General features: G+C 34.1%; 1 protein-coding gene and 1 long non-coding RNA gene across 2 annotated transcripts; both read right to left on the reverse strand.

Moving 5' to 3' along the window:
- Positions 1-1,090: 1,090 nt before the first annotated feature.
- On the reverse strand, positions 1,091-3,181 carry LOC128205153 (uncharacterized). Its single transcript, XR_008256183.1, has 3 exons — positions 3,050-3,181; positions 2,695-2,849; positions 1,091-2,392 (listed from the first exon to the last, which is right to left on the reverse strand). It is a non-coding gene; the product is annotated as an uncharacterized LOC128205153 (long non-coding RNA).
- Positions 3,182-23,292: 20,111 nt separating this feature from the next.
- On the reverse strand, positions 23,293-59,885 carry LOC128205875 (uncharacterized). Its single transcript, XM_052907908.1, has 23 exons — positions 59,781-59,885; positions 52,986-53,270; positions 42,848-42,911; positions 40,910-42,721; positions 40,503-40,608; positions 39,633-39,721; positions 39,280-39,441; positions 38,912-39,072; positions 38,567-38,654; positions 38,312-38,379; positions 36,869-36,905; positions 36,258-36,361; positions 34,972-35,097; positions 31,584-31,732; positions 30,878-31,013; positions 30,252-30,380; positions 28,393-28,495; positions 28,139-28,215; positions 27,837-27,971; positions 27,405-27,533; positions 26,927-27,081; positions 26,403-26,538; positions 23,293-26,155 (listed from the first exon to the last, which is right to left on the reverse strand). The coding sequence occupies exons 2-23, from the start codon at positions 53,001-53,003 to the stop codon at positions 26,063-26,065; spliced, it is 4,077 nt and encodes a 1,358-aa protein (XP_052763868.1). The 5' UTR covers positions 53,004-53,270; positions 59,781-59,885; the 3' UTR covers positions 23,293-26,062.
- Positions 59,886-72,089: the final 12,204 nt, after the last annotated feature.

Here is a 72,089-nt window from a genome sequence, read left to right on the forward strand (position 1 = left end):
GCCTGAATTTAAAGCTTTACGAAACCATTTATATTCATATTTGTCTAGAATAACGCCCAAAAACTATGGTAATTTTGGAAAATATCCTTTTTTGAGATTCATCTGGTCATTACGAAATGATTTATTTGTAAATACATGTAAATAATGAATATCAGGTTATGTGTACCTTGAACAATACAGAAATGTAAAATAAATGAAAGCGCTAGCAAATATATAAATATCTAGAGGATAAATTTTATGATTTATAATGTATAAAATACTCGCACACAGATATAATAACAAGCCTATCATGGAAACGTGTTTTCATGGGTGACTTATTCTTTAGTGGACATAAATCAGATAAAGGTGTTGCTTTCAATGTAAACAAACTATTACACAATTAGCGTTTAAATTTTGATTTTAACATATTTTATTCAACATATCTCTCTATGTATATATATATATATATATATATATATAATACACGTTAAATACATTTAAATATTTGCATTTATATATTGAATCGGATTGAAACGAAAGCATAGCTTATACAGTTTCTCTCCGTGAGAATTAGGTTACACGTTATGCAGAATAATGAGAAGGTCAGACGATTTCAATTACATGAATATATGTTGTTAATGAAAACATGCAGAATATTATCTAAAGAGAACGAAATAATGCGTTTGAATTAATGTATAAAAATGATGATTTTGGCAACAAAAAGAAGAAAAGAGACCATGGATGAAAACAAACGTAGACAGAGTGAGAATATATGTAAGTTTGAAGATAGTTAGATTGATGATAGTTGGGTACATATACCGTTTGATGGAAATGGTCATGTCTGGGAATATAACATAATCAGAAGCGTTTCGAGTCTTGTAAATTCAAATTTTAACAACACGCTTAATTACACTCGATATAAAATAATAACTATGATATGACTCTTTTAAATGTATAATTGAATAAACGATCACAATATATTTGTATTCAACACATTATAACATTTTGTGGCAAGCAAAAGTGAAAGGAATATTAATATAAGCGGTGACTTTAAAAAAACTCCGTAATTTAGGGAAAAATGGATGACCTGATAAAAATCAAAGGTCATACTGTTCTTAATTAACGTATATTTTATTCTAACACGATCACTATTTTGCACGAAAATAACCACAATTTGAACCTATGCACCTAGCAGTCATAGTTACATTACACAATATCAAGATATAGCATTAAACCAGGACGTGAAAAAAACAACACCCAACAAAAGTACTCACTCTTAACGATGTTCTTGTTAGTTTGAAAAAAATAGCATTATAAGTGACATAGCATACAAAAACAAGTAACAACTGCTATAAAGGAAACTCTTGAAATGCACAACAGATATCACTTACTCTTCGGGAACTTATAAAAGGTATTAAAAGCAGCGTTTTAGTTTAATATGCAGCATACACAAAACATGTGACAGAACATAGAGAAAACACTGCATCGAAAAAAATAGATAAAATAAATTACAACTTAATTGCCATGAAAATGCAGATGAGATAATACTAGATTGTTCAATGACGGCAACAATCGTCGGAATTTGCTAAACTTGAAAACAGGTCATAACGCACAAAAAAAAATACTAGACTTGAATCAAAACTTACTGTAATAACGAACATAAGTGATATGGTTCTTCAAAAATCCATACAGAATGCAAAAGCAAAAACAACCATCTAGTGATATGAAGGTTCTTCAAACTCACTCATAAAAAAATAAACAACGAAGTAAAAACTGTGTGCATCTTTTTAAGTTATCTTGAATGTACATATGCCTTCAACGAAATGAGTATAAATTAAAGTCAAGACTCTGATGGCTTAACAATCGATTCTCGGATATTTTATAATTTTGTTACGTACAATTCATTAAATAGTTATTTAAAATCCATCACATACTGAACTAGAAATTCAAGGATTAGTTTCCTTAATTACAAAGCCAAGTAAAATCTCATATAACTGTCAAATTGGCATCCGACTAGTTTGGTATAATTATATAACTATATAGGTAGCAAAGTCGTACCAAAGACCATAGCAATTATAAGAAAGAAAATAATCGATCAAGTAATATCACAAAATCAAAGTGGCTTTGTTGAAAGTTTAGACTAATACAAGTAATTGCACATTTGAATAACTTGAATGGGGCTTCTATAGTTGTCGTTTGGAGAAAGCATTTGAGAGTATTAATCACCAATACATAATAAGATAAAATAGGCATTTCAATTTTGGAAGTAAGCTTACTAGTTTGGTAAAATATAAAATGACACTGTACAGACATAAATGGAATTATTCTAAATAAAAGTCATCACTTATAAACTGTCACTGAAGTACGAGATTTAAGTCATAAGTGCCCCTTGTATTTATTTCTTTGTCCTTATCTGTAACAAAACAACACAAATTATTGTATTATTGTATCTTTCACTTTTTTGTCATTGACGAATTTTTTAAGGTTACTGCCAACGGCGTATAGTTGAATCAGTAAATAAGCGCTCAACAAGTCACTTGTCTCAACATTGACCATGTGGCTTAGGACACGTTCAAGACAAATGCTGGTAAAAGTACATCGTGCATGTACGTGTACAACTTAAATAATGTACTGAATTTCAAAATAAGTCTAAAGATATTTTTTTAAACTGAAACAAAATAGATATAATACAAAAAAAATGAAAAAAAAACTTACGATGTCCAAGTTAAAACGTGTGTCTAACTTCTAAATTGAAAGTACAGTATAATTGTCGTCAACATTTCTGTCTGTTTCTACGCTAGGCTGTCTTTGTAGCTGTTCATAGGTCCGTTCTATTTCACGCTGACCTAGGCGTATTTCCGAGCTTTGTTCTACAAAAGTGAAATAAAGGGCATCAGACAAATCATCTTGTGTGTATTTGAGACAAGAGCTATTTTATGTAAACCAATCTGGTATGTCCTGCTATTTTTTTTTTATTTTCAAACTTTATTCACGAAGCATATAAACATATTTGTTGTATTTTATAATTTAGTTTGACCTAAAAAATACACTACAAAATATAACAACATACCTATAGATTTAGACATTCGTCTGTTCCACACGTAGCAACCAGTAGCTATACAAATAAGCAAAATGCCCAAAGTTCCCAATAAAACTGCAAGAATAGCTATTGTGGAAGAACCAAGGTAAATTCGTCTCTCTGGAAGTAAAGTTTTAGCAGCAACTTGTAGCAAACATCAAGTATATCAATTGTATATGCATGATGCTAAGGTAAGCTATGATATTTAATGACCCTTTCATACGCAATGAAATATGATCAAGTAAAAAAATCATAACGCCACCTTATTTTGCAAAACGTATTGCGAATAGTCTTACTGAATCGAACAGAATCTCTTAAGAAAGATAAAAACCTTTAGGTTGAAATATTTCCATTAAAATCAGTAACCATTTCAAGTAGAAATATATTAGCATCACCATGTTTGGGAACAACGTATCACGTCTGATTATTTTCCATGTCACAACCATCGAGCAACTAATCTAACACTATAAATCAAATAAAAAAAAACAGCAACAAAGAACCTCCATTTTACGCTATTTCATTAAAATCAGCTGAATAACGGGCATGGGGTGCATGATAAAATGCGGATGAACTCCTGTGGTCATTCTGATAAATAAGAATACTTGTACTTAAAGTTATTCCTTCTTTTATTGCATATGATTAACAGCTCGACAAGATATCACAACAGGTAGCAATTAAGGCAAACAATCCCCGAGCTACTTGGTCGAGCCCCACACTCAGCATATTTTTGTACGGATATAATGTTATCATATGAAATTCTTCTGATTGGTTCGAGCTGTTACAAGTATTGGTCCAAAGAATAATAATTTCAAAGGAATTTGCAGTGCTGTTTGTCAAATCTGCATATACAAGTAATGCCGAATGTGTCTATAATTACGCGACCTATTGGCATAAAAATGTATTAATATTTTTACGTTATCCGCTACGATCTAGATCTATATTTTCAAAAATATATTACAACGGTGATGAACCCACATTTGAAATACATCTGTGTTTAATATTTGCCTGAAAGCATATTTTGATATGTAAATTAATTAAAGGAGGCAAGACTGCAGAGTCAAAAACTATGGTTGCACATTCAAAACTCCGTCAATATATGCCAAAAGGTTACCTACCAATTGATACAAAAACTAACCTGAAATCGAAATACAATTCCATCACGTGTTTTGTTTTTATTTTCAAAACATTCAGAAGTACAGAAGGGTTTCGAGAAAAAAACAAAATCAATATTTTCGGTGTTGCCCTTTTGTTTCCAGCAAAACTACATCAACTTCTGATTTTTTGATAATGAACATTACATATGCTAAACCTCATCAACATCAAAATATCTAAATAATAATAATAATATATTTAATAATTATTAAAAAATGTAGCCGTTGTAAAAAATATAAAACTAAATTTTACAACGGCTTATACACGCACCTGTACAGTCCCTTCCTTCAAGGCCGGTGATACAGCCGTAAAGACAATCGCCAACGATATTACATCTCGTGTCTGTGTCCCCTTGCTGACAATTGTCAGGGCATTTAATATCACACATACTTCCAAACGAATCTCGAGAGCAGCCATTATAACAGTATCCAGTCATTTGTTCACATTTGCTTTCCAAACACGAGGTGCTACATGACTCGTTGCAAAACAATCCATGGAAAGTTGCGTCTGTACACGACACACATATTCCCGATTCTAGCTGACATGTTACATAGTTTGAACCACAATGATTCTCACACTTGTTTCCCCAAAACCTCTCTGCGCAACCATTTGTACATGCGCCTGTCTCATAATTGCACTGCTTATTTTTACAGTTTCTGCTACAACTATTGCAGCTTCCACTTGTATGGGCAAAGAAACCGTCTCTACATTCCAGACACCTTCCATCAGTCTGACTACATCTTAAGCAATCCGCACTAAGGGACAAACAACTTTGAGAACAATCGATTCCGTAAAAGCCATCAATGCAACCAGAAGTACAAATTGGCCCACTCCTGCAAACACCATCTTTGAAAGTATCTGGACAATCACAGCAAGAATTTTTATCGACATAAAACGTTTGGTTAACGCACTTATTACACGCGTCATCTATACAATGTTTAAACTGACATTCACACCGGTGTTCGGGGTTGGCATACCCATGTTTACATGTCGAGCAAATGTCAGATGCAAAGTCACAATTGCAATTACGTAAACATTGACATGTTGATCCACTGTTTCCATTGTAGCATGACACGCAGTGTGATTTATCATATTGTAGACATGTTGCGCATGAATTGGCACAAGGGGCTGTGCAATTATCACCCGAATATCCATCAACACAACCATGTGTACATTTTCCATGATATCGTGAGCATTCGTCTACTTTGCAAATATCCGAGCAATTTAAGTTACATGATTCATCGTAAAGGCCCACTATGCATTGTTCACATTTATCGCCGGTAAAATTTGGAAGGCACATACAAAAACCATTGTTTCTGTCACAAGATGATGTGGAACATCCTACGCTGCAAACTTGGTCACAATTTACACCGTATCTTCCATCTTGACATTTATCACATTGTGATGTTACGAAGTTTGGGCGGCATAGACACGTGCCATCTTTTGAACACTGTCCATTTACACACCCTACGGAACATGATACATTGCAGTTTGCCCCATAATATCCTGACTGACATTCACTGCATGTTGTTCCTTCGAAGTGAGCTGTACATGTTTTACATGTTCCATCATCATTACAGACTCCTCCTTCACACCCGACTGGACAGCTTTTGCTACACTCACCGTTTATATCATAAAATGTGTCCTTGCAGCTGTAACATTCAATGCCATATACATTTTCACACGTAGAACACATTCCTTGGCATAAATTTCGACATTTCAAGCCGTAAATTCCATCAACGCAGCCCTCGAAGCAATAGTTGTCTCCTCTTCTAGCATCATTTGTACATCGTGACACTCCTCCCTTACAGCATTCACAGTTCAGACTGCAGTCCAATCCGCCCATAAAAATGGGCAAATGAGTTTAACATAAAGGTATATTTCGTATCAAATTTTTTTTTAATAATACAATGAAAATGACAACTAAAGGGACAATGCCAGTAAACGAAAAAAAAAATGACAGCTTGTGGATAACCATAAGGCAAGGTCAACACCTAGGGACAAAAACATTGTAAGCCAAATGGACAAAAGTACCAAAAATTCATTAAAAGACAATAATTTGACTATGTCTTCCAATAGTTTACTTATAAAAGCATTTTTGTACAAACCAGGAGGAGAAACGCTATAAAAAATAAGGAAACAATTACACATATATTAAAAATGCTGTCGAATATCATTTGATATAAAAAAACGAAATGAATCAAATACTTAATGAAAATCCCTTATAAATTATGCAGCGTCGGATATTGAAAATTGTTGAAAAAGATATCTTTTTTTTAAGAAAACAATTCACGGAGTATTAACCTTAATCGAAAACACGATATTTTACTTCCTATTTTTATCTTACGTTTACTTAGAAAGTATTTTTTATCAAACATTAACTTAGACAAAAAATATAGGATATACATACCTGCCATATTTGATCCTGACAAACAGAGTAGACAAAATGTCAAAATTATCATTCTGTCGTAGGGATATCTCAAATAGTTATCTGCAACACACAAAATGTGGATATAGTTTGGCGTACTGTTATCAACGTTCAGATTTCATCCTTTTAAAAACACACAAGGCGAGTGAAGGAAACTTTGAATCATATATATTAATTTCGATCAGCATTGCATTAAACATTACATTTATAGATATGTATCCGTTAAAGTACAATGTTATTGATGACAACATCCGTTACCTTAAACAAATAATTTATGTCTTTTGTAACACTAATTGACAAATAAACAATATCCATATCAAGCATTTATCGAGATTAGACGTTTATTAGTTTATTTCTATTTTTTGACTGAGTAATAATGCTTTATGTAGAAATACCATACAGGGTTCATAATTCCTTACACAATAAGTATTGAGGTTGAGACTCGATTTCAGATATGCCTTATCTTAAACGTATCAAATCAATATACGTCAATTTTGTTTGTTTAACGATGAGTATAAAATTGTAAAATCTGAAACTGATTGTGTCATATGAACATTGGTACTTCATTTACACTACGGTCAAGAATGTTCTGATTAGGCATACGTCAAAAGTTAGGCCTCGGTAAGTAGTTGAAAGGGATTAGATGATTTTTAAATATTGGCTAAGATTAAGTACGTAAGTGAATAGGATCCGGCTCAGCACGTTAGCGATTGAGGGCTGAGACTCAGAACATTGGTGAAGATGAGCTCAGACCAAGCACTTTTGTAAATATATGCTTAGATTACGAACTTAAGTAAATATATACTTAGATTACGCACGTTGGTAAATATGGGCTTAGACTAACTACGTTAGTGAATATGGGCTCAGACTAACTACGTTAGTGAATACGGGCTCAGACTAACTACGTTAGTAAATATTGGCTCAGACTAACTGCGTTAGTGAATATGGCTTAAACTAGTTACGTTAGTGAATATGGCTCAGACAAAGTTGTCTATTGATTATGGGCTTAGATTAAGCACGTTAGTGAATATGACTCAGATAAAGCTGTCTATTGAACATGGGCTTAGACTAAGCACGTTAGTAAATATGAATCAGACGAAACAGTCGATAGGATATGGGCTAAGACTAAGCAGGTTAGTTAGTGTGGGGTCAGACCTAGCACATTAGTTAATATGGCTCCAACAAAGCACGTAAATGAATGTGATCCAGACAAAACAGTCTATTGAATAAGGGCTTATTCTAAGCACGTTTGTGAATATGTGCTTAAACTAAGCACGATTTAATATATAGGCTCAAACTTAGCGCGCTAGTGGATATGGGCTCAGACTCGGCATGTTAATGAATACAACTCAGACATGGGCTCAGACTAACTACGTTAGTGAATATGGGCTCAGATTAACTACGTTAGTGAACATGGGCTCAGACTAACTTTGTTATTGAATATGGCTTGAACTAGGTACGTTAGTGAATATGGGCTCAGACTAACTACGTTAGTAAATATGGGCCCCAGACTAAGTACGTTAGTGAATATGGCTTGAACTAGGTACGTTAGTGAATATGGCTCAGACAAAGATGTCTATTGAATATTGGCTTAGACTAAGCACGTTAGTGAATATGACTCAGATAAAGTTGTCTATTGAATATGGGCTTAGACTAAGCACGTTAGTAAATATGACTCAGACGATACAAGTCGATAGGACATGGGCTTAGACTAAGCAGGTTAGTTAGTGTGGGGTCAGACCTAGCACATTAGTTTTTATGGCTCAAACTAAGCACGTAAAGGAATGTGATCCAGACAAAGCAGTCTATTGAATATGGGCTTATTCTAAGCACGTTTGTGAATATGTGCTTAAACTAAGCACGATATAGTATGTAGGCTCAAACTAAGCGCGCTAGTGGATATGGGCTCAGACTCGGCATGTTAATGAATACAACTCAGACATGGGCTCAGACTAACTACGTTAGTGAATATGGGCTCAGACTAACTACGTCAGTGAATATGGGCTCAGACTAAGAATGTCTGAGAATAAAGGCTCGGACTCATCCCGTTATTGAATATGGCCACAGACTAAGCACGTTAGTGAATATGGACTCAGACTTAGAACTTCAGTGAATATAGACTCAGACTCAACATGGAAACGAATTTGGGCTCAGACTTAACAAGTTAGTTAATATGGACTCAGACTAAGCACGTTAGTGAATATAGGCTAGGACTAAGCACGTTATTGAATATGGACTCAGACTAAGCACGTTAGTGAATATGGGCTAGGATTTAGCGCGTTAGTAAATATAGGCTAAGACTTAGCAGATTATTGAATATGGGCTAAGACTGAGTGCGTTAGTGAATATAAGTCAGACTTAGCGCGTTAGTAAATATCTTCTTAAACTTAGCGCATAAGTGGATATGGGCTCAGACTTAGCGCGCTAGTGAATATGGGCTAAGACTTAGCACGTTATTGAATATGGGCTAAGACTAAGCACGTTAGTGAATATGGGCTAAGACTTAGCGCGTTATTGAATATGGTCTCAGACATAACGCGTTAGTGAATATGGGCTCAGACTTAGCGCGTTATTGAATATGGGCTCAGACATAGCGCGTTATTGAATATGGGCTCAGACTTAGCGCGTTATTGAATATGGGCTCAGACATAGCGCGTTATTGAATATGGGCTCAGACTTAGCGCGTTATTGAATATGGGATCAGACTTAGCGCGTTATTGAATATGGGCTCAGACTTAGCGCGTTATTGAGTATGGGCTCAGACTTAGCGCGTTATTGAATATGGGCTCAGACTTAGCGCGTTATTGAATATGGGCTCAGACTTAGCGCCCGTTTGTGATCATAGGCTTAGGCTTAACACACTTTTGAAACTGGGCGAACACATAGCACGTTTGTGAACATGGGCTAAGCCTTAGCATGTAAGTGAGTATGGGCTAAATCTAGCACGTTTGTGAACATGGGCTAAGCCTTAGCAAGTAAGTAAGTATGGGCTAAATCTAGCACGGTTGTGAACAAGGTCTAAGACTTAGATCGTTTGTGAAAACTGGCTAAGACTAAGCAGGTTAGAGAATATATGCGCCACTTTAGCATGTTTGTAAGAATATGGGCTCGAACGCAGCACGTTTATGAATATGAGCAAAGAATCAGCATATTTCTTAATATGACTGATATCTTTTGGCTCGGAGTCAGCACGTTCATGAATACAGGCGAAGTTTTAATTGAACATTATCAGAAATATCTTTTTTTTTCAGTTAAATGATAATACACATATAATGAGATTCTTACTTTAATATGTTTAGGTTTCAAATAGATGGATGCATTGAGATTTAAATGATCAATTATAAGACATTTATTTCAAAATTCTTATATCAATGTTTTGATAACTGTACTTGAAATGCTAATACGCCGTTTTTAAAACATAAACGATTTATTAATTTGTGTTGGAAATAAAGTTAAAATTAACTAGGTTTTCTATAGTTAACGCTGCAAATAAATAGTTATAAAGATGCACTTACCGAAGCCCAAGTGAAGAGGTGCTATGGAAGTCCATATACATAATATTTACTTAGTCAAAACTATACAGCGGAAACTAATTCCAAATAAAGAGGCACAACCCAAAATCTTAATCCCGACAGTTTAAAGATACAACTGCCATATTCTATTTCTCAAACACAAAATTCATGAATGATTGTATTCGGTTTTGAATTTAAATGTGTTCTTTGTGCGTTGTAGAATAATCTTTATAACTGCCAGTCAATAATATTGATTCCAATTTTTTCTTTACTTTAATCATAAAGCAATCGAGGTATAGGGCAAAGCATGCATTGGTATGAGTAGGGCTTAGATAACCGTCGTTGTATACTGTTAGCCAGACAGTAAACGCCATCATTTTTACACTCGCATTGTGTTTAGTTTATAATAAATGAACAGAATATTTATTTAGATACAAGCATATACAGCTTATGATCATAAACATTAGGAATATTTAGTAATGCATGCACATACAATACATATGATAACATAAATGGAGTAAACAAAAAGCAATTGAGCAACTATTAGCAAAGTTAGAGTACATATTTTAACATAATTTTCATGAGAGTAAATTTCTTATCCCGGAACGTTTAAATAAGCATCTCTATGTTCATTTGCTTTAAGAATAAATATCGCTAATCTGTGTAGCAAAGTCTTCTTGGTAGTGTTCAATAGTTGCACAAGTTGATACACACTTGGTCTATTAAAATAAAAGCGCGGTATATACTGTTCCCGTAAGTGTACATATTTGTCACATATTAACACAAAGTGGTATTCGTCCTCAATGTCATTAGAGGTACAGAGTTCACATTTCCTCTCATTTCTTGGTATATTTCGGTAACGTCCGTCCTCGATCCTGAGTCTGTGTGATGAAAGTCTTAGTTTGCTTAAAGCATGTCTGTGTTTTACATTGTCAACTAAACATAAATATGGAGACATTGCAAATGTTGCTTTCATTGCACTAAATAACACAAGACTTGATGAATTATTTAAACCATCTAACCACTGCGAAACATAAATATCATTTAGTCTCAATTTGAATTGGTTTATAAAACATGGTATATTAACAACAGAATCTCTATATAGCCATATCTCATTGAAACCCGTTGATTGTAACAGCCGTCTCACATTACTCAACCAGTTCGTTCGCCCTTTAACACAATCATTCATTAATTTACAATATGTTGCATATAATATACAATTAGTGTTGTAACTATTCATCAGTTTAAACCAATATTTAACAATTCTCAATTTCCTATGTATCATCAAAGGGAAACGACCAGTTTCTCCATACAATGAAAGATTATTGGTTGTAATTTTAACATTAAGTATCTGCTTTAAATATTTCCTGTGAATACGTTCAAGATTGTCAGCCGTGGCAAACCCCCACAATTCAGAGCAGTATTCAAGTACAGGCAATACATATGCATCAAATAAATCAAAATGTATATTGACTGGTATATAATCTCCACCCGTAATGCTTTTAAGTGACATCACCGATTTTATCGCTTTATTAGCTATAGCGTCTATTCCTTTTCGAAATTTACCGTTTGAGCTAATATTAAAATCCTAGGTAGCAAAAAGTGTCAACAATCTCAATCAGTTCACCGTTATACACAAAGTCAGTATTATTTCGACCTCGACCACCTCGTTTAAAGATCATGATCTTTGTTTTGTCAACATTTACTTTAAGCCTCCATTTATCGCAGTAATCCCTTAAGCAGTCTAAATGGCATTGTAATCCTTCTGCAGTTCCACTTAATAAGACACAATCGTCTGCAAACATAATGAGAAAAATTGTCAGTTCATCTAGCGTAAGTCCTGCGTTAATATTCTGTTGCATCTGTATCTCGATGTCATTTACGAATAGGCAAAACATTATCGGCGAGGTTATCTCCCCCTGGAAAAGGCCTACTCCACTGTCAAAGAATTCCGAGAGGTTATTTGTGTGTTTTATACACGATTTGACCGTGCTGTACATAGACCGGACAATCTTTAATATTTTACCGTCTATTCCCTCCTTAATCAACTTAAACCAGAGTCCATCCCTATATATCCTGTCGAAACACTTGGAGTAGTCGACGTACGCAGCATACACGTTTTTCCGTTCGTTAAGGTACATCCCTACGATATTTTGAAGTATAAGTATGGCGTCCGTTGTGCTATGACCTCCTTTAAACCCGAATTGAGCATCTGTGATTTTGTCATATTTTGCCGACCACGTTTTCAGTCTTTCGTTAATAACGTTAGTAAAAAGCTTCCCGAAACAGCTAATAAGAGTAATTCCCCTGTAGTTGTTTACTTCGTCTCTGGGTTCCTTTTTAAGTACAGGTACAATAATACCTTGCGACCAACACTGTGGGAACACACCCGTGTCCATAATGCTGTTAAATAATATACACAATGGCTCTAATAAAAAGTCCGCCGCTTCGATAAAATATTCATTAATAATATTGTCTTTTCCACAAGACTTATTTCGTTTTAGCTTTTTAATTGCGCGTGTGATTTCACTTTCTGTTATTCTGTTATCGAGTTCATCAAACATAACATTCCTATCTTGCACGTTGTCAAACTCGGTTAAGAATGTCTCAATCTCAACATCTGGTAGATTTTCAGAATCATCCGCTAAATCTTTGAAATGTTCGTAAAAGTCATTTAAGGTAATGATAGGGTCACTTTGCTTTTTCGACTTTTTAAAATGTTTCCAAAAGTCCCGTGGCTTTTCTCGTCTTAAGTCATGCATTTGTTTCCCTTTAGCTATTTCATAACTACGCTTTGTTCTCCGAATTGTATATTTGTAATCCTTTTTGCAACGTTTCATAGATTCAAAGTTTACCAGTGATCGGTTACAATTAAAGCGCGAAAGTGCGTCTTTATATTGTGTCAATTTATCGCGACATTCTGCGTTAAACCATGTCTTCTTCTCTGAACATGAGCTATCTTGAAATGTCCCTGGTTTACTTCTCACTACTTTTTTGAAGTATTTCTCTGCACGCGCGTTAATGTATTGCGTAAAAAATGTCACTGATTGTTCTACACCTTCCGACGTTTGTTCGCTATTACGAAGACTATCCGTCAAATCTAGTATGCTACTTTGTACATCTTGCAAAAACAAGTGTTTTGTCTCATCATTCCATTTAAAGAACTCTCTATATTCTTGCTGTCCGGTTGTACCTGTTTTCCCAACAGTGAGAGTAAACGTAATAGGGGTATGGTTCGAATGTTCATTGTATGGGTGAACGCAAAAGTCTTTAACATAGGTGAAATTACTGTATCTAGTTAAAACATAATCTATCTGACTTTCACCGTTGTGCGTAAAACAAGTGTAACAGACATTATCTCCCGACCTGCCATTCATTATACATATATTATTTGATTTGCAAATATCAAGCAAATAATCCCCAAAACGGTTACTTGTATGGTCCATTGATGACCGTCTAGGCGGTTTATCATTTATTGAGTCCCTAAGATCAAGGTCATTGATCACCTCGTGTTCTATATAATCACTCTTTTGTCCGATTCTACTGTTCAAATCCCCTAACCATATTGTTCTACCTCGCTGTGCGAAATACTCCAGATCATTTTCAATCTCCGCAAATAAATCGCAATCGTATACCGCATGTAATGGTGAGTTCTCTGGTGGTATGTAGGAGACTGCAACGTACCAATCACTGTCATTCCCAAAGTACTGCTTACAAAACTTAAGCCAAACTATGGTATCAAGTCTATTCCGAACTACCGTTATGCCTTTCCGTATATTCTCTTTCACATAAATAATTATACCCCCACTGGCCCTTTTCGCCCTGCGGTGTTGAAATTTACGATACGAATGAATAGCATAATAGCCTTTGAGATCAGTGTTTGATTTACTGTTAGTCCAAGTTTCGGTTAAACATATAACATCGTAGTTATTTAAAAAGTTGTATAAACTTTCACATGATTTCTTATGTGTAGTTAAACCCTCAACGTTCCAGGTAAGAAAGTGGATATCACTCTCTTGACGCCCCTATTTCCTAGACGTGGCCGCCGTTTCAGGAATGTACTCTTGTCCGTCGATGTACAACTTGTCGTACTTGAAGAAGGTCCGCTTTTTGTCGCGTTTCGCCTTTTTGAACGCGTCCATAAGCGGTTTCCGTTGTTCCATGATCTCCCTTGGTAAGTGTTGGCTAACACCTATAGATGTGTCCTTTAACTTTGGGCAAGAACGACGTACAGATTCGCGGTCTTCAAATCTGTCAAATTAAACAAGCACCGGCCTGGTGCTTCCTGCTTTATATCTCCCCATTCTCTCGGTTTGAAGTTTGATCCTCTCTTTGGCACCTTCTATCTGCATTTTGTTCTCTATGATCGTAAAAATGCTATTCGTACGATCGTGTTCGTACGACTCTGTGTTTGAATCCTCAACACGGAAGAACAACAAATTGTTCTTAAGCTCATCACATTTAAGTTTGTACATGAGTTCGTTACTTGTCGCCTTTTCCGATTCTAAAGTTTTGAGCCTAGTTGTGAGCTGTTCTATTTCTTTCTGTTTTGTTGTAATGGCATCAACGGTTTCGGTATCAAACTGCCGACTTTTCTCAACATCTGATAGCCTTTGTTCGAAGTCTTTAATCTTCTTATCCGTACTGTCTAGTCTGCTTATAACGGTGTTAAGCGATGACTGGATCGTATCTAATCCGCCCAATCTGCCCTCGAGCCTGTCTAGACGCTGTAAAAGTATTGTGAAGGGATCTACAGTCACCTGACTTTGTTGTGATATTGGTGTACCGGGTACCTGTCCAATAGTTTGACCTGTCCCAGGTGAAAGCCCAGTTGTACCCAATGTGTATTGCCCATAATTTAGAGTTCCTGGTTGTAAAAAACAGGCTTGTCCATTTTGAATCAAATGTCCGTTCGTAAAAACGGAAGGGCTTGTTTGTGACATGTTTAGTCTCTTTGGTGTGTCCGTTACCTGTGCACTCGCGGGAGATGTGTTACTCCTGTTTCGTTTCCCCATAAACACTGATAATCCGTCTATGCGTAATCCGATTTACACTATAATCACATACATCAACACAGGTATATCCAATAAGTCATACATATAATCAAACACTCATTACGTCCTTTTTATCCTTGTTTAACTCCAAATTTTCCACTTATTTTACCAAGATTTTAAAATTGTGCGCCATTGCTGCGCATGCGTATCTTTATAATAAAGATCCTAGGAAGAAAAATCAGCATTTTGTTTTCTACCCTGTTTTATCATTATACACATAGTTCATTTATTATTTATTTATTATTTTTTTTGGGGGGGAAGGGAACTAAATAGTATGATAATCCATATGCCTATCTTAACTCAAGCATTTTTTTATACAACGATAAACATAAGTTTAAGCGGTTTTAAACAGTTTCATTTTAATTTATTAGCTTGTGCAAATGGTTACGGGCCGCTGTTTATGCAGTAACAATGGCCACTTCATCCGCTACACAAACATGGGAACGGTCCAAGGTGTTACGCTTGAGGAGTGCTGCGGTTTTCGCATCAATCGCACAAGTTACAAATGTAGGTCACTCGATAACTGGACGAGAACTTCGTATTATATCGCGACAATAACCATATTGGATAATCTCTCGCGTTGGACGGGGGAACTACATTTCTGCCATGCATGTAGCATGAAAGAAGGCATTGCATTTTAGTATTCGGCAAATCAGAAGATCAGATGAAACAGTAACATGTTTTGCAATTTTTACAGGAAAAAACATATGATAAAAAGAACCTGCCACTTGCCATTATGTAATGATAAATACTCAGTTTTAACTAACTCGGTGAATAAATATGTGTATTCGTATTATGTGATGACTAGTGACATATCCTTGCCGTATAGCATTAGGTCTGTAGCTAGTGGTTCAATGGAAAATGGGTACTCGCCCTTTGATCACACCCCTTCCCCCAAAGTTTGTGCAATTGAACTCGATATAACAGAATGTTATGTTTTTGACCTGATTCTAAAATAGCTGACATTTTCTTGAATGAGGACCCTGACGAACTCCAACCACATTTAAATCATATGTTTAATTTAGGAGGAAATGGGGTTGCTTTCCGAAAGATAATCCATTTTGTACGTCAATTTCTTGTTCCCTTCCAGATGTTCATGAAGCGCCAGCGTAATACATAATTTTAAGCACGAATGTTGGGTGTAGGATATGTTTGTACCGTTTTTTCAATTAAACGTCAAATTCTTAAACCTTCCCGTTCATTATCAAAACTAAATTTTGTTAGAAAAAAAAACAGTTTGACATAACTGACAGGTGATAGTTGTGACAATCATTTTGTCTTCACGTTTGATTCAGTGTTAGGTCCAATATTTTGTCACTGTTTTTAATAATTGGATTGTCTAACGTTGCAAACACTTTTATATTTGACAACTATTGCAAGAATACGTTTGAAATGTTTTCCTTATTTGGCTTCTCTTGAACAAGTTCACGTACTAAACACTGTTAAGGATTATATTTAAATAAGGCAGCCTTTGAATGAACATATTTGTTTTGTACCGATAGTTGGGTTCAAGGGATTTTCTTTCCAAAAGGTTAACAGTTAAAAATGTTAACCATTTCACAAACATGTATTATCAAAAATCACTTCCCATTTCATGGTAATAAAGATTGAAGTAAAATATTCTTAATTTATAATTAGTGTGTGTTCTTGTTTTTCATGTTGTTGCCTTCGTGTTGCTGTGGTCAACGGTAGGGGCGTTGTTGTGCAATTTAACGTCCTTCGCTGCCGCTACTGCCGCTACTGCTGCTACTGCTGTCGTTACAACTTAAAATACTGTTACACAGGCTGCAATGTGGATCAGTACTGGTGCCCTGCACATACTCGCTACTACTGACACTAATTTTACTGCTGCTCCTACTACTGCTGCTTTCAAACATTGTTGCTTCTTCTGCTGCTGCTGCTGCTTCTCTTCAAGTCCGACAGGCTAAAGCTGATCCGGCCTTCTGATGATGATGCTGGCGTTGATGAAGATGAAGAGCCCAGATCAAAGACATTTAGACCATAGACGTGCAACAACTGCACGGCCAAGCCTGCTACCTGTGAACAAAGAACTTTAAGGTAAGCGTACATATATAATACACTAACGTACATTTTTATCGCATTTAGACATACGATCCAAAGGTTCCTTTTCATTTATTTTATGTGTGGATTGTACGATGCGGCTATGACTAGTCTACTGTTTTGGTATTTTTTTACAGATTGTGTATATTGAATGTTATATTAAAAAAACAGTGTTTAAGCGAACACGATGGCGTTAGTCGGAGTAGTGTTATTCTATCATCGTTCAAACTTCTGCAGACGCTATTCAGTACAATAATATTCAAACACCTTTATAAAATATATTCATGAAAGTGTTCAATAAGTCATAGACGATAGTGTATAATTAAACATTCACGAAATTGAAATGATGACTTAACAAAAGATAGTATAATACATAAACCGCGCATATTTAAAGACGTTCGATATTCCTTTCTGAAACCATACAGTATGTTTTGTCAAATGGATTGCATAATAATAATAAATAGTTATTTTTCTTCCTCTCCTGAAAAATTAACGAAAAGCAAAAAAAAAAAAAAAATGAAATCAGTAATGAACATACAAAAAAAACTCATATTTGAAAGATCCTTCTTTTCACAAATAAGGACTAAGTAAATAATGGCTGGTTAAACATAAATATCAAGCTGTCATAAATGGGAAGAAATGTTCATTTGCAACATCCAGTTAACCGATATCTTTTCAGCTGTCGATGCAATCATGATGCAATGGCAATCGTTCATTGGTAAAAAACATATTGTCGTTATCAAATACCTGGTGTTGCGAAGAATATGCAAATATAATCAATACTACACAAACTATTTCAACGACAATGTATTGAAAATTATATTTTGAGAAAGAAAAAGGCACAAGGTAGTCTCCTCAATTCCTCTAATGCAGTTAGGGTGGCCATTGTAGTCAGTTGACCATATGAGTCAGAGTGACACTTGTAGGCACAGTGACCAAGGGAGTCAGGGTGACAATTGTAGTTAGGGTGATCAAAGGAGTTAGGCTGACAATTGTAGTTAGGGTGACCATAGTAGTCAGGGTGACCATTTGTGTCAGTGTGACCATAATAGTCAGTGTGACCATAGTAATCAGGGTGACCATAGTAGTCAGTGTGACCATAGTAGTGAAGGTGATCATAGTAGTTATGGTGGCCAAAGTAGTCAGGGCGACAAAAGTAGTCTAGATACCCATAGTAGTCAGTGACCACAGTAGCCAGGGTGACCATAGTAGTCAGGGTGACCATAGTAGTCAGAGTGACCACAGGAGTCAGGGTTGCCATAGTAGTCAGGGTGGACATAGTCGTCAGGGTGACCATAGTAGTCAGGGTGGTCATAGTTGTCAGGGTGGTCATAGTTGTCTGGGTGACAATAGTTGTTAGGGTGATCAAAGTAGTCAAGGTGACTATATGAGTCAGGTTGACCTTAATATCCAGTGTAACCATAGTAGCCAGGTTGACCATAATAGTAAGTGTAACCTTAGACGTCAGTGTGACCCTAGGAGACAGTGTCAACTCATGATTCAGGGTGATCATATGATTCAGGGCTGCAAGAATGAGCCGACCATTATTAACCTCCTTTGTGTCGTACCCTGCATACTACTGGTAGCAATAATGAGCCGACTATAATTAACCCTCTTTAGTTGTCCCCTGAGTATGGCGGGTAGCAAGAAGGAGCCGATCAAATTTAACCTTATTTTGTCGTCCCCTGCGTTCTGTTGGCAGCAAGAGTGAGCCGACTATAATTCCTCCTCTTTTGTTGTCCACTGCAAATGACGGGTAGCACAAATGAGCCGATCATATATAACCCTAATTTGTCGTCAACTGCATACTACGGGGAGACAACAATAATGACCCCCCCACCCTTTGCCATCCGCTGCAAACTATGGGAAACCGATCATAATTATCCCCTTTTTCATCTTCTGTATTCTACGGGAAGCAATAATGAATCGACCATAATAAACCCCCTTTTTTCGCTATATACTACAGGTAGCAGGTATGAACGGACAATAATTAACACCATTTTGTTGCCCCCTGCATATTGCGGAAAGCAAAAATGAGCTGGTCATGATTATCCCCATTGTTTCGTCCCCTACATACTGCGGGGAGCAGACCATACATTTCCCTTTGCTATTCCCTGCATACAACTGAAAGCAAGTCTTATCCGACCTTAATAAACACCCTTTTTGTCATTGTATTCTTCAGGTAGCATGTATGAACCGACAATAACTACCCCCCCCCCCCCCATTTTGTCGTCCTCTGCATAATACGGACAGCCTACAATTATTCCCTCCTTTGTTAATCCCTTAATATTCAGGGTTACAAGTATAAACCGACAATAATTAAACCCTGCATACTGCAGGTAGTCAACAATGATGACTCATATTTGCTTACCCCTGCATACTTAAGGTTACAAGAATGCACCGACCACTGTTGGAAATTTTGGTGTTTTATAAATTATGTGTCACTTGATTGCAATGAGGCATCATGATCTTGCTTGAAAGTAAGGTGTACTGAATGTATTTGCATACGCATGTTCTGTGTTACCTGAGTTGCTTCTTTTGGAGTTATAAAGATGATAATATCAGACATAGCAAATTGGTTTTAAAATGCATAAACACCCACTATTGCATTAAATTACCGTCAATGTTTTGCAATGAATAATACCGCAAATAGCAGACGCAACGTTAGTGAACAGCATTTTAATATCATTTTCCATATCTTATTACATTGATACATTTGTTTAAGCTGAAATATTGAGATTAATAGGCATTTATTTAAAATCTACCTAGAAATAAGAATTACTTTAATCGGTACCTTTTCAGATCCCAATATAATTTCATATGTATATAGAAAATAATAAACGTTGTGATATGCTTGGAGATGTTTAGCTTTTATTTGTAACAGGCTTTAGAAAACAATCATTTGTATAACAATGTGTTTATTGTGTGTTTCCTCTGGGGGTTTTCTCTTTATCTCTACCTAAACTTTTGATTCAAGGGATAATCGTTATAAAGTTAACAATTTTCTTACACGAGCTATAAAGAATATGATCATAAAAATATGCTGCACATGATTTATTTATATATAAATGAGTAATTATTTTAATGATGTTATTTATTGTTTTTTTAATTTAGTTAAGTGCTTGGTAACTAATTATGAAATGTGTTAAGTGTACATGAGTGTAAGCTCCTCTCCTATTTTTCAAACTCGTATTCCGAGCATAATTAAGATTAAATTGGTACACAAAGGAGCTGTTTACGGTAATGGTATATGTACATGGCCCGCATTTACTAACATTTTTTATCTGTTTTGGAGACTTAGTCCAAACAGATGGTTCAATAACATAACCATTGATAGACTAGGAAGAAAGCGAGAATGTATCATCCAATAAGTTCTGATTCTTCAAAGTGAAGTTGATCACTTTCTCTTGCTCATTAAACAGCTATTTCTTCAAAACACTTTATGAAGAATTATACAATAACGAAAACTACGATTTTTAATGTGTAGACCCTAAACAAATTTGAACTTTGTTATGATTACACAAATTAATTACACAAAGTGGTTGTTCAAATAATTGTACTTAGTAGTTATTTCTTAACCTTCGTGCTTACCAGCAAGCCATATCTCCTTAAAGGGACATACCACAATGTTGAGTAACCTGACACAAACATTTTCATTTTTCCTTATAAATGATAGAATAGAAGCGAAGTGGAATCGTTTAACAAACAAGAGTATGCGAAAGGCATATAAAAAGCTACTAAACTCAATGAAAATAATAGTAAATATGCACCACTAAACCACCATAATGATAGCTTATGCGCTTTTCTCGAACATTTATGTACAAAGTAATGTTGCAAAAAACATATCAATATTGTTTGAACAAAAAATGTAACAATGGTGTTACATGACAGCGACGCCATGATATAAATAATAATTAAGGCGCCGACAAACCGATTAATTGATTTTTTCACGGTGTTGACTTCCACTCAAGAGGAATGCAAGTGACGTTACTGTTCCGTACCGTATTGTTACGGAACGTATTCAATAGCGTGCGGTTTAAATGAAAAGCATTGACGTTTATCCGTGAAGTAATTATATAACTACAGCGGCCAATTTACGTTTTACCGTGGTAATGTGGAGGGTAATGTGTTACAGTAGATAAAAACAAAGACAATGGGAATATACTCTCAACCATTGTACCCTATAAAGCACACCTATACTCATGGGTGGGTGTGTACCGTGACACAACAATGACTCATAACGTAAATTTGGGGACACCTGTGCGCAAGATGTATTTCCTTAACCCATGACTACTGAAACACTTGTAGCATTCTCTAACATCCAAGCTAAAACACCAGCTATTGCTTATCATTGCGCACAATCAGTCATTTCGAGGAAGTACACACACGATTCAGAATAATATCTGATGGCTGTACAGATCGGTCCAATAAACCTCTTATATTGCTGACCTACTACAACAATAAGATGCTACTACATGGATTTTACTTAATATACAAATCTCAAAAATGAAACCAAATATAATATTGATTGATGATTTTTACCCCTACCTGCATTATGTTGCATTGGTAACATTGAAAACACCTTGCATAAAAGGAGACGTTGTTAGCATACTGTGTTTGTGATTTACAGGAAGTATCTTACCCAATCACCCCGCGATTTGCACATTTATCAAATATGATAGCTAAGTAGATGTGATGGAATACAGTTTCAATAATATCGAACTGTGGCCTATGTATCTTTATTAAAATCCGTGTACTTCTTTTTCATTTTGAGTTTGCAAATTATACTTGCAAAGTATCATCGTTAGATAATGTGACTATTCCAGATGATATCAGTTTTGATAGTATAATTATTTCTTATATTGTTATCTGGTTTATGAATTGAGATATTTTTCATCAAGTATGAATTAGTATGGGAAGATGCGTATACGACTCTGATTCGTTAATGTGTTGGCTCCTAACATAACTAATATCATAATTTATTATTGTAGTTTGTATATTAAAACAACAAATTCAGGATAATGTATCAAATTGTTATTAGCATGCTAACCTTATATGAAGGCTGTGGAATATAATTAAGTATACAATTGTATTGTTTATTATTAACATTCATTTTAAATTCAAACGCTCGAATCAGAACATTTAAAAAATATATCAAAATACTTATCATAGATGACAGGAAAATACAGTCCTAGGTTCAAGATGGCTTTATCATTGTTATTAATGTTGCATCAATTTTCTTTTCAATTTGATGTTTTGAAAGGCCTGCTACCGTTGATAAAATCTATAACATCCCATGTAATTCCTTTAATTGTTCGGGATTACGTACTCCATTGTCTGCATATACCTGTTGCCTGGCAGTTTCGTCAGTTCTCAACGTTTGTTTGTTCTAAAAAGGGACATTATATGTCACAGGGGAGTTTGTACTTGCTGACATATAACCATTCATTTAAACCTAAATTACTATTGTATTGAAGTGTTTAAGATTTGGGAATATTATAATGACACCTATTGATTTATTTCTCAAATAATTGTATGATTCGTAAAGAGTAATAAATGTCTCAAGAAAAAATGTTTTACTGCCTATAAATATCAAACGTATCTTATTGTAAGTATGGGCCGTGCTTTCTACGACCATTTTATGTAAAGAGAGATTAAAGAGAGACAATTGAATGATGGATTTACATCATTGTATAAACATTTATACCCTTTTCGAAAACAGTGAACCAAAGGCCGAATTAAGAAACATCTTTTGCAAAACAGAAGAAAATCCCTATGCCGTTCAAAATAAACATCATTTTTGGGTTCTACCTCGACTCGATCGTGAAATTTTATAAGCATGTAGCTGCCAACAAAATTTCGTTAAACTAAGTATATGTATGGATGAACTAGATAAGGGTGAATATTGTAATGGTGTATGTGTAACACTAACGTTGATGGCTAACACGGGAATATTCACGCGTTATATACAGGAATTTTCCCGGAGTTTCCATTGTTTAATTTTGAAAAGAAAAAAAAACGTTTAGAAACATTTAGTTTAAAAGTTTTATTAGTATAAAGGAAAAAAAAATACGCTACCAATTGCATATGTAGATCAAGCATTAAACACACAGGAACAAGGCTTAGTATAGTTATTATACACAAATATAACTTCTCTGATTACTAATGATTAACATATTCATAAATTGTCTGAAACTTTAAAACATCGACAAACATTTAAACAAAACAAAGAGAAGAACAGTTTAGGAGAAGTTGTACTGCACTGTAATGGCAAATGATAAAGAAAAAAGACAATTATATACAATCAATTGGTAAATTAGTATCTTAAAACAGCATGGTAAACGAAACTCACAAAACATATGCTCACACTGTATTCGATAAACGAGTATGTAAATATAGTTACTTATAGATATATCCAGACTTGACAGGCACTACAAATAATACCATGACAAACAACGAAAATGTGATTGGCAGATATAATTTGTAACGTCATAATTATGATAGAAATATATGTTTGATGTCACATTTTGCTTCCAAGTTTATTTAATGCTAACCAACCTAATACTGAATAATAAATCAGATATCAATGTTGAAATTGCACAAAGAAAACCTCACTTACTGTGCACACATCACTTATCTAAAGATCATCGTTATTAGGAGCAATTGGTAAAAATCTTAACAGTAAAAAACAGTAAAATAGGACTTATATAAGCAACAACTTATCACTTAATAAATGATCGAGCCTACTTACAGAGATTGTGTCAGTGATGTGAATTATAGCACTTACGGGTGCCTGTGTTATCAATTAAAATCCAAATGACTAACATCCAAACATATTAATAAGCACTTAAATTAATAATAACAATTATGGAACGGTCATTAAGGGCTGACACGGAAATATTCACGCGTTATATGCAGCAAAGTTCCTGGAGTTTCCATTGTATTATTAGGAAACGGAAAATAATTTAAAAGTTTTTTTTTGTATTAGGGGAAATTACAAACTAAGCTGTCAATTTCTTAGTATGTTGACCAAACATTACACACACACGAACAAAAACTCATATTATTGATAAAATACGCAAATATAAACTTCTCTGATAAATTATAATTATCATATTCATACATTGTCTGACACTATATAACGATAACTAACAGTAAAAAAAAACAAAAAAAAAAAAACAGAACATTTAAGGAGAAGTTGTACTACACTGTTATAGCTAGAGATAAGGAATGAAGGACATTTAATCATAAAGCCGATCTTCACACTATATTCAAAACATGAGTATTGTCAACATTGTCTCCTATATATGTTTATCAAGACTTAAAAGGCAATACAATTTATACCAACAGAATAACTCTTTCTGTGCAATGAAAAAAACATAAACGTGAAAGCCAGGTATAATTTGGATCGTCCTAATAATGTTCAAAATTGATGTCTGAAGTCACATTTTGCTTTCAAATGTAAAGTAATGCTAACCAGCCTAATAATAATAATATTAATGTTGAAATTTCTCCAAGAAAAAATAACAAAGTGATTACACTTATGATATCAAATTATAATTGGATTACATCGTTAGGTTTTATGGTTGTTTTTGAATAAACTTGGCAGTGTTTGTGATTGCCTTGGCTGATCTGACCTACTGATCCACATCATAATATAGTATGTTTCAAATGTCAAAAATGTCTCTTCCAGTTACTGTTAACGCCCTATTATGTCCAAAGAAAAATATCAATGAGCAGGGAGAAAAGAAATCTCAAATTCACTGAATCGTTTGGAATTGCAGATCGGTGTGATAGTCGTTATACAAATGTTATACAATGAATAATGATATTTGTTTGTGCAAGAGAAATGGGTATAAGACATTAAAATAAGTATAAAATATACCCATTTCATACCAATCTTGATTATCGTTTAAATCATTGTTATTAGTAGCAATATTCACGTATCAAAATATTGTGAAATGTAAAAATTAAGCTGAACATATGGCTGTCCATGAAATATCATGCAAAATATTGTATAAAGATGTTACGCAAAGAAGACAATAACATAAATCAATAGCTATTAAAATGACAACATGAGTTATGCCGATAGAATTGGTCAAAAATAAGTTTTTAGATTTGTCATGATGTATCTCAACAAAAATATATTATAATGACATATTATATTGAACTTGAATACTAGTACTTTATATTGAACAGAAGACATGGTAACGTTTGCTTCTATTTGGCTATTGTAGTTCATGAAGACTTCCTTGTATGATGAACTCCCGTCGGTATTATGATGTATAGAACTTTAGGGTGCGCGTGTTATCAATAAAATCCAAATGACTAACGCATTAAATGTTCTTTAATTGAATCTTGTGCAACATGTACGATAATTAAGGACGAATGATGTTTTAACATTTAATAAAGTACAACCATACATACTAGCATTTTTATGTTCAATAGAAACTAGTTACAGTTTTGCTACATGTACTGTAAATGAGTAAACATTTCACGAAAATAAATATATTTGATGTTTATAATAAAGAACGCTTAAGTGGAAGTTAGAGCTTGTTTACCTTTTTTAGCAATACATTTACGGGACATGTTTTGTTTATAGCTCAAATATAATAAGACATATTCAATAATAAATTGAATTTAACAGTTTAACTTACATCTGTCATCTTTCAATTATTGCATAATTTTGTATAAATGTGTGTACAATGGACTGCGCCAAACATTCATACTACTGTTTAGATTGTCTATATCCTTAAATATCTCCAGTTTTACACTCGGCAGCCGACTGGACAGCACTTTAAGGTTGCCCCGTTTCATCGTTAAAGTTGGCGTATACGTCGAACGAACGAAGATATTCCGAAACGCAGCCATGACAGAACACAAATTGTTCCTGGTAATACAAATGAAAACATGCTTCAATTCACCAAAAATGTCTAATGCATATATAATTGTAGCATAAATGCGTTGCCATGTATGTATTGGACAATAAGTAATATGCTGATAACACTTCGTTAATAAAGGGACTTCCAATCAACTCGAAATCTGGAGTCTTTCGAACGAAACAAAATTGATACGATGTATTATATGTGTAGTATATATTGTTCGTTTTGGTACGTTTGATAAGATGAATTATTCACCTGATTTGGGATCGCTAGTCTCCGCGTGGTTTTGACCTTCCTTACTGCGTTAAGTACACTAACTTCATGTTCCACCGCCATTTTGTGGAGAAGCAACGATACCACACAGAACAGACCGCTCTTGCCCGCACCGTCACTGTGTTAACGAAATTCTGGTTACTAGCTATACTTATAGTTTCTTATCCCCTTAATAAGTATGCAGTCTGGCAATATTAATAACAAATCACATGTGTCATGCACGTGACATTAGAAATATATCATTATAACTAAGAAATACGTGCAAGTTACAACAATTGTAATTACTAAGATATACTAACATGTTACATTTCGTTACACCAATTAATTGGATATATAATTTCAATAGTATGTTTAGCCTTTCCTAATGTTTTATTGGTGCATTTCTAGATTTCTCGCAACCAAAATTGCACGTACCTAAAATATTGATCATTTTTGATGTTGTGTATTAGCAACAAGTTAATAGGGTGACACTTAAACTTAAAAAAAACCCCACAATGTTTACTTACAAGCAATGGACCAATATCGGTCCGTCGTCTTGCTGCTTCATGACATCATCTATCACGTTCAGAAATGACAGGAAGTTTGTGGTTGACCGTGGTTTGTTCTCCATTTCATCCCAGTCAGTAAATTGAAGATGTGGAATGGTTCGATAAGTGCTCGTCTGAAATGGTCACCTTGTACACGTTAGCTGTTGTTGACATTTAATTATACTGTCATTGAATACACAATCAATTGTAAATTGCACCAATGTTTATGTTTTTTATCAATTATTCAAACGATGTATTGAATGTTCAAATATTGTCCAAACAACGTTTGTCGTCAAATTGTCTGCAATTGAAAGGCCAGTGTTACAATAGGAAATATACTTTATAAAGTAGTGGACAGGAATGGTCATATCCTATAGTTTCAGTGTATCAGTGTGCATTTGTTTAGAAGTGATTCAGTAAGAGAAGTAATGAATGTATTGTTACCACTACAACCTACCCCTTTGTGCTGTATTGTCAATGTTCGTTCGGCGTAGAATGTTTTATTTTCCTCTCTTGAGCAGCTGACTTGTAATGTTCCCTTTTTTAAAACTTCCTGGTTGGCCGCAGGGTAGTATATTCCAATATTCTGCACCATGTGTTATTAAGAAGGATATTAGAAAGAAATTGAGTTGTATGATACTTTATTTAATAATCAAAAGCCACATGGAAATATTCACAATATTGACCACATACATTATTTAACTCAACAGCATTATATTGTGTAATATTTGGTATATGGTTAAGACGAATCGTTTTTCAACGCCCGTTCGCAATCTGATAAGATTACCACATGTTATAATTCATTGAACTAATTTCGTGATTTGCCGGCTTAATGAATGGCTATTTATCTATTGTTTGACGTTAATACGATCATGGCAATAAATCCTACCTTTTGTTTTTCCATATCAGCTTCGAAGCTGACGATACACGAACACCTCTCTTGGACAGCTAGTGTCAAAAAGTCAATAACTGTCTCTGGAAGTGGAGTTTGTGCTACCAGGTAGCGTTTCTTCATTCTGAAGCTCTGTCAAAATGTGATCAAACACAATCCGTATGACTAAGGAACTTTATTACATAAAAGACATAAATGTTTTTCAAGACCCAGCACATGATGATAAATTACATATATTAATCGGCACGTTTGAAGAAATTTAAAATACGTTAAGACCGAACTAATGAAAACTCGCTTACGTGAATGTACACAGCATTGATGTAATCTGGCGCTCCTGGTTTTAGATGAAGATAAAGTCTTGGCCGGTTTTCATTTCCTACACGAAAGCAAATTTATAAGCAACAGAGATTGTTTAAAATGTATAATTCGTATTTACGTTGTGGCGATTTCTATCAAACTTTGAATGATATGTTATGTATTTAAAAAGTAAATTGTGACTAAATTTTGTTTAAAAACTACACGAACACTTCTGTAATATATGTTTGCAATTTACCCGGGATATCGGCGTTTGCTCTGTTTTTGCTCAGGTGCTGTTTGTTTCGTTCCACTGCTTCTGTTTCATCTTTAGATCGTGTTTCGAGCGTCTGCTGCAGATGCTGAAATAAAAACAGATCATTAGAAGAAGATTATTAATTACCTTAAATCGTTCAGACATAGACAGGAATTATCATTTTATTGATGCAAATGTAATAATATGCATTTACAGAACAGTACACGCGGATATGTGAGGTACTGTAATGTATTTCAGATAATTCTCACCGACGGTGGCACTATCTTGTGTAACGTTCTTTAGCGGTCTATTTATGTATTTAATTTTCCTCTTGCTTCATGGCCTTTTGGATTAAAAATCAATGATTCGAAAAATGATTTAAAGTATTTTAGTCGTTAAATTAGAAGATGATTAACATTCTAAGCATCGAAAAAACTTTGAATTGGCTAAAGAAATCGCAAAATTTTACATACTTTAAACACTTCAGCGAGGCGTATTTCAACATCGTTTTCGTGCTACTTGCATTTATAAAGAACTGCCTTCTGTTACACTCTTTTATATTTCTCAGGACCTCGAAAAGCACCAAAGCCAATGGACTAATGCATTTACTTATTAACAGCGTTTTGAATAACCCAACGTGAAATGCGACAATTTGGTACAAACTCCCTCTGTCTTTGACAGGACTGAGTAAAAACAAGTGTTCAGGGATGCACTTCCATTGCCAACACACATAGGAGACCAAAAATCCACAAGGTGAGAACTAAGAATGATCACTTTGAAAGTAAGTGGCACGTGTGTCGGATTGATGTGAATTGACTGAATTTTCTGTCCTGACTAGATTTCTCCTTTTCAACATCAATACAGAGAAGATATAAAAAAACAACACAATATTAAAATTAAGAATTATCACTCAAAAAAGGAGTCCTTTTGTCCTAGCTTTGTTTATTGCCTGATGCCCGTTTACAGACTATCTCGTGCAGTGTCTGGCCAGAAGCATGAGCCAGACTGAGTCGCAGTTTATTTATGCAAGGAAGTGCATGGAATCAATAGAATCATGGGATAATAATATACGAATTTGCGGCTTGCGCAGACCTCTTTATTACTTACTATTAGTGAGTGGCGTACTTTATGAAATGTATGCAACCTACTTTTAGAACAATCACATTACTAAATAAAAACTGTGCATTACTTAATGTGCTATAAGTTCTTCTTTGTTAAGTGCTTTGATTATTTAATAATAATTTTCGTCTGCAAAGATACGGTCTTACACTGTATACCTATATAACTAAATGATAACGAAAGTGTGAGTGAAATCAAAACTTAATCCATTTTAAAGTAAAGTTATACTATTTTGAAGAAATGCACTCGACCTGATGTTTGAAAATGACAAAAACCACTATATTAAAGCTTGTAACTGATAAGAAATATCAACCTTGTTTATGGCAAAACCTTACTATTCATATAATAAAAACTTCATCCACTTCAATCATGAGGCGGTTACATTATTCTTATAAAATCCAAACTTAAATCAACGGATTCAAAGGATAACCTTAGTGTAGCTTAGCACAGCTAATACGACTAAAGTTCAAGTCCCTTTTCTTAGGACTGTCGGACTGTCTCATGAAAAGGTTACTTATAATTTGGTTTAAAACGTAAGCTCACTGCCTGAGAAAGGTTTCAAATAAAAACTGATATACATTAATAAGTAATTCTACTTAGAGAACATTTGTAATAAGTAGATATAACGTATCATATCATTCAAATGAAACAGATACATGAAAACTAGGTTACCGTGCATCCACTTCACTCATTTTATTTATTCACATGTACTGAAATGTAAACCCTCGGTTGACTTACTGTACCTTAAACTGAGTATTAAGTACTTGTGTTGAGTGTCTGTTCATGTACTCGTTGAAGTTTTCTCCCTTGATTTGTTTGCAGTCGAACGTAAGTGAGTAAACCACGGCGGTGTGCAGAAACTGATACTGCCCCTGAAACAAGAATATGACACTCTTTTCCTAGCAGGACGGCTTTCAATATTTTCTTTATGATAATGTATTTGGTAAACTTATCCATAACTCGACTTTTTCAGCATAATTAAGGTGATCATTTTCCAAACGACCAGTTCCAATTAAATGTTTTCAATATATCTTTAGTTTGTAGATGACGTTTATAAATAGATAACATCAGTAGTATAGTTTGTACCAGTTTTAAAAAAAAACACATTTAACAGTGAAAACAGAGGAAAGGCATTTTTTAACAAAGCCTTTCTACGTAATGACTTGTGGTCTTCAATCCGCGGGAGTTTTGCAAATCATAAATGAATTAATAGGATGTTCTTGTTTTGGTTTATATCTAAAGTGAATTATTATCTGCTTAATTCGTAGGCATCAATTTTTATTGGAGAATAGAGACCCCATCAATTGCATTCGCTTTGTTAAAGTGTTTTGCAATAGCAGGGTAAGCTTCATACAAACTATTAACTTACAATTGTTTGAACCATATTCGGCCTATTCTGACGCATTTTGTGGACACACCCAGAAATGTCTATGGCTTTCTCAGCTTCACCTTCTTTCGTCAGAATATCCAAAGCAATGTAGGTGCCTGTTCTCCCGACACCTGCGCTGTAAAGTAAGAGTAGAACATACTCGTATGTGCATCAAAATTATACAAACCTGTTTTTTCAGAATTTATTAACAAGTATCTTATCTATTTTATTTAGTATGTCATTTTTTTCTCTTTGATACAGTTTAGTTTCTTCATTACCAAGGGTAACTCTTACTGCTCTAAGAACTAGTTCCAGGTAGGAAAATAATAATTTTCTCATTATTTCACGTAAATACGAGTATATATCATCAACGAGGTAATAGCTTTTTCCTCAACGACTTTACTGTTTTTCGTTCAGATACATATTTTAAGAAATATACGCTTAGAATTTTGTTTGGTCATTCAAAAAAAACACACTTACATTATTTTCATTAAACAAGTAAATTATTATTTATTCAAGAATTAGTGCACTTGTACCAACGTATACATCATCCATATGCGTAAACCATTTGTTCAAACATGATACTTTACATGAAAGTACTTCGACATAGTTACCCGATATCGTAAGGATATAGGAAGTATGTTAAAATTGTATATTTCTATATTTCTCTAGCTATAGACTTTTGATATGTTATATTTGTACAAACCTGCAATGCACAACAGTTGGTCCATTCAGTGTACTCGGCGTACTCTGAACACGCTGTCTGAACTCTATCATCGCAGTTACATCGTCTGGTATTGCCTTGTCTGGCCAACACGTGAAATGAAGATGATACAACGTCCTTTCCTCCGATCCCTTCAGATATATGATGGTTCGAATATGATAGTTTTCAAATGATAACGCTATACTAGTAATGCCTATGAATTGTGGTGTGCTCTTGAAACGAAGTTCTTAAACTATTTTAACTGCCCAGCTTACAATTTTTCGTTTACCATTCCCAGGCAGAAGATAATGTTATCACGGATTTTTTATATTGCTAAATAGAAACACAAAAACGGACGAACATTGATTGTGGTTCACCTTTTATTTGTTTGTCTCCTAATCTCGCTTTGGGTTTGAAATGAACAATATACCGTATGAACGTTTCATTTGAAAAAGTACAGGATGCTGTCTTAACATATTCCGGGTTTTGGTGACGGTAGTTCTTAGTGTTAATATGCATTTTCAGAAACGTGTGGCATTTCGACATTAAGTATTTACTAAGCTTATAATAGGTTAATAGGTATTTACAAAAGTTTGTAATGAATGTGAAAGGTCAATGGTATTTTTTAAATCGCCTGACTCTGCTTCCGATAAAAGAGTTCTATCCTACGAATGATAACTCTTCACATAAAACTGTTTCATTTGATAACATTTTTTAGATTTATTGAAACAAAAAAAATAATTGCGATTCATTGCATTTAATTTTGAGCTATTTGGACGCAAAAGTAGGAATTTCCAGTAGATTGTATTGGTACGCGACACTTGAACTATTCATATAAATATATTCTTGTTTTTCGGTAAAGAAGCCTTTATTATATAATCATTCTCATAATCATCTTAAGCAATTTCTACGTCCAAACTAAATATTCTACCGATGTGGAAAAAGTACAGAACGCACGAAGCCTTTGTTTCGCTGTCGGTGTCATACAAAATCAATAGCAATGGCCACAGATCAATAACTGTTTAAGATATAGTTACTCAGTACACTTTCTGCATATGGTGCAGAATACAATAAACATATGAAGAGCAAAGGCTATACGTCTGAATTTTATTATTGTCAAACATTCTACCGAAAACAACAAAAACGAGCGTAGGAATTTGCAACGTGATACTCATTGATGTATATGCAATATTCCTGTAGTACTTTACATTTGCCCATCATTATATACACTTGAATATTTCAATAGCTCCGAAAGTATTCTCTACAGAATGGGGACAGTTCACCTGTCCCTCCAGCAAACATACAGTAGTACAGTGCCATCTGGTCTGCCGTATTTTGCAGTACCATCTGTGCTTTGATTTGCTACTGAAATTGTCGCTGTAGTTCGGTTTGCATAAATTAAACTGGTTATTGCATGATTCCTCATTCATTTTCTTGTTTGCTTTTATTTGAGCACGATTGCATTAAATTATTTGGCACATTTAAATATTTACATAATAAAATTACACGAAGATTACTTTCGTCAGCACTTAATGTGAATATATGTCGGTTGCAACACAATTATGCACTTCCTTTTTAAATAAATACTATCTCAGAATTCGAGCGTCATATATTTGTTTATATTTCTATTGTTGTGCTTTGCTGTTTAACTGTTTGTTTTTTGAAAATGCTCAGTTATTAAGATCAGAATAAACAAAATGAATGAGTAGAATAAGATAGGCACATGCAGAATTGGGCACTTTACATACTATTGATTTATTCGAAAAGAAACTTTATCTATGATACAAAATTAGTACGGGTTTTCATTTGCGGTGGTCATGTGTAAAACGACACGTTAAACAAATAACATTGGTAATATAAACCCTGAAGAAAGGAGTATATCTGCCATCTTAAATGCGCAAGTTTTCAATGGGTGTGCTGAGGCATTACGGTAAGAATGGATTTCAGATATTTGCTGTATGATCTACCTGGTTCAAATTATATCCCTATGTTGATAAAATATTTAATGCGAATGTGAGACATGTTTTAATTTTATAATAATAAGACAAAAGTTTGCATTGGATGAATGTACAAAGATCATGTCTTATTTCAATTAAGATGTTAACTTAACATTATTCGCTTATTGAACAATATTCGCTAAATCAACAGTCTTAAAAAGTTCAAATTAAACGTTCAAATCCACAAAGAGTTGACACTACAGTATAGGAACATGTGTTTCATTATTATAACAATTTAACAGGAATTTTGAGTTGAATTCAATTCTGTCAACGACCCTTCACTCTGGCTTAAGGTGTGCGTTATTTTGAAAGCTCCCCGTACGAGCATCTTATAGTGTTATTTATTAAATAACAATAGTGATTGTGTTTATGACGCAATGCCGAATTTCCCGATTGAAATAATATTGTGTGCGCTATATCATAATGCATAATTGATATATTTAGTTGTATTTTTGTCCGTAAGTTTCATAGTATTGGTTCATGTTGGTCGGACAGACGTGCATAATACGCCCAATCTACATCCCTCAATTGAAAATTGTTGGCAGTTCATAATGAGAAAAAACGGAACTCTACATTCAGCATTTGTTTTTGCTTTGTTCATCATTTAATGTTATTTTAATTATAGTGCAACATCGTAAGGCCTTTACTTAATATTAAAATACACTCGCATAAGTGATTGTCCTATTGTTTACTGTTAACTTTTGAGTTATTTATTTTGTTGTGAAACTGCTAATATTTTGAATTTTTTTTTTATATATAAACAAGTAAAATGAGACATCATATCCTTTCGTATGGGTTTAAGAGTCACAATGAAACAGGTGAATTTATCAAAATTTAAATAATTCATACCCATACTCTCAATATAATGTGCAACTTAATCTAATAGAGCAATATAATACGTCTTATTATGGGTAATTTGTCCATTTAAACCCGGAAGAATAAGTTTGTTTACGTTCACGTTGCTTTAATCTTAAGATTCATTCATTTAACAGGAGGGAGGTCGTGTCCTTTTGCTACTGAGCATGTTTCTGTAGCTTTTTGCATAAATATTAGTATTGAATGAAAAATGTTTTGGTGAATTTCGTACAAGAACGATTTCCCCATGATTGTATCTGATTTTATTTTAGAGAAAAACGATAACTCGTTAATGTTAACCAAATATTGTGCTGTCGTAAAACAAATATTTTCGTCAAAATGTATTGTTTATATTTCCATTAGGCAAGTCGAGTTATTCTTTGTATGTACAAAATACGTTAGCGAGTGTTATAAGGCATCCTTAGTTTTACTGAAACTATTTGTGGGACAGTAATCATAAATGTAACATTTAAATTGTCACCTTGTACTAGATAAGCTGTTACATGACATTCGATGGGAGATAAAACTTGTCAACTCACCATAGTCACTGTGAAAACCCTCCTTGTGAACTCAGCATACTCATCCTCCGAGCAGCTCTCCACCTTTATATCACCATACTTCCTAGTTGTTCCAGGCTTTGGCCAGTATTGCTCGCATTTAGGAGACTGAATAGGACATAGTTTTAAACTTATTTATTTTACAACGATTGTGAAACAAGTTATTACAACATTATATTAATCACTCTCGTTGGCACGATTTTACGCGAGAGTGTGGTCTTGTGTTGTGGGGGAAACGGGAGAACCCGGAGAAAACCCACTTGTCTGGCTTGGTGACCATGAACCAACCTCACATGCGCCCAAGCCGGGAATCGAACCCGTTTCGCCTAGGTGAGAAGCGAGTGCGCTTACCACTGCGCTAACCGGACAACCATATGAATATATCACTCCTATATTAAAGTTCGTCAGTGTCATTTGGTTCAGCTAAGAAGTAACGTCAGTTTACTTCTGAGACGGACAACGAGAAGATTTTAACGGATTAATTGTACAACGATAGACAACGGGGTTATAACATGCATTTGGACCTGTCAGGTATCAACAAAGGCCACCTTAAATGCGATATACGAGTATTATGACATTTTAGTTTGAATACAATTAGAACATACTAAAACTACATAACAAACATTTTTTTAAATATGTGACATAACATTAATTTGCAAATTATAAAATATGACGTAACATAATCAAGACTAATATAATATGTGACGTACATTGTAAAGACTATTACAACATGTGACGTTACTTTTAAAAGACTATTACAAAATGTGACGTTTCATTGTAAAGACGATTACAAAACGTGACGTAACATTGTTATGACGATTACAAAATGTTACGTAACATTGTAAAAAGACTATTACAAAATTTGACGTAACATTGTAAAGACTATTACAAAACGTGACGTAACATTGTAAAGACGATTAAAAAACGTGACGTAACATTGTAAAGACGATTACAAAATGTGACGTAACTTTTTAAAGACTATTACAATGTGACGTATCATGGTAAATACTATAACAACATTTGGCGTTACATTATAAATACTATTAACGCAAAATACATATAGTAAAACCCTCATTAGCTAGAATCAGCTTGTATTTTGTTTCATATATTTTCTTGTCTCGTAACGATTAGGGGCAGTATTGCGATGTCGCACTCATGATATCCTTAGTGCGGGATGTGTGAATTGAGTTTTATACGGTAACGACCTATTTTAAAATGCTATCGTTTCAAGTATTTTTCATACCAATGGATCTGGGTTGTATACTTACTCCCTGTTCAATGAGGTTGGTAACCATGACAATCTTCTCAACCCTCTGTTGCCAAATCATTTTCCAAAATAAGCTAAAATCTCCTAATTGTTGTGACATTGGACCTGGAAAAAAATTGTGTCCAAACAAAGGATAACATTGAAACATTTATACACAAACTAATGTTACTAATGAGAGGTAAGAACAATTGATATGCCATAATTGTGCCAAGTTATTAAATCAATCCAGTTGAACAGCTGATGAAAAGGACAAGCATGGCATAAGGTCATTTGTTTCATTGGACGTGTTACTAGATCTTTTTTGTGTTTGATATTTTTCCATGGCAAAGCGAGAAGTGTTTATTCCTATTTTTATAACGTTGTTTGTATAGTTTTAAACATAAATGATTTGTTTTGTTTTTCAATAGAGCATATGGAAATTTTAAATCAATAGATACAGTACAATACAATACATTTTCTCATCCTAAAAATTGTCAACTGAATACGAAAAAGTATTAGTTGTCATGCATTTAAATAACGAAACTAAAGATCTGCAGTTTAACAAAAAAAAAAAAATATAATAATGACACCTGACGCCGTGATATTGGTGTCATATGTCATTTAACCTCTTACCTAATGTGGCGATATATTGCTTCGGCTTGTTGTACCCCTGAAAAGGTGGTTTGAAATGAAGTCGGTATAATTTATGTAATTCTTCTTTCTGAAGGTTTAAAAACGATGTCAAAGAGTAAATGGGACGCGATTGAAATACAACAAACAACGAGGAAGTTTTGGAAATTCTATTTTCGCATTTAAAGTAGGAATGCATACCCATTATACTTAGTGAAATATGATTTATTAAGTAGAGGTCGCCTATCATAACAACATTACATTTATTCAGCATATATCATATATATAGCCAAAATGCAAAACATGTGAAATAAATCTTATGAAACAAATCATCGTGAAGAGCAAAGACAAAGTCAATAGAGAAGTATACTATATATCATATTGTCAAATCTCATTACAATAAGGTTCTCGATCGTAACAAAGATACATGATATAAATATTTACTAACACTGTGCATAGTTTTTCCACTGTCTGAGGACAAAAGGGTATTTCATTTTTGTTTTGTTGGTCAATCGCAAAAGTATGGTTTAAAAAATATTTTCGTAGATTATTATATTTTGAACAGTCTAAAAGAAACTGAAATTCATTTTCGATGACCTTCATAATGTAAAAGGTACATATTCTATCTGTTCTTGGGATGTTATGATGTCATCCCGTTTCGATTATTAGGTCATGTTAGGAAACTCGTATTTTTGTTACGGCAATTCTTTATATTTATGTGTATAATATCTAGATATTTTTCTTGCTTTAGTTCATTTTTATACCAGCGATATGTTTCGTATCTGTTTGATTCATTAATATCTGTATTCCACGACTGTTTATAAATGTCAATAATTCTTTGTCGTATTATTTCGATCGAAATCGGTTGTATATCTTGATTTAACCATATTTCTGAAATTCCAATTTCATCTAATATTTTCTTTATTTGATATGCCCAATTCAAGCCACTGTATGTATTAATGTTGTCAACATCACTTTTTACTTTTCTATCTGTATTTTTGATTAATAATGTATTATTAGATTTTGATATTCTTATCCAATACTTAAGCATTCTTATTTTTCATTCAGTTACCATTGGGTGCCTTCCTAAATCACCATATAAGGCGGTGAGATTCGTACTTTTCCTGACGTTTAAAACTGTTATCATAAATTTGCAATGAATTAGTTCAATGTTCTTTGCTTGATGTTTTATCCATGGTCCGTGCATATGCCACCACACTATAAACTAATTATGTAATTGTTACCAACAAACAGAAAATACTACCCAGGAAGACAAAATGAAAATATATCAGAAGCTTGTCAATTTTTATAATTAGTGACCTCCGTATGTTTTTCGCACTGCATACACAAGAGTAAAAATGCCATTCTAATATTGGAGTTAGTGAGTGGACGAACATAAATTAAAACACAGTCAAGCATGCAAGAATATTTTTAAACTGTACATACGTCAATAAAGCTTGCGTTTATGTAGTCTGATCCGCCATTACTTCTAACCTTTACCCTTGAGTCATCGTCTAAAGGGAAGGGAGATAATAAGTGTGTCACATTGTTTATAACTTATTAACTACTCAAATCAGTAAGGGAATTTCATAGCTTGATTTTTTTTAAAAAAACTCAACGGCCTGAATCATTTATTCGTACAATTCTTATGAGAGTGCAAAACACAATGACAAGTATTCAAAGACAAAGACCAGAACTTACATGGATAAATTCCTTTATATCGATTCCTACTTATATTTTCATTCTTCTGTGATTCAACATATGGCTTTGATAGACCGCTGGGAAATTTCAGTAAACAAAGGAATAAAGAAACTTAACATAATTAAATATTACCAACACTGGGCGTAGTATGCCTGCCAAATACTCATTTGGCAGAGTCTAATTATTCCCACTTTAGCTCTTCTTTTTAGGCGCTTTAAAACATGTTCGCTAATAGTTATGAACACATGTCCTGAAATGTTACATAAGCGTTACACCTTTGCCATTATCATTCAAATGTATACCACTAATACAAATGATGGCAATTTAATCACTCCTGCTATTTACCTCAAATTCTGTACTGAAGACCTCATGAGTTTTTCCGTCCACATACATGACGAGTTGACTAATGGGTATTTTTGACTTATAAGCGGATGACCCAAGTGCATTATAATACGTCTGGCCGTCTGAAGAAGTATTGTCAAGAGCAGCGCCAGTGCTCTCGGCATCTACATAACACAATGCACCAATTAAATAGATATTGTTTGTAAATTATTATGGGCATTTGTTTTGTACAATATAAGATAATAGCCTAACTTAATATTTAACGATTATTTTAAATCGTTTGAAATGAATCTGCATCTAACAGATTGACATTTATTTTACTAACATTAGTATTTGAATTGTCCTTTCCAAAAGGTCTTTGTAAAACTTACCAATCTCAAGGTCAGTTTCGATTTCTGATGCAGTCACAACATGAGTCGATGGTTGTTTCTGTATTGGTATGAGTTTGTTTGCTGATGGCAGGGACCAAGCTGAACTTTGTTGTGTTGATTTCCTCTTGATTTGGCTTTCGTTATAGTATGTCCGTTCGTTTGCTAATGATTACAATTTAATAATAAAAGAGATGATTTTCAATTAAATGCAGCTTATACAACAAGGTACCTTAACTATTCAAACTATGTTGCTAGAAAGTAGGAGCGCATTAATTGTAATCAGATAAGGTCTTACAAATACATTCATATTTAACTTTCTCGAAATTGATAAGGTAATGACAATGTGGACATACTATCTTTGTTTTCGTCCTCAGTAATGTTACCCAGAAATGTTGTGTTGCTGTTTTGTTTGTTTTTGCTGGACGCGGACTGGCGAGCGGATCTAGTAAAACAAATGTCTAGATAATGACGATCTTTCAATATCCTTAAAAAAATATTATTCATGATAGCATAAAGTTCATATCATCCTTTTCCAGTGTGTATGATATTTGCATACATATATTTAGTTTGGGAATTGTTTGATATTTTCAGCAATTTGCATAAAAGTAAGTGTAAATATAATTATTTGTTCCTAGAAAACATATCAAATTGTTTAATAATAACTTATATGCACCAATCATTTGTAAGACGATTTGTGTCTGTTTGTATAATTAGTGGCTGACCATGCTTTTCAATTTAAAACAATATTATTGAGCTTTCGAACATCGGTTATTGTTTGGAATTTTTTTGTTTATGCTTTTTTCTTTTGATTTATCCTTGTGAACATTGGCCAAACATTTGACACGTATAATATTTTTATTGCGTCTTTGTTTAATTATCATACAGATGTTCCGTCATTAATTACCATCTTTCAATACTATCAGTGTGTTATAAATCGTTTAAATGTAGAGCGTTAATTTGACCTCGTGTTTTATGGGAACACACATCAATTGTTTTATCATATTAATTAAATAACAATTGTAAATTTTACAACTTGTTTTGTTGCTTTGTGATATCCATATATAAACGGACAAGAGTATAGTGCGTGAGTAGATGAAAGTAACATAAATGATGGTTGTCTTCCGTTTCATGCAAGAACTTGCAATATACAAAAAAAAACGAATCAATTGCTATAATAATCAATTATTCATCACAAAACTAAAATTGGTAACTAAATGTTATACCTTCGTCGAAAGACGAATAATGCAACAACGCTGCCAATAATGACTACTGCGCTACCACTTATTCCTCCAGCAATAGCTGCTACTGGTGATCCGGCGCTTTCTGCGTCTTATAATACATGTATTGCATGTTTGAATATCTGATTGCATGATACGTACAGCTTAGTAGATGTAACAATGATTGTGATGATGTAATTGCATAGTTTGTGAATTCGTTGTATGGAATTTGGTTTGTATAATTGAACAATTTTAATATAAAAATGGCATAATCATATCGACATGAAACATCTGTACATAAATAGAAAATTAAATAAGAATATATTAACCTATTATCAGTGAAAAATAATGATTGTATATTTAATTGATTATATATTCTAGTCACATTTGGAAAATACTTAATAAATTCTTACTTGAGCAATCATTGCCTTTATAGCCATCAACGCAGCCAAATGTGCAGTATCCAATTGCAGTACAACTCGTGTCTGAACTACTTTTTTGACAATTTGCAGGGCAGTTGGTCTGGCACAGATTGCCGTAATAATCTCCAATGCAACCTTTTGAACAATGGCCAGTACTGGGATCACATTTCCTTTCTTTGCAAGAGGGGCTGCATGATTCATTGCAATAAACACCATGGACTGTTTGATATCTGCATGCATCACACATACCGAATGGCTGCTTACATGTTTCACAATTTAAACTGCAATCCATATCACATTTGTTTCCCCAAAACATTTCTTCACAGCCATTTGTGCAATCGCCTGTTTTAGAATTGCACTGCTTGTTTTTACAATTACTGTTGCAACTGATACAACTTCCATTTACATGTGGATAAAGTCCGTTTCTACATTCAAGACACACACCGTCGCTCCTGTTACATATTGAACAGTTGGCATTTAAGGACGAACAACGTATAGAACAATCGAGACCGTAAAAGCCATCAAGGCAACCGGATATACACTCAGGTCCACTCTTGCATACACCACCTTTGCAATTCTCTGGACATTTACAACACGCTGCGTTGTTAGCATAGTACGTTTTGTCAATGCATTCATTACAACTGTCCCCACGACAATATTTTGTCTGACACTTACAATGTTGGTCAGGATTTGCGTACCCCTCCGTACATGATGCACATATGTCAGATCCAATTGCACAATTACAGTTAGGAGGACATTGGCAGGTTGATCCAGTGTATCCTTTGTTGCATGACAGGCAGTAAAGTGTATTATTTTGGAGACATGTTTTGCATGTCGACTCGCAGAGAGTTGTACAATTGTCACCAGCGTATCGATCAACACAACCAAACATGCATTTACCCACATCTTTTGAACAATTTCTTCCGACGCAATTATTTGAGCACTGTATGTTACACGATTTTCCGTAAAAGCTGGATTGGCATTGTTCGCATTTATCGCCAGTGAAATTAGGAAGACACTCACAGAACCCGTTACTTCTGCCACATGACGATCTTGCACAACCGGCACTGCATACTTTTTCACAGTTTTCACCATATCGTTTGTCCTCACATAAATCACATTTTGTTCCTTTAAAATGAGCGCTGCATAAACATGTTCCATCTTTTGAACACTGTCTATCAGCACATCCTACAGAACATATTTCATCGCAATATGTTCCATAATGTCCCGCTACACATTCACTGCAATTGCTGCCATGAAATGGTGGGATACAGTCACAAGTTCCATCGACATTACAAACTTCATTTCGACATCTAGGAGAACAAGGTGTTTGACAGAAAGTGTTGTTGCCATAAAATCCAGTTATACACGAATCACATCCATTACTAGTTGTACAATGGCAATTCTTATGAACACAGTCCATAGAACAAGCTGTACCATATTTTCCTTGAATGCATTTCCGACAAGTGTATCCTTCAAAATTTTGTCTACACGGGCTACATGATCCATCGTCATTACAAACGCCCCCATCACAACCAACAGAACAGCTCTTGTTGCAGTTACTGTTGAGTTCATAAAAAGTATCCTTGCAAGTGTTACATTCATTACCAAACTCCTGTTCGCACAACAAGCAGTTACCATGACAAAACTGTTTGCATCGATGACCAAATATTCGTTCAACGCATCCAGCCAAACAGTAATTTGCTCCATTTAAAGAATGAGTTCCACATCCTGAATCCCCACCTTTACAGCAAGCACAGTTTGGCATGCAGTCAATTTCCTGACCGTTTATAGTGATCGTCACTAAAATGCGATTGTAATATAGATATAGTCTGTATCAATCGTTTTCAATGTTTATTTAAACCATGATTAAGAGGCAAAAACCATACAACTTACTTACACAGATAGCATAACGAATCGATTACATACCTGCCAGACATGATCCTGCAAAGCTCAGAAAAGCAACGATCCAAAATACCATTGTATTACCTGTCTGCAACAACATAAAATAGTTATATGCTTTTATTTACACGAGAACTGAAATTGACTCGTAATACTTGATACCTTGTTTTGAAAACAAAATATCACACTTTAACGATAAATTTGTTAACTGATCCGAATGCATGTATACAAAAATGCTTCAACGTTTTTACCATTATTAAAACCTTTCTATTTGCAATTGTATACCAAGCATAAGTTTTTACGGTGGGTTTTACTGAAATACACTTACGGACAAACATTTTTACGAAACTGCCGTTAACTCATCTATATAAATAAATATTTATATATTTAATTCCGTTGATACTTGAGTTATTAAACACCAACAAACACAGAAATTGAAAAAGCACCATAACAATCGTAAAACACACTTTATTGTAAAGTCGTGTTGCAACGAACAATGGAAATAATGTCGCTTACATCTCTAAGAATAGTAGAACCGTTATATTATATTAATATGTCATAGGGTATTTGCTTAAAAAACAATAAGAAGGGGTAATTCACCTATTCGTTATAAGTATTTTCACTTACAAAGGTTAATTACTCTCTGAAACCTAAACGAGAAGAAAGTGCTTAGATGTAGGAACCTGGTTCTCTTCAGAACAATAAGTTGGTGTGAATAATTCAGTGAAATCACCAACCCTACCTTATCGCTTCAGAATATCAAACATATATATATCCATCTTAAATGAAGGTATACTTATATACGCAACATTTCAAAAGTTTTGCTTTCAGGACATGATACAAAACATCTGAATTTAATTTTACTTGCCAGAATTAACGAAGTACTATACTCACATAGATAAAAACGCGCAATCCAGTGGTACTTAGATATGTCCGGAAAACGTTGTACTAACTTAAAAGTGAAGTGTTAATCTCAGCAATCCGCAGTCAAGACTAACATATTCACAAAAGCATTCCTCAAACAGGAAGAAATCGTCGCAATTAGTGTAGGTCTACTCCCCTAACCATATTTGAATATAGCTAATTAAATGGATTAAATAGCATAATGAAACTTGATACATCACATTAAATATATTTTTATATGCATACTCCAACTTTAAGAATGTTTTTCGTCGTTTTCAATTTAAATGTCGTTTATACGTTTTGGGGAAAGTTTTGTACCTGATGTTTAATCCTGTTAAACTTTAACAATCATAGTTCATAGTAAAATCAGTAACAGGTCCAATCATGTTGTATTTGCTCAAAAATAATCATCGTCGTAGCAATTCGTTAATACAATAACATAATCTGTATTGAATTGTGTAAACTGTATCAAAATACATTTGTGTAAACATAACAAAACAAAGTAGTGATGTGTACAGTCGAATTCTCTACTATAAATATGGGTAAACGTAAATCAAATGTGTCATAATGAAAATTTATTCGAAGGTGCATTGTAAAAGGGTGTGGAATTTTGTACTGACGACTGAAGTACTTTGAATTTACAAAATACGTAGCAACATAGTAATAACGTTGAAATAAAGCGACAAGCAGAAATATATATTGTATAGAAACGAAGAGAACGGGATATATCACTGCCTAGTATCATTCAAATGTAATTGAAATTGTTCGTATAAAGTGTGAAAGCCCATTGGTTCTTTGTACGTAATTAAACATCAGGCATGCTTTACATAATGTCACACTTTAATAAGTACAACATATATATGTAATCTCTTATTATTACTTATTTGTTCTTGTCTTTTGTTACTGTATATATATATGCTATAATGAATGAATACCTTCAAACCAGGTTGGCCGATATTTCAGGCGCCTGTCCCATACACACTATTTTGACTGTTATGTTAAGCTTTAACGGTACGCTCCATTAGAACCATCATGACCGATATTTAAAGCTGCTTATTTATACCATCAAGAACAATATATATAGCCCCAACTAACTAGTCATGCATATCAATATGAACAATATATATGAAATGCAAACAGCCTGCTTCAATTTTGAACGATTATTGAACTACCAACGTTCTGCACTTAACATGCTATTAAGAAAGATTTTTTAAGCGTAGGCGGCATCATCGCATGTACTATTAAGATTTGTATTTGAACCACCAACGGCCTTCATATATATATTATATATATATATATATATATATATATATATATATATATATATATATATATATATATATATATATATATATATATATTAACATGTTTGCCGCTATTTAAAACATGAATGTGTTATCAATTTATAGAATAAGATGAAACCCTACAGATACATTCGCATACATTGATAAAAAAGGCAAAGTTAGTTCACATATTTAACTAAATCTTAATTAGTGAGATAACCTGATATGTACAAGATCAGACTTTATTTGATTAAAGATGTACTGAAATTATTCGAAACCAGACGCTAAAATTTAAATTTAAAGCTTGCGGCAAAAAATCCAAACTTAAGAATTAGTCATCCTTCGTGTTGAAACCATAACGATCTACAGACACGACTGTAATATTCGTCATTTTCATTTTCAAACAGGAAGAAAATATTGCAACCATCTTTGTCAGCCAACTTAACACTACTAACACAGATATTTAAGTCGCTTTTCAAAGGACAGAATAGATCATTTAAACATGATACAACAATTTAAACATTTTAAAAAAGCGTCCTCATATCGCAGGTTTATGAATGTACGTATTCATTTTCAATTTAAAAGAGATGTGTATTCGCTGTACAGTGAATGATGCTATGTAACAAGCTGTATTTTATAGAGTTAAATTCAAATATGTTCATACCATAAACCCAAATATAATCATACTGTTGGTATTGCATCAATTTTTATATTTTGTTTCATGATTTGTTCGTTGCCCTTACTTTTTATAAGTTTTAGTTTATGCAAGGAAAATAAGCATAGTCGATTTGATAAAGGGACAAGGTCGGCTTCCGAGCATGTTCTAAAATCAAGATGTCTTCCGTCTAAGATTATGGTATTCAGACGTGGAGGGCCACTTGTAGTATAAGCGACATAAGACGTCTGATTTCTTATAATTTAACCGTGCAAGAATGATTTGTACGAAAATACAATGCCAGATCATCAGAACAGGCCACATATTTTTTTAAATCACACAGTTCTCATATATGTACAGCCAGTTGCACAATAAATTCGACAAACATAGATACTCGCAGTTTCTTTAAAAGTAGGTCAGTAATATATATATATATGCTAAGACTGTATTGCTCTTAATCAAGATTTTCTATCCAGTTTTTACATTAAAATTATTTTAGAATAACCTAAATAACTTAAGATGATCCAATAGTCCGACAGAAAGTGCCATCATATCATAATCCGTACACGAGGCCACAAGTAAATCATTAGGAAGTGATTAGAAAAATCTGTGTAATACTAAGTGACTGTCAAAAACCGAAAAGGATTTTAACTTGTAAGATTAGATTTACATAGACTAACATTATTATAACTTTTTATTTTAAGATGCATTTGGTTTAAGATGCATTTTCAATATGATCTAAATTGCATGAGTTGCAAGAAGTTCCTTGATCAGATATTGCCCCGTTTATTATCTTACTGGATTTTTATTTTATGAGACCTGAAATATATACGCAACATTTTGAAAATGTACACCCGCTTTAAGTTAAAAAGGCAATATGTCATTATTTAAAAGTTAAGTTTGATAATAAAAACTAACGTTGAATAAGAAACGAGAAATAGTCAAAGCATTAAAAAAGGATAATGATTTCATTAAAAACAAACACATCATCCTGCCTATGACAATCTTAACGGAGATTTGAAGTCCAAATAAGTAGGCATTTACCGAATGATTAAATCCTCATTCCGCACTTATAATTACCTTTAATGCTTTATTCTTAAACATGAATACAATATCGAGGTACAATGTACCCGATTACAGGTATTTATCCTGCAGCGATTGACTAGGGGAATGTAATACTGTAATATGATACAACAACTGAAACATGTTGAAAAGCGTACTCAAGGTTTATTATATACTGCCTCACTTTTAATTTTCGAAGCGCTTTCAATTCGTTATAGTGTAAATTCTCCAGCCGCTATATTTAGTAATTTAAGAATTATTTTAATAATAATAATATTATATTGCATTGTTCAAAACATTTTACTAGGTGCGCTAATTGTGCTATAATTGTGGTATACCTCCTGTTTCGATCAATATATTTCTGCATACATCCTGTCTCATAAAGGTTGCAGTTTATTACGTTTTGGTAGGTAGAGAAAATACAACAAAAAGTATATACTAATAACAAATTCTCATTTTACCAGACTGAAACAAGTTTATCATAATCCAATTTCCCTTCAAACGATGACCATGCAAAGTAATGTAGTCCATAGTCCATCTTTACAAATTATTAATCTACAAAAATTCGTGTTAGGTAAAGATGAAAATGATTTGCAAGCGTACGTAATAAACAAAATAATGTTGATCTCAGTATTTAGTTCTTTAGTCAAAGTTGCTAGTTGTAATTCATTTAAAAAAACATCAACAGCAGCAATCAAAGTTTTATTGAGCATTATTGAGTAAATCAGAAATTCAAGCGACGTAATTGCATTTGTCAGGAGTTCTATAGTCAAAGTTGCTAGTTGTAATTCATTTAAAAAAAACATCAACAGCAGCAATCAAAGTTTTATTGAGCATTATTGAGTAAATCAGAAATTCAAGCCACGTAATTGCATTTGTCAGCTAAATACATAACATTATAACCGATATTGGAAGAGTTAAGGCTCCATACATACGGCTGATTAAGAAAAATCAGACGCTTTTTTGCTAAGGATGACTCAGACTTCCTCAAACCGATACTGTTTCACTGAAGATACCGACTGGCAGTCATCCACCCTAAAATGCTATCGGCAAACATTATTATAAAATCGCAAAATCCATAAAGTATTCCGAATGTTGATAAAACGAATTTTTGCTGTTTTTTAGACAAATGGACAGAAAAACAATTCATATTGTACCCCTTACCACTTCATGATGATATAATTGCTATTTTAGGTAAAAGTTCTTGGTTAAATTATCTCGGTTTAAGAGCTGAAAATTGTATATGGAGTATCGAAATTGAGGAACAGTCAAACAATAGAAGTACTGTAACCAGCATTGTTTTGAAGTACACGAATAAGCCGAGTTTCCAATTACAGGGGATGCCATGTGTAGAAGTAGAGGGAGAAGCCCAGTATCAGAGTACAGGGACATTCCAATTCCTGTATAGACGTACCGGAAAAGGTTCAGTAATTAAATAAAGCAAAAAAAAAAACAAGTATCAAAATACAGGAACAGTCTCATCTTCGAAGTGCAGGGATAGGCCAAGCATTGCAGTACAGGACAAGTTCAGTACCGAAGTAAAGCGACAACCCCAGGGTCGAAGTACAGGGACAGGCCATAAATTGATGTACATGGGAAATATCAATGCCAAAGTTCAGGGACAGTCTCATCTTCGAAATGCAGGGTTATGCCAAGCATTTTAGGACAGGGACAAGTTAAGTATCGAAGAAAATCGACAAGCCCAGATTGAAGTACAGGGACAGTCCATGAATTGATGTGTATGGAAAATCTCAGTATCAAAGTACAGGAAGAAGCCTGGTAGTTTAAACAGGGACAGTCTCAAAATCGAAATACAGCGAAAAGCCAAGGAGCGTAGTGCGTGGACAGGACCAACATCGAATTGCAGTTACAGGCAAAGCAATAGATAAGCTCAGGATTAAATATCTGAGACAGACCCAATAATGAAATATAGGGTTAGGCCCAAATTCGACGTACAGGGACAGGCTTAATGTCGAAGTACAATTACCGGCACCGTTACAAAGTACAGTGACAATCTAAGTATCGAAACAAAGGGATATTCACTGTATAGAATAACAGGAACACGCCAGAGTATTGAAATACACGGAGAAAGCAAGGCTCGAAGTGCAAAGACTGTCCCAGTACACAACAGTATAGGGACAAACTAAGTAGCCCAAAACTAAGAATTTGTAAAGAATTGCACATAAATTGCTTAAGGCATAAATTCCAAACTAAAGAATTAGTCGCGCGTGCCGAAACCGTGAGGATCTACATCCCCGACTGTCATACTGATCATTTTTCTTAATCAGGAAGAAAATATTGCAACCATAGTTTGTTTTCCCACTTAACAATATTATTACAGACGGTAAAGACCCTTGCAATGAAATGAATAGATCGTTGAAACATGATACAATTTAAACTTTTTCAAAATAGCGTCCTCGTATCTCAGATTTATGAATGTACGTATTCGTTTTCAATCTTAATGAGATGTTTATGCGCTGTAGAGTGAATGATGCTTTGAAACCTGCTGTATTCATTAAAGTTAAACTCAAATAATTATTATATCATTAAACGAGATGAAATCATAATGTTAAAAAAAAACATTAATTGGTTTTATTCGGTATTATGCTATTATCGTTGCCCTTACTAGTCTAAACGTTATTAGTTTATGTAACGAAAAGTAGCATAGTTGATTTGTTAAAGGGACAATCTCAGTTTCCAAGCTAGCACTAGATGTATTAGGACTAAGATTATGGTAGTCAGGCGTGGAGTGCCACATAGAACAGTTGGTACTATAACGGAAACCAAATTGAAGTTGTTCCATTTCATGAATATCTTATATTTCATACCCTTACCTTTTCCGGGACTAAAACACAAGAAACACTTGGACTACAAGCTACGAAGGCAGTGTTTAATATATATACATTTCAGAACATGTTTGGTTGTTTTCAATGAATGGACGCCCTTAAACTGCTTGACTCCGTTGTGGCACATATACAGTGTTATTCAACAGAATTTTATGGTAACTGTCATAATGAAATGTTGAGAGTGTTAAATCAAGCTTTTGGAAATTAATAAAATGTTTGAATAGTGTTGTTTCAAATTGTTTTGAATAACGGGAGTGTTTAAGTCAATTCCCTAAATGTGATATGATTGAACTGTTGTCTAAAGCATTTAACGTAACGTAATAGCTGTTTGACAAGGACGATGCTGAAAAAAACGACATAGTCCACGTCTGTACGATCGGGGCATAGACACATATTCAACGGAGTCATATCCGAAATGTTTAACGTTCGCATACAAGTTTGCGCGGTATTCTGAAAAACAACAATTAACTGCTATTTAAAATTAAAATCCGTTTAAGGCATATACTAAAAAGGATAAAAAAACTGTTTGTTCCAGTGTAAGATCGCAATGTATCTCACGTCGTTAATTTATTTAATTCACTGATTATTATATTTTAATTAACAAAGCACATTATCAACGACGTGTGATTGCCAATAATCTAGCGAATTTAATTATGATAAATGCTAGACATTGATTCTTTACCAACACTTCTGATTGATAATGAGCTTGTCTGACTAATTTAAAAAAAAACGTTAACACTGAAGATCTATGCAATTAGTTGATTATATTGAACTGTTCTTACCTTACTAATATCCACTTGTTATCAATGTTCCAGTTAAAGCATCAATGCGTAAGTATATTGAGACTGTACATCGTTTCAAGTTTAAACTAGTTTTGGCACCGATATATGAATAAAATAAAATTATCAACTGATCATTCAATAAATAATATATTATTTTTGTTGTATAATGTATATATCGCTATATATTTAATGCTATTTATTTGGTGATAAGTCCAAATGAAGATGCACAAACAAAATCCAAAGTCACGACAATCATATTTCAATTAAATCCCTAAAACAGGAAGAGAATATCTCCATTTCTAGTCCTTCTAACCTAAGATAATTTAGCATGATAACGTTGCACTGAATTTGGCGATGTAACATTTCAAAAGTGTTTTCAAGATTAATGAGTGTTTGCAATCGAGTTAAGTATAAGAGTTTGTGCACTGAATTAAATAATGATGGTTACCTACTTACATGAATAAAATATACTTATTAAATGAGAAAACTGAAAAATGAAAATGTATCTAAGAATTGCATTTTACCAAAAAACAATAACTTATTATAGTGTTTTTGCACGGACTGTGGTATAGGCTACCGACCCTTACCCAAGAGGTCGTTATATTGAACTAAACCAGGGCCTAGATCGATATGCCTCTCAAAAAGGACGATATGTTTCACGCCAGAAAACGGACACGTCATTGGTTATAGTGGCTGAAAGTTACCTATACATAAATAAGTATGAACTAACGACATATTTGTGGCGTCAGCAACACATTTAATGGTATGTCAATTTGAAGATGATTTACACTTAACTTCATAAAAATTTACGTCGGTTGGATGTCTTGGACTGGAGATTTAATTGGCATGAATGATAAGTTCATTTAGTTATATACACACTGCATAACGCACTTTCTTAGTAAAATCATATATTCTGCTTGCATTTTTCAAACTGTGATAATGAAATTACAAGATTAATAGTTTGACTTGGTTTCACAACAAACAATTGAGTTGCAAAGAAAAGTCATGTTAGTGTAACATTTTTTTCGAGCGTTTCCTTATTATGTTTAACTTTACGATATCGTGTATGCTTATCACTGGTTCACCTATATGCATGTTTTGACCTTTAATATTACCTAAGGTAATATTACCTAATTTGTCTATGCATGTAATATAATGAGTGAATGCAAAGTTTGACTTCAACGACCTCACTGGAATCCAACATGTATACACCCTTTCAAGTATACTGTTCATAAAATTATACATAAATAGACAGATACTTGTATAAACCGTATAATTGAAAATGTTTATACAACTAATGCATTTCACTGAGGTCGATGAAGCCGGGGGCTGATATCGCTACAATGCAAAAGATAACGTGCTTTTAAAGGGTAAAACATTAGTAATTTCGAACCATGTAATTTCTGTAACGTGGACAAAATGAGTTGATTTCGAGATTGTGAAATGACTTGAGTATTTTACTTATATTGGGGCCAGGATTTAATAAAAACCCAGCGAAATGCATGTCAGTTCGCATAAACAAGTTTCCTCACTCTGGCATGCGAGGACTTCACCGATTACTCAGACTATATGTCTTGAAACGTTTCTCACAAGTAGTTGTCATACACAATATTTTAAGCCTCCAGTACACACATGTTACACTGAACTCGTGATTCATGACCGTTATAAAGCGGTGGTTAGAATATTGTCAGAATATAGGTTTATACCTTACTTTTAGTTATTCGCTGACTAATTATCTAGTTATGTAATTGTTGTCCAAAGTTAAAACAACATTGCCGTCAATGCTTGGGTCAGTGCATCTGATGATATTTATGTGTATAAAATTAATCTGAATTGTATTAAAGAAACTATTATTTATGTATTACTGGTAATACGGACGCTATTTATTTCTTCTATGCTGTATGATATATTGCTGTGATCATATGGTTGTGTGATTTTCTTATGGAATTTATTTTGTACCCTGATTATATTTCGTATTGTTTATTTCATCGTCATTCCAAAAATATTGATCGACCCCTATATTTACAATACATAAATAAGCCAATATTCTAGTGTTGTGCCGATGATCGATAATAATCGACAATTGATCGAAAAAGCCTACGTCGGTGACAATCGATATTGACCTTTGAACAATCAATTAAAGAAACAAGGGACATAACCTTAACCGACAATTTTCTTTTTCTGGTTTATGCTTGTAAATGTTGAAATGTTAAGGTGTTACTATGTCAAGTTATCTAGTTGCATTTTTATCAAGTCAGTAAGTCACTACAGTACCTTATTCCAAATTTTCTTTTTAATTTAACTGCTAATGGATTGGTTCTCAACTTCTCATGTTTGTGAATTAAAAGTGATTTTTAAAACATGTTACCGTTTACTTCCTACCATGTAAGAATTTAGTTTTCTCAGATTTCTGAATGAAAATGTTCTTGTAAAACATATAAAATATTCAACTGCTTGTTGTACTTGTTTAATACTGACTGATTATTAAACAAAGAATTTATATATTTCTTTGTGTTAACAATACTGAATGTAAGACAAAAATAAGAGCCTGTTGTCTCATGTTTTGTAATAGCAACTTGTAAACACATAAAGATCTGAATAAATAATGTAATTTATACAAATAAATGTACAAACCATATTGTAAGTGAACATTGGTGCTTAAAACGGGTGCAAGTTCTGTATCTGTATGCCTTAATATGATGACCAAAGATAATTAAATAATGATTTAATCGATTAATAATCGATCAGTGATCGGTTCCATTTTTCCGTCCGATTCCCAATACTATACTTTTCGCTTTTTCCATCATCATACTTGTAGTGCATGACAGGAAAGATAATCGAGTTGGTTATTAAATGTCGAGCATGGAAATGACGTGGAGAAGAGTTTGTGCCCGTTTAGACATCCAAGACATCCGGACACTACAAGTAAGATACAAGATACAAGAACAATTATTTCAAGTCAAATACACATAAATTACAACAGTAGCTCGCAGAGCTACATTACGACAAAAAACAACTTATATAACATTGTTAGTAGTTCGTGTCGGAACTACGTAAAATCAAAAACCACGAATGATATATTTATGTTTTTCTTAAACAAGAAGAAAATATTCCAACTCTTGTAAACCTTCCCACTACAATGGACTGAACATATCGTTGATACACCAATTTAAACATTGTCAAAGAGCGTACTCAAGGTTTATGAATGAACATATTTGTTTTGAATTTAATTGAGCATTTTAATACGTTGTAAAATCAATGATGCTTTGAAACCTGCTGTATGTCATAATGTTAAGGTTATAAATTAAAAAAGATATTTAATCATTTTACAGGTAAAACATTCATTGTTATTGTTCGGCCTTATGAAACCGTTGTTGCACGAACTTTGTTATACGTTATTTGTTTGTGCAACGAATAATAACATAGTTTTTGTTTTGATAAAGGAACAAGGTATGGAAACTTCAATATAGTTTTAGTTAATGTACCATTTATCAGATTATCTAAGTGGCCCTTTATGCCTAAACATTGTAACCATACACTGTTTATATTTAAATCTTATTTCTAGTTTGGCATTCGAAGTGGGCATGGCGATGTTTTAGCGTATTTTGGTACCCAGCACCCTCGTATACAGGAATCCAATTGATAGCCTTGAGCCACATTTGGTGATTTGGTTCAAGTGTAAAAATGCGTGCTAATGTTAATGGTTTTTACTTGACTTTCAATTTTAACCCGAATGAAACGACAAAGAGGTAGCACATATGGCCTCTCTGACATCTGTCCATCGTTACAAATAGGGTAAGGGTGGGCTTGTATGTTCATAATGGAACTGACTAACAGGACATTGTGTTATGAAAGTGGATCTTCAGCCTGGTTTTAACACAGCTGTTCACTTTGTATATGTCTAAACCGTCAAGTTAGGGTTGACAGGGTGAAATTGATTCTGCTGCTTGCAACGCATTACCACTGATTAATTATTTCATTCATCAACCGTACGTCAAAGCAAATAATTAACGTTGTATATCGTTTTTTGCGGTTTGGTCTAGTATTTACATGATTGAATAAAAATAGATCTTCTACACACCAAACTACCATCATGCGAAGATATTGAAATTTGTCGTGGTTGAAGTCATATTGAAGTAGTGTACTTTTTGACGTCATACCATGATCGTTATTTTATAATCCAACAAAGCATTTTACACACGACGTATGACTTCAATGTAATTAGCGAATTTAATTAAGATTTGTGCAAGACGATACATCTTAACTCAAAGAACTGATTGTTATCAAGCATTAATTTAACACGATTCATAAAGCTGTTAGCCTCTTAACATAAAAATGAAAAATGGTAACATTTCTTACCTCAATAATATCCACTATTTATAAAAACTCCAGTTAAAGCATAAATGCTTATGTATGTTAAGATTGTAAACACTGTCAGGTTAAAAATATTTTATGCACCGGAAGAAATCTAATCATTCAATGGGTAATATTTTGTATTTCTTGTAGAATGTGCCTCCGCTTAAAAAAGTAATGTTATTAAAAGTATGATAAGTCCCAATATAGATGCACTAACTATAGTCTAAATGATGACAACTTGAAGTCGCGACTATCTTGTAACATTTAAATATCTGAAACAGGAAGAGAATATCGCAACCATTGTTAGTCGTACATACCTAACACTGTTTAGCAATGCACTGAATAGAGCTTTGTTTCATGATACAACGACTTAAACATTTTCAGAAGAATGTTTAAGATTTATGAGTCATCGTTATTGATTTAATAATAAGAGTTGTTTTACGCTATGGATAACATAATGGTGTGTACCTTCTATGTTTACAATTGTCTGATTAAATTGGAAAACATTTAAATGATCATGTTATTATCATTGCATTTTACAAAATAAACCAATGCATAATTACATTGTTTTTGCAGAGACTGTTGTTTAATTTATAGGCGTTGAAGAGACTGTTGTCTACAATATTGTTGCTGCAGGTAAGTTTCTGGTGTTAACGGGACTGCTGTGTAATTTGTTGTCGGCTCAATAAATGCAGGAACTATTGTCTTACTTATTGTTGTTGTAGGAAGTGGTAAATAAATTAATGTCTTTGCAGGAACTGTTGTCTTACTTATTGTTGTTGTAGGAACTGGTAAATAAATTAATGTCTTTGCAGGAACTGTTGTCTTACTTATTATTGTTGTAGGAACTGGTAAATAAATTAATGTCTTTGCAGGAACTATTGTCTTACTTATTGTTGTTGTAGGAACTGGTAAATAAATTAATGTCTTTGCAGGAACTGTTGTCTTACTTATTGTTGTTGTAGGAACTGGTAAATAAATTAATGTCTTTGCAGGAACTGTTGTCTATGTTATTGTTGTTGTAGGAACTGGTAAATAAATTAATGTCTTTGCAGGAACTGTTGTCTATGGTATTGTTGTTATAGAGACTCTTGTCCAAGCAAATGTCGTTGCAAGGACTGTATTCCAGGTAAGTGTTCTTTAAGGGACTGTTTTCTTGTTATTTTCGAGAGTGGTGTCTAAATTTATGTCGTTACAGGGACTGTTTCCTTAATTATTGTTGTTATACGAACATTTCTGTTAGCTTTAAGCCAATTACTAGACATAAACAAACTCGTAAACACTCAAAATAATGTGAGACAATTACCAATAGATATCGAGATTTCGAGATGATCCACATCAAATACGTTTTAAATAATTATCAAGGATTGAACAATGGACTAATGGACTATGGCCTTTATTGCATTTAGATATTTATTCTTTACAGCCCTCCCTAAAAGAACTATATTGTAGTTGAACTACGGGCGAGATATTAGGCTGACAGCTAGACAATGAAGCCGAGTTTGGCTGTCGTGAATATGACCAGCGATTTAGAATGCACTTTTAAATTAGTTGTGACTTTTGTCTATGGGCTCGTCACTAGCTGTTGTGACTTATTTGGTACAACAAAATTCAACCAAACTGTGGTTTTTCTTTAATCACAGGTAATGTAACAAAACAGCCTGCAAATAGCAACACTCTTGTCTAATATATAACACACATCAACCTTCTAGTTAATGTGATTCGAATGAAAGAGTATAGTCACTACAGTGGCCCAGCAAAATTTCGTTAAGCAGCATACCGCGCACGATTGCTTTAAACCGTGGTTACTTTCGCTTTGCTTATGGCAGCACGCCCGCTTCCCCGTATCAGGCAGACAACGTCTTGAATATCATAAGTTAAACTTTTCTATCTGGTGTTAAAATGAAATCGAGACCGCGTCATATACGTCATTCGTGAAGGTAGTTGATATTATACCCGATTTCAGCCCAAATTGCTTATAGGCTAAAACATACATAAAATCAGCTTTTGGCTTTTGCCTATTAATTCGTGCGATTTCAATTTTCTGGGAATGAAAGTACGAAGGGCAATATACATCAACCTTCATATTCCGTTCGGTGCCAGTTGCGCCCCTTTCTATTCTGGGATTGTTAACGGTCATCAATTGGTTAACAATCCGCACTCAAAACTACCTTTTATGCTTTATTCTTAAACATGAATAAAATATTGAGGTGCAATCTTCCCGAGTAGAGGTATTTATCCGACAGCGATTGACTAGGGGAATGTAATACTGTAATATGATACAACAACTGAAACATGTTCAAAACGTACTCAAGGTTTATTATATAATATCTTACGTACGTTATTGAATATGTACTCAGACACAGCATGTAAATAAATATGGACTCAGACACAGCACGTAAGTGAATCTTGGCTCTGATTCAGTACGTTTGGGCTCGGACTGAGCACGCGAGTGAATATGGGCTCGGACACAGCATGTTAGTGAATATGTGTTCAGACACATCATGTTAGCAAGTAATGACTTAGAATCATCATGCTTGTTGTATTTGGCTCAGATTCATGTCGTTAGTGACATTGCTCAGTCAGGGCAAGATAGTGAACATGGGGTTAGACTCAGTAAGTTGGTGAATATAGGCGTTCGCTTAGCACATTAATAAATATCGCCTCAGACTATGCACGCTCGAATGTATTGACCCAGACGCAGCACATTTGTGAATATGGCTAAGACTCATTACGTTAGCAAGTATGGGCTTAAACGCAGCACCTGGGTGAATATGGGCTCATATGCATCACGTTAGTGAATATGGGCTCAGACGCAGCACTTCAGTAAATATGAACCATCACGCTACTGAATATGAACTCGTACTCAGCACATCAGTGCATATTGGCTCAGTCGCAGCTGGCTAGAGAATATGGGCTCAGACTCAACATGCTAGTGAATTATAGCTCAGATGCAGCAAATTTGTGGATATTGGGTCAAACTCAGGTGGTAAATGAATTTGGGCCCAGGTACAACACGTTAGTTTCTATGGACTCACACGCAGCTCATTAGCGAATATAGGCTCAGGCTAAGCACGTTAGTAAATATGGGGTCAGACTCATCATGATCATGAAAACAGGACAATATTTCATTGCACTTTATCATAATCATCAGCAGAATTTGTTAACATTAGAATCATGATAAACAACAAACGATTTCCTACTTAAACTACTTAAGGTTTTATATAGTTATTTGAACTGACACATAATGGAACATTTATGAGAAATTGGTTTCAACACTTATTGTTATGTCCTTTTAGATGTACCTCCCGCAATTATGAACATTCATTATATTTATATTAATTATATTAAATTTCAGTTTACAATAAGTTCAATTAAAACGTACTTACAGTAGCCCAAATGAATAATTGCAACTTTTAATGCCAAATATCAACTCTTACCTTTGTAGCAATTATATGACATAATAAGATAAATCCAGATTCATAACACTAACAAAACACTTACATAAGTCTTAAGCATGACAATCCGCAGCGACGAATATAACAGGAAGAAAATATCTCAATGCAATAGATACCTTCTCATCTTACATGATTTAGAAAGAGGTATCTAGCTGCATACAATTGGTTAAATAGATCATTGTTACTTAATACAGCACTTTAAATATTTTAAAAGCGTATTCAAGTTTTATAAGTGCTCGTCTTGGTGTGTAATTTAAATGTGTTTTAAGCATTGGATAATACATTATAAACATTCTTGTAAATAACATAAGCTGGAATAAAAAAAAGCATACTACATTTATTATGCACCAGTCGATTGTTACAACGTCCAAGATCCGGGGAGTAGCGGGGACTTTGACATTTGGTCCAACCAATCTCGGGTAAAAATCCCCGCCAGTGCCCCGGCGACCTAGGGACAACTTAGGTTAGGCCGATCCCCGCAATTATTTGCAATTTTAACCACTACATTCACTAGGCACTGCGGATCAACCTGGAAGTGAAAACAAGGCCCATTTCTCCCACTATTCCCGGTATACCCCGGACCTAGGGGCGGGGGGGGGGGGCGTGGTTACATTTGACCGGTGCATTGAATTACAGTCATTTTATAGGACAAAGCTTGTACTGTTATTATTTGCATTTAGATGACCGTCGTAGTTCACATTATCCTCTAAGTCATACGTCCTATTATATGTAAAGATTTATTGTTGCGACCACAGCAGGCTTCCAAGAAAAGAAACACTGCAATACAACCACTATGACCATCTGCACTACTAATAAAGCTACTTTTTTGTTGAATGATGTTTTGTGATGGGACGAGCTTGCATCATCATCATCATCATCATCATCATCATCATCATCATCATCATCATCATCATCATCATCATCATCATCATAAAAATTAACATCATCACTATAATAATCATCACTATCAATATAATATCATCATCATCATCATCATCATCATCATCATCATCATCATCATCATCATCATCATCATCATCATCATCATCATCATCAACAACATTATTGTGGTCATCGTTATGCACTCAAAGAATGTTGAGTCTTCATTGACGCTATTTGAGTTTGATGGAATACATTTCATATTCTAAATATAGATATGCACGGATACACGGATTACCTTACTAATCAATGCTGTATTGTCAATACCGATATAGCTGGTATATGAGCAATACCCGCACTCTAACATAATTCACATAATTAGAATATCGAATTTGTTTTTTTTAATTTGTGAGTTCAAATCTACATAGTCTTACAGTTTCGGTCTGAATATGTGTGTAAACAGTTTATCCCCAATATACCCAATTTTAAATAGATTGATAAATGCGAGTTTAATATCAGATATTCCCCTACTTGTGAACTAACCAATGAACTATTATAACGCAACGTCTATTTTAATGAACTATACAAGAAATCAAGGATATAATTGTAACAATATGTCATTTTTTTTCTCACTGAGTTTGATCAAAAGGTAAACACATTTAATTTGAATCAAATAATCATTCAGTCAAAATAAAAAAGGTATTAACTTAAATAAAAAATAAATAAAAAAACTTACTTAAGATCTTTTAAAAACTAGTCCAGATGAAGAGACGCTAACCGAAGTCTCTCCGCACTCACGACTGTCATATTATTATTCTTCTTTAACAGGATAAACATTTCGCCACAATGGTAAATCTTTCCTCCTCTTACTACTTGGTCTGACGTATTTAGCCCATTGTAATGGATTCAGTGAATAGAACACTGTAACAGGATACAGTAATGTGAACGTATGGAATTTCTAGGTTTATAAATCTTTGTTTTATATTTCAATTGTTATGTGCTATTTATGCGTTATAGTGTTATTAACGAACATACTTTATATAAAAACGATTACCTCATAATACTTTGTAATCGTGAAGGATATTCATTGCACTGTACACTTATTTATTGTAAAACGGTGCGCTAAGTTGTTCGTTTGTACAATAAAAGTGATACGCTTAAAATCTGGCTAATTTCTTAAGACATTTCACTTCAAATAAAAACACACAAAATAGTTGATTTCATAGTCCATCTTCTATGAATATTCATTTAGCTATTTACACTCGTGTACGGTTACTGATGTACAGGATGTCAAGATGGATATACTGTTCCAGGGAACATAACAGAACCACTGATTTGAAATATGCTTTGATTAACTTTTAAATTTGTTCAATATAACACAACATAGTACAAAGCTCTTTTGATAAATTGTAGGTATGACACAAATGCAAGGAAATACTTATAACAAAGATGTAAAACTTGTAATGTGAAATGATATCGTTTAACTGAAATTGTGTTTTGCTCACTGATCAAGGATATTAGCATTGCAATTTATATAAAACATCATTCATATGATGCAAAACATTGACAAATGCAATATTATATTTGAAACATAAACACAACAAAAAGTTATTTACTCTTGATGCGGCTCAAATTTATGTGTAGATGAATATGTTTTTTGCTCGAATTAAAAACTAGCTACACAATAGTGTAACCTATATTTTAAGCGCCAACGGCCTGATCTTTATCTACCAATATAATGAATATTTGTAGCCCCTATGGTCTGCTATAGACTCTTGCAATGATGCAATGGACGAACACGCATAGCCAATAGGGGACTTTCTTGCAAAATATCATACTCTGACGTTACTTAAAAGGGACTCTGTCACCATTAGCACACCACATCGTTTCTTTAAAAGGACTCTCCCACACAGAATCATGCTATGTAGTTACTTTAAAAGGACTATCCCACACAGAAGCATGCTATGTATTTACTTTAAAAGGACTATCTCAATCAAAAGAATGCTATGTAGTTACTTTGAAAGGACTATCTCACACAGAAGCATGCTATGTAGTTACTTTAAAATGACTCTCCGACACAAAAGCATGCTATGTAGTTACCTTCAAAATACTCTCTCACACAAAAGCGTACTATGTAGTTACTTTAAAAGGACTCCCTCAAACAAAAGCATACTATTTAGTAACGTTAGAAGGACTCTCTCACACAAAAGCATACTATGTAGGTACTTTAAATAGACTCTCTCACACAAAAGCATGCTATTTCGTTTCATTAGAGGGACCCTCTCAAACAAAAGCATATTATGTAGTTAATTCAAAAGACTCTCTCAAACAAAAGCATGCTATGTCGTTACTTTAAAAGGACTCTCTCACACAAAATAATGCTATTTCTTTACTATAAAAGGACTCTCTCACACAAAAGCATACTATGTAGTTACTTTAAAAGGACTCTCTCAAACACAAGCAATATATTTTGTTACTTTAAGAGGACTCTCTCAAACAAAAGCAAGCTATTTCGTTACTTTAAAAGGACTCTCTCAAACAAAAGCATACTATTTAGTAACTTTAGAAGGACTCTCTCACACAAAAGCATACTATGTAGTTACTTTAAAAGGACTCTCTCAAACACAAGCAATATACTTTGTTACTTTAAAAGGACTCTCTCAAACAAAAGCAAGCTATTTCGTTACTTTAAAAGGACTCTCTCAAACACAAGCAATATATTTCGTTAATTTAAAAGGACTCTCTCACACCAAAGCATACTATTTAGTAACTTTAGAAGGACTCTCTCACACAAATGCATACTATGTAGTTACTTTAGAAAGACTCTCTCACACAAAAGCATACTATGTAGTTACTTTAAAAGGACTCTCTCAAACACAAGCAATATATTTCGTTACTTTAAAAGGACTCTTCCACACAAAAGCATGCTATTTCGTTACTTTTAAAGGACTCTCTCACACAAAAGCATACTATGTAGTAACTTTAGAAGGACTCTCTCACACAAAAACATACTATGTAGTTACTTTAAAAGGACCCTCTCAAACACAAGCAATATATTTCGTTACTTTAAAAGGACTCTCTCACACCAAAGCATACTATTTAGTAACTTTAGAAGGACTCTCTCACACAAATGCATACTATGTAGTTACTTTAAAAGGACTCTCTCAAACACAAGCAATATATTTTGTTACTTTAAAAGGACTCTCTCAAACAAAAGCAAGCTATTTCGTTACTTTTAAAGGACTCTCTCAAACAAAAGCATACTATTTAGTAACTTTAGAAGGACTCTCTCACACAAAAGCATACTATGCAGTTACTTTAAAAGGACTCTCTCAAACACAAGCAAGCTGTTTCGTTACTTTAAAAGGACTCTCTCAAACAAAAGCATACTATTTAGTATATTTAGAAGGACTCTCTCACACAAATGCATACTATGTAGTTACTTTAGAAGGACTCTCTCACACAAAACCATATTATGTAGTTACTTTCAAAGGACTCTCTTAAACAAAAGCATACTATGTAGTTACTTTAAAAGGACTCTTTCACACAAAAGCATACTATGTAGTTAATTTAAATGGACTCTCTCAAACACAAGCAATATATTTCGTTACTTTAAAAGGACTCTTCCACACAAAAGCATGCTATTTCGTTACTTTAAAAGGACCCTCCAACACAAAAGCATGCTATTTCGTTACTTTAAAAGGACTCTACGATACAAAAGCATGCTATGTAGTTACTTTAAAAGGACTCTACGACACAAAAGCATGTTATGTAGTTACTTTAAAAGGACTCTACGACACAAAAGAAAGCTATGTAGTTACTTTAAAAGGACTCTCTCGCACAAAAGCATACTATTTCGTTACTTAAAAAGGACTCTCTCAAACAAAAGCATACTATGTAGGTACTTTAAAAGGACTCTACCACACAGAAGCATGCTATGTAGTTACTTTAAAAGGACTCTCTCACACAAAAGCATGTTATGTAGTTACTTTAAAAGGACTCTACGACAAAAAAAACATGCTATGTAGTTACTTTAAAAGGACTCTACGACACAAAAGCATGCTATGTAGTTACTTTAAAAGGACTCTACGACACAAAAGCATGTTATGTAGTTACTTTAAAAGGACTCTCTCAAACAAAAGCATACTATGTAGTTACTTTAAAAGGACTCTACGACACAAAAGCATGTTATGTAGTTACTTTAAAAGGACTATCTCGCACAAAAGCATGTTATGTAGTTACTTTAAAAGGACTCTCTCACACCAAAACATACTATTTCGTTACTTTAAAAGGACTCTCTCACAAAAAAGCATGCTATGTAGTTACTTTAAAAGGACTCTCCAACACAAAAGCATGCTATCTCGTTACTTTAAAAAGACTCTCCCACAAAAAAGCATTCTATTTTGCTTCTTTAAAAGGACTGTCTCACACAAAAGCATGGTATGTAGTTACTTTGAAAGGACTCTCTCACACAACATCATGCTATGTAGTTACTTTAAAAGGACTCTCTCACACAAAAGCATGGTATGTAGTTACTTTGAAAGGACTCTCTCGCACAAAAGCATGCTATTTCGTTACTTTAAAAGGACTCTCTCACAGAACATCATGCTATGTAGTTACTTTAAAAGGACTCTCTCACACAAAAGCATGTTATGTAGTTACTTTAAAGGACTCTCCCACACAGAAGCATGTTATTTCGTTACTTTAAAAGGACTCTCCCACACAGAGGCAAGCAATTTCGTTACTTTAAAAGGACTCTCTCAGAGAAAAGCATGTTATGTACTTACTTTAAAAGAACTCTCTCACAGAAAAGCATGCTATGTAGTTTCTTTGTGAGGACTCCTCCACACAGAAGAATGATATTTCGTAACTTTAAAAGAACTCTCTCACACAAAAGCATGTTATGTAATTACTTTAAAATGACTTTCCCACACCGGAGCATGTTATGTAGTTACTTTAAAAGAACTCTCCTACAGAAAAGCATGCTATGTAGTTACTTTAAAAGGACAATCACACAGAAGTATGCTATTTCGTAACTTTAAAAGGACTCTCCCACAGAAAAGCATATTATTTGGTAACTTTAAAAGGACTCTCTCACACAAAAACATACTCTTTTGTAACTTTAGAAGGACTCTCTCACACAAAAGCATACTATTTTGTAACTTTAAAAGGACTCTCTCAAACAAAAGCATGATATTAAGTAACTTTAGAGGGACTCTCTCACACAAAAGAATACTATTTTGTAACTTTAAAAGGACTCTCTCAAACAAAAGCATACAAGGTAGTTACTTTAAAAGGACTCTCTCACACAAAAGCATACCATGTAGTTACTTTAAAAGGACCATCACACAAAAGCAAACTATGTAGTTACTTTAAAAGGACTCTCTCACAGAAAAGAATGCTATGTAGTTACTTTAAAAAGACTCTCCCACACAAAAACATACTTTTTCGTTACTTTAAAAGGACTCTCTCACACAAAAGCATACTATTTTGTAACTTTAAAAGGACTCTCTCAAACAAAAGCATACAATGTAGTTACTTTGAAAGGACTCTCTCACACAAAAGCATACTATATAGTTACTTTAAAAGGACCATCACACAAAAGCATACTATGTAGTTACTTTAAAAGGACTCTCTCACAGAAAAGCATGCTATGTAAATACTTGAAAAAGACTCTCCCACACAAAAACATACTTTTTCGTTACTTTAAAAGGACTCTCGCACACAAAAGCATAATTTTTCGTTACTTTAAAAGGACACTCTCACACAAAATCATACTATTTCGTTACTTTAAATGGACTCTCTCACACAAAAGCATACTTTTTCGTTACTTTAAAAGGAATCTCGCACACAAAAGCATACTTTTTCGTTACTTTAAAAGGACTCTCTCACAAAAAAAAACATACTATTTCGTTACTTTAAAAGGACTCTCTCACACAAATGCATACTATTTAGTAACTTTAAAAGAACTCTCTCCCACAAAAGCATAATATTTAGTAACTTTAAAAGGACTCTCTCGGTAAAAACATACTATTTAGTAACTTTAAAATAACTCTTTCCCACAAAAGCATACTACTTAGTAACTTTAAATGTACCCTCTAAGACAAGAGAATACTATTTTATGACTTTAAAAGAACTCTCTCACACAAAAGCATACTATTTAGTAACTTTAAAAGGACTCTCTCACACAAAAGCATACTATTTTGTAAATTTAAAAGGACTCTCTCACACAAAAGCATGATATTTCGTTACTATAAAAGGACACTCTTACACAAAAGCCCTTTATTTCGTTACTAAAAAATGACTCTCTCATATAAAATCATAATATTTCGTTACTTTAAAAGGACACTCTCACAAAAAAGCATACTATTTCGTTACTTTAAAAGGACACTCTCACAAAAAAGCATACTATTTTGTTACTTTAAAAGGACTCTCTCACACAAACCCATAGTATTTAGTAACTTTAAAAGGACTCTCTCACCCAAAAGCATACTATTTAGTAACTTTAAAAGGACTCTCTCACTCAAAAGCATACTATTTAGTAACTTTAAAAGGACTCTCTCACACAAAAGCATACTACTTCGTTACTTTAAAAGGACTCTATCACACAAAAGCATACTATTTTGTAACTTTAAAAGGACTCTCTCACGCAAAAGCATATTATCTTGTAACTTTTAAAGGACACTCTCCCACAAATCCATACTATTTTGTAACTTTAGAAGGACTCTCTCACACAAAAGCAAGCTATTTGTTACTTTAAAGGGACTCTCTCGCACAAAAGCATACTATTTTGTAACTTTAAAAGGACTCTCTCACACAAAAGCATACCATTTCGCTACTTTAAAAGGACTCCCTCACATAGAAGCATCTTATTTCGTTCCTTTAAAAGTACTCTTTCGCACAGAAGCATACTATTTCGTTACATTAAAAGGACTCTTCCAAACAGGTGCATTCTTTTTCGTTAATTTAAAAAGACTCTCTCACACAGAAGCATACTATTTCGTTAAATTAAAAGGACTCTCTCAAACAAAAGCATACTATGTAGTAACTTTAAATGGACTCTCCCTCACATAAGCATACTATTTCATTACTTTAAAAGGACTATCTCTATATACGCATATGCTATTGTAATTTTAAAAGGAGTCTCTCACATATAACCATGTCATGTCGTTACTTTGACGAGACGCCCTCACACATAAGCAATTCCAATCGGAATTTAAGGTAAACATTCAATTAACTATAATTACACTATAATTACACTTCTATGAATTCATTACACGTTAAAAGTATCTTATTCACTTCTAAATATCTACTAGATTCATAAATATTTTCCTTACGCCCAAATATTTTCTAGACCCCAGTATCCACAACACCTCAAAGTATCTAATTCTTATCTAAGTTTTTGCTACATATACAAGCATTCACTACACAACACTTAATGTACCAAACCTTCAAGTATCTATTACACATACAAGTTTCTATGACACTTCCAATTATCAACCACACTTTAAAGTATTTATTACACTTCCAAGAATCTACCACACTTCCAAGTATCTACCAAACTTCCAAGTATGTACCACACTTCAAGGTATCTAACACACTTTCAAGTATGTATCACACTTCCGAGTATCTACCACACTTCCAATTATCAACAACACTTTCAAGTATCCACTACACTTCCAATAATCTGCCACACTTCCAAGTATCTACCATATTTCCAAGTATGTACCACACTTCAAGGTATCTAACACAATTCAAGGTATCTACCACACTTCCGAGCACCTACCAAACTCCCGAGTATGTACCACACTTCAAAGTATTTACCATACTTCCAAGTATCTACCTCACTTCCAAGTATATACCACACTTCCAAGTATCTACTACACTTTCAAGTATCAACCACCCATCCAAGTATCTATAACACTTCCAAGTATCTATTATACTTCCAAGTATATATAACACTTCTAAGTATCTACCACTCGTCCAATTGTCTGCTACACTTCCAAGAATGTTCCCCACTTCCAAGTATCTTCCATCCTTTCAAGTATCTACAAAACTTCTTAGTATCTACCACACTTCCAAGAATCTAGCATACTTCCAAGTATCTATCATCCTTCCAAGTTTCTTCCATACATCCAAGTATCCACCACAGTCCTAAGTATCTACCACACTTCTACGTATCTACCACACTTCCAAATATCTACCACACTTTTAAGTATCTACCACACTTCTAAGTATCTTTCGCATTTCCAAGTATTTACTTAACTTCCAAGTATCTACCACACTTCCAAGTATATACCACACTTCCAAGTAACCACAACACATCCAAGTATCTACTTCTTATCTACGTTTATGCTACAAAACCAAGTATTTACTACTCAGCACTTAATGTATCAAACTTTCAATTATCTATCACATATACAAGTATCTACGACACTTCCAAGTACCAACCACACTTCCAAGTATCTACCAAACATCCAAGTATCTACCACACTTCCAATTATTCACAACTCTTTCAAGTATATTCAACACTTCCAAATATGAACCACACTTTAAAGTATCTACCACAATTCCAAGTAAATGCCACACTACTAAGTGTCTATCACTCTTCAATGTGTCTACCTCACTTCCAAGTAAGAACCACACTTCCAAGTGTCTATCACACTTCCAAGAATCTACCACACATTCAAGTATAAACCACACTTCAAAGTATCTACCACACTTCAAAGTATCTACCACACCTCCAAGTATCTACCACCCTTGAAAGTATTTATTACACATTCAAGTATATACTACTCTTCCGAATATCTACCACATGTCCAAGTAAGTACCACACTTCAAAGTTATTAGCACACTTTCAAGTACCTATTACTCTTTCGAGTATCTACCATACTTCCTAGTATCTACCACACTTCCAAATATCTACTTAACTTCCAAGTATCTACCACACTTCCAAGTATCTACCACATTAACAAGTAACCATAACACTTCCAAGAATCTTCTTCTCATCTAAGTTTATGCTAAACATCCAAGTATTCACTACACTGCACTTGATGTATCAAACGTTCAAGTATCTATCACACATACTAGTATATACGACACTTCCAAGTATCAACCACTCTTCTAAAGTATCTACTACACATCCAATTATCCACCAAACTTTCAAGCATCTCCCACACTTCCAAGCATGTACCACACCTTCCAAACTTCTAAGTATCTACCACACTTCCAAGTATGTACCACACTTCCAAGTTTCTACTACACTTCCAAGTAGCTACCACTCTTCTAAGTATCTACCACACTTCCAAGTATCTACCACACTTCCGAGTATCTACCACACTTCCAAGTATCTACAACACTTCCAAGTATCTACCACACTCTTATGTATGTACCACACATCCGAGTATCTACCACACTTCCAAGTATCTACCACACTTCTGAGTATCTACCACACTTTCAAGTATCTGATATACTTCAGAGTATGTACCATACTTCCAAGTATCTACCTCACTTCCAAGTATCTACCACACTTCCATGTTTCTACCACACTTCCAAGTATATATAACACTTCTAAGTATCTACCACACGTCCAAGTATCTACCACACTTCCGAGTATCTACCACACTTCCAAGTATCTACAACACTTCCAAGTATCTACCACACTCTTATGTATGTACCACACTTCCGAGTATCTACCACACTTCCAAGTATCTACCACACTTCCGAGTATCTACCACACTTTCAAGTATCTGCTATACTTCAGAGTATGTACCATACTTCCAAGTATCTACCTCACTTCCAAGTATCTACCACACTTCCATGTTTCTACCACACTTCCAAGTATATATAACACTTCTACGTATCTACCACACGTCCAAGTATCTGCAACACTACGGAGTATCTACCACACTTACATGTATATACCACACTTCCAAGTATCTACCTCACTTCCAAGTATCTACCACACTTCCAAGTTTCTACCACACTTTCAAGTATATATAACACTTTTAAGTATCAACCACACGTCCAAGTATCTGCAACACTTACGAGTATGTTCCCACCTTCCAAGTATCTTCCATCCTTTCAAGTATCTACAACACTTCTAAATATCTGCCAAACTTCCAAGTATCTAGCACACTTCCAAGTATCTATCATCCTTCCAAGTTTCTTCCATACTTCAAAGTATCCACCACAGTACTAAGTATCTACCACACTTCCAACTATCTATCTCACTTCCAAATATCTACCACAATTCCAAGTTTCTACCACACTTCCAAGTATATATAACACTTCTAAGTATCTACCACACGTCCAAGTATCTGCAACACTTACGAGTATGTTCCCCACTTCCTAGTATCGTCCATCCTTTCAACTATCTACAACACTTCTAAGTATCTACCACACTCCAAGTATCTAGCACACTTCCAAGTATCTATCATCCTTCCAAGTTTCTTCCAAACTTCAAAGTATCCACCACAGTACTTAGTATCTACCACACTTCTACGTATCTACCACACTTCCAAATATCTACCACTCTTTCAAGTATCTACCACACTTCCAAGTATCTTTCACACTTCCAAGTATCTACCACACTTCCGAATATCTACCACACTTCCAAATATCTACAACACTTCCAAGTATCTACCACATTCTCATGTATGTACCACACTTCCGAGTATCTACCACACTTCCAAGTATCTACCACACTTCCGAGTATCTACCACACTTCAAAGTATCTGCAACACTTCCAAGTATCTACCACACTCTCATGTATGTACCACACTTCCGAGTATCTACCACACTTCCAAGTATCTACCTCACTTCCGAGTATCTACCACACTTCCGAGTATCTACCACACTTTCAAGTATCTACCACACTTCCGAGTATCTACCACACTTCCAAGTATCTACAACACTTCCAAGTATCTACCACACTCTTATGTATGTACCACACTTCCGAGTATCTACCACACTTCCAAGTATCTACCACACTTCCGAGTATCTACCACACTTCCAAGTATCTACCACACTTCCAAGTATCTACAACTCTTTCATGTATCTACTATGCTTCCAAGTATCTACCACATTTTTAAGTATCTAACACAGTTCTAAGTATCTACCACACTTCCAGGTATTTACCACACTTCCAAGTATGTTCTTCCCTTCGATAAATATACTATGAATGCCATTATAGTAGCGTGTCGCATTCACTGGACCCTTTCCGCATGCCATCTCACAAATGTTACTTATTTTATAAAAACAGCTTTACACAAATCACTTACATACTGTTGAAGACAACGGTGATTGTTAAAGGTACGTGTACTTTGACGAAGATGGCCATTTTTTCCTTGTACGCAATATTTCCTTCATATATGGCTGAAAATAAGTCACCTTTATTGCCAGCGAAATTGTAGTACAGTTTCCGCAACCTGAACACTTTGTGTCCAGTCAACCTGGAGAACATTGTTTATTGCAGGAAGAACAAAGTGGCAAGTGACAGTATGCCAACAGTTAAACTAACTTACGGATAAATCGTTTTTATATTCATTCGGAAACGAGTGTAAAGTTCGAAACGCCAACAGTTTGAGAATGAATCTGCGTCTGAAGTTTCCCTCTTACATATCTCTTTTGCTAAGGCGAAAATGGAAAGACATCTAGAATTTTTATTTTTTTTATTTTCTGACTGGTCTTCAGAATCTGCACGTGTTTAATATGGTATCTATTATGTGCATGAACTAAAGATAAAAAAATTGCGGTTATGAGCCTGTACGACCAAAATATATTGGTGAATTAACTTTAAATAAGATTGTATTCGTATTCGTTTTTATATAAACAATACCATTTTGGAACTCATTTCATAGAGGACAGTCAAAGGGCGGAAACGGTAGAAGCATTATGCTTGAATAAGAATATACGACAAATCGAAACGAAGCAAACGCGTCAGGCGATACAAGAAAACAATAACATTTATAGGAAAATTAATAGATACATGATGGGTTAATAAATGCTTGTTATATTCAACGCATATTCAAACAGGAAGAAAATAATGCAACAAAGTAATGCAGATATATTCCATTTTCCTTAATTCCTTCCTAGTTTGAAAATAAACATTCATGATGTTCTCATTTTAGCTCAGCTTTGTAAATAAACACGCTTATGCATATATCATTATTCATAACCAATAATAATACATGGCAGGTTAGTACTTTGGTTGGAGAAGGTCCATACACTCATAAATTGTTGATAAGCCACGACCGATATAGTTATGATTTATATTTATGAACAGGAAGAAAATATTGCATCTCTTGTAACCCATCCCACTGTAATGGACTGAGCATATCGTTGAAACATGATACACCAATTTAAACATTGTCAAAAAGCGTACAAAATGTTTGTGAAAGTACGTTTTCGTTTTGAATTTAATTAAGCTTTTTAAGCCTTGTAAAATCAATGATGCTATGAAACCTGCTGTATGGGATGGTGTAAATCAACATTAGCTTATATGAAAAATATATAATCATTTACTGGTCGAACATTAATTGTTATTTTTTTGGCCTAATGTTATCATAGTTGCACTAACATTAAAATACTTTATTGGTTTGAGCAACGAATAATAATAATAATAATATAGTTCTTGCTTTGATAAAGGGACAATGTTGGATAACTTCAATAAAGTTTCCGTTCGAGTACCATTTGTCATTTTCTTTAAGTGGCCTTTGACGCCTGAATTTTATAAACTTAGTCTGTTTATATCACAATCTTATTTCTAGTTCGGCATTTGAAGTGGGGATAGCCCGGCATGACGATGTTTTTGCATCTTTTGGTACCCGGCACCCCCGTATAAAGGAATCCAATTGACAGCCTTTCGCCAGCTTTGGTGATTTGCTTCATGTTTAAACAAAATGCGTGTGAATGTTAATTGTTTCTACTTGACTTTCAGTTTTAATCCTGAATGAAACGACAAAGAGCTAGCATCTATATCCCCTCTGACAATTGCTTATCGGTACACGTAATGTAAGGGTGGGCTTGAATATTCTTAGCGGCA

The sequence above is a fragment of the Mya arenaria genome, chromosome 10 (genome assembly GCF_026914265.1).
Source record: "Mya arenaria isolate MELC-2E11 chromosome 10, ASM2691426v1".
Lineage (NCBI taxonomy): Eukaryota > Metazoa > Mollusca > Bivalvia > Myida > Myidae > Mya > Mya arenaria.

Excerpts from the sequence above, each read along its gene's own strand:
- LOC128205875 (XM_052907908.1), bottom strand. Across the intron at positions 31,733-34,971 it reads GGGTTTTCACAGTGACTATG|GGATCGGAGGAAAGGACGTT; the intron begins GTGAGTTGACAA and ends ATATATCTGAAG. Across the intron at positions 27,082-27,404 it reads TGACAATACAGCACAAAGGG|ACGAGCACTTATCGAACCAT; the intron begins GTAGGTTGTAGT and ends TGACCATTTCAG.